The sequence below is a fragment of the Engystomops pustulosus genome, chromosome 4 (genome assembly GCF_040894005.1).
Source record: "Engystomops pustulosus chromosome 4, aEngPut4.maternal, whole genome shotgun sequence".
Lineage (NCBI taxonomy): Eukaryota > Metazoa > Chordata > Amphibia > Anura > Leptodactylidae > Engystomops > Engystomops pustulosus.
The window spans coordinates 138,283,025-138,334,301 of record NC_092414.1 but is presented as its reverse complement, the minus strand read 5'-3'; the positions used below and the strand labels follow the sequence as shown (position 1 = coordinate 138,334,301).

Sequence of the window (51,277 nt, the reverse complement as noted above, 5' to 3'; positions counted from 1 at the left end):
GTACTGCAGAGTAAGGACTCTTGGAGTCCCTGCAGTGGATGGGAGTCCCTGCAATAAATAGAAATATAATGCAGGGACTATCCTTCTGCCGGCCAAACACCCGTGTTGGAACTGTCTTAACTATCATATATTTGAAAAGGACACATGGAGGAGCAGCTTCTCAAGGGTGGGGGGGAAGTATTCCTCTATAGCCACTGGTGACAGAGTCACAGAGCTCATGGCATTGAAAGGTACAATATAACATATGTTTTTTTCTGCAAAACCAATTTTTTTTTATACAAAAACTCTTTGGCAGTGCTCGTATGTACTATACTCTGTGGGGACTGAGGGAATGTACTGTATGTAATGTATGTATGTACAGTATATATGTTCAATATGTATGAAAGTATGTATGTGCTGTAATGTGTGCTATATACATATGTAGATATAATGCCGGGGGTGTATGTACTACAATTGTTAGTAATTATGTGTAATAGATGTGTGTATTTGTAATTATATGAGTATGCGGTATGTGAGGTTAGTTGTAATATGTATGTGTGTGTGAGTATGTATTATATATGTGTGTAGAATATACATGCTTATTTAACCCCTTATATATGTGTGTAGAAGATACATGCTTATTTAACCCCTTAACAACTTTGCCCATTTTTTGTTTTCTGTTGCCATTTTTCCCTCCCCACCTTCAAAAATCTTCGAAATAGGCTAGTTTTCTGCGTAAAAAATTGTACTTCAAAGTGACAATATTTTATATTCCATGTCGTGTACTGCGAAGCGGTTAAATAATTTTAAATCAGTAAAATTGGTGAAAAAAGGCATTTGCACCATTTTCTTGCGGGTTTTTATGGAATTTACTATGCACTCCAAATGATAGTGTCAGAACTCGCAAATTGTTCTGATGGGATCAGGGTTCAAGCTTCTTGCTGGAAAACCACACCCAGAGCTGCTTGTGATTGACATCTCCATTTCTGATCCTGGGAAAGCTGGGTGTGTCTTTGTACTCGTTTTGCCTGCAGCTGCGGTTTGAGTGATGGACAGCTGAGCCAGTCAGTGCTGGAGGTAGTGTCCATTACTGCCTTATATTCTGCCCAGGCCATCATCTGGGGCTGGTTATTGGAGTCTGTGTATCTAGTGCTCTTGCCATTGCGGTTCTTGCTATTCTGTGTACTGACTTCTGCTTTGCCTACTGACCATTCTATTTGCTATACGAATCTGTACCTTTGCCGCCATCTTGGTTTTCACCCGATTTGTTTGACTTCGCTTGTCTGTCGGTATCTGTTGTTCCGGTTACCAGTATCGTTTATCTCCTAGTGTGACCCCATCTTCCTGTCTGTCTTGTGTTGGTTTCTGTTACCAGTGTGAACACTGGTCTATATCTGTATTCCGGTTACCTGTCCGCTCTACCATCCACCAGCTTCCAGAAGAAGTAGGTTTTCCTGTCACTTTGTAGGGTCGCGCAGGGACCGTCAGTTAGGTTTCAGATAGTGGGCTCGCTTGTCAGGGCGGTTTATCAGCTTTGGGCAGGGCCTTAGCCAGTAGGGACGTCGCAGGGTGAGTTCACCACCACCTACCTAGTCTGACAACCTGGCGCCAAGCCTGGTTGTTGTTGCGCGGTTGCTGGACAGGTACTGACAGATAGATTTCCTTTATTCTTTGGGTCGGTGTGATCAAAAGGATACCACATTTGTATACATTTTATTGTGTTTCAGTACACTTAAAAAAATTAAAACCTGTACAAAAAAATGGCCCTGTTAGGAATTTTGCCCTTGTATATGGGGAAAATGGGGTATGAGGCAAAAGTATTTTTTGCTACATCTGTAAAATAATAACTATATTTTATAGAAAAGAGACAGATGTAATATGCAAGAAATGTAAATTTTATTCAGATACAAAATACATGATAAAAACACTTAAAATACCCTAGAGATGGGTAAGAACTCAGGACCCCCAGGTATGTAAACAAGTATCACCAAAATTCATGATTTTACAACAAACAGATATTCCATGATTATACAAATTTGATTATATAAAAAAATTTATAAGATTACATAAAGTGCTGCACGGTAGCTAAAGTGAAGAATGTGCTATCAGATCAATTAGTAACTAAAGTGCAAGTGAACAAATAGATGGATAAAGTGCATAAGTCAAGAGAATGTTGTAGAATAATATTACCGATAGTTACCTTTCTCAGTGAGAAACCACTTCTGACAGCGCGACGCTCTAGGAACCTAAAAGATCTACTTACGTCAAGCCATTTCCAACGGACTAATCCCTCTTTGGGAAGAGGCATCCGATTACAAGGTTCCTTTCCATGTGGAGAATGCTCGGTTTGCCCTTACATGAATCGGACGAAAGAATTTATAGAACCGAACCGAAGAGACACTTATCAAATTCGGGATTACATCCACTGCAAAACAAAGGGCGTTATATACGCCCTTATATGTCCATGTCCAAAGCTATACATAGGTCAAACTACTCAAGAATTGAGAAAAAGATGTCAACAACATCTTTCAACAATCAACACAGCAAGATCGGACCTGCAGAAGGGAAGGACACTTACCTCTGTGGCGTCACATTTTCTTCAACATCACAACGGCCGTACCCGGGACCTGAAAATTGTAGGATTGGAAAAAGCATCACAGAATATCAGAGGAGGTAATCTAACCCCTTATCTACTACGAAAGGAGTCCAGATGGATTTACAGACTAGATACAACGGCGCCGAGGGGCCTGAATGAGGAGTTACTTTTTACAGGTCATTATAAGCAATAGACCTTACATTTGTTTTTGATACAGAAATTAATGACATACTCACTGAATTTTCACTCTATATCCTTTACTGTCACTTATTTGTTAGAGCTTCACCTAACAGACTCACCAGTACACTTATCCCCTTCACAGTCACCTTGAACCATTTCTTGGACCCCATAAATAGTAATGCTTTGTACCCTGGGCCCCTTATCACTTTAAGTTTTTTGAGCTTTCTTTATTAACACTATTTTTTATCTTTACAGGATCAGTTTACCACGTCCAGTCTCCATAGATGAAACACTTTTTCACCTAATTCTTTATTCTTAGCACTCCACTTCAAAGAAGAAGCCATTGAGAGAGATCCAGTCTTATGTCTAAAGTGAACGTTGATGCCAACTCCCTCACTGTTGAGATTTCAAGTTTATCTTCTATTTTCTTCTTCCTTCAATATACTTTTTACATCTATATTTTTTACATCTATACACAAACTAATATATCTTACCTCCCATTCTGTGCATCCCTTCTTTTTCTCGCCAAAATTAGATAGTATGGAATACAACTTGACATGTACTGATACCTAAGTTATAGTTAGTGCTTACATGAATGCTATTATACATCTTCTAAAATTGGTTCGCCACAAACAGCACTTACCTGTACAATCCATACGTTATTTCATTAATTTGCATTATGCAGGATCAAATATCTGTCAGTCCTTGTGATATCAAACATCTGTCAGTCCTTCTTTAATAGAATCTATCGAGGATATGCTGGAATATACATAATTCATCTAGTCTTGGGTGGATCCCATCTATGCATACTTCATTTATTTATGTTTGTGACCAACGTTTAACCGATCTCTTATGTATTTGATATTTGTAATTTTCTGACTATGATAATTGTTAAGATTATGACATTTAAATCATATACTTTTTGTTTTTGTGCTTAATGTTTGCTCTGATGGGATTAAGACTGGCTCAACTTCTCCCCTTTCCTCCCCCCTCCTTCCGCCCCCCCCTCTTTCCTTCCCCTGTTTCCCCTGTTCACCCAATATGCGCTTGCGAATATTACATAAATTCCTCTTTACTGTTAGGTTCTCGCTGCCCTTATGGCTAATTAACCACTATTTTTAAATGAACTATTATCTATTGTTTGAGATATGGAAGTGCTATTATATACTGAATAAGAACTGTCTATATATATCTTATAAGATTCAATATGAACTGCCACCCAGTCTAACCTAATCCAAATAGATCGCTTATCAGTAATTGCACTAATAACGACTAAATGTATAAATTATTCATGTTTCTACATATGTTCTGATATCTAAGCACTTATTTTTCAATGGAGTCTATGATCTCCATAAGATACTCTTTTATTTGAAACATTACCTGATATTATATCACTACGATGCTGGAACGCATCGGAACTGCCACAATGTACTTTACTTCCTTAAATTTGACACGCACCCAATGCATCATGGGTATGACGTACTTCCGGTCCGGACCGGAAGTCTGCGCATCGCGCCCTGCCAGCCGCGTCCCATCAGAGCAAAACACAGGTATTTAAGGTGGTGGATGTATCCTTACACTGTATCCCCTGATGAAGCCCGTATAGCGGGCGATACGCGTGGGGCATTTCTACCTCCTCTCCCCCAGGACCCAAACTATCGGTAATATTATTCTACAACATTCTCTTGACTTATGCACTTTATCCATCTATTTGTTCACTTGCACTTTAGTTACTAATTGATCTGATAGCACATTCTTCACTTTAGCTACCGTGCAGCACTTTATGTAATCTTATAAATTTTTTTATATAATCAAATTTGTATAATCATGGAATATCTGTTTGTTGTAAAATCATGAATTTTGGTGATACTTGTTTACATACCTGGGGGTCCTGAGTTCTTACCCATCTCTAGGGTATTTTAAGTGTTTTTATCATGTATTTTGTATCTGAATAAAATTTACATTTCTTGCATATTACATCTGTCTCTTTTCTATAAAATATAGGAATTTTGCCCTTATAACACATTTAGGGTGTGCTACCTTGAACATTTTTCGGTGATTTAACAAATGTTAAAGGATTTTATTAAATTTTTTTAATGTTACAAAAAGTGGGAAAAAAGACTGTAATATATAGTATATAATTTTTAATTTTCAAAATAACTCACAATGACCATAATAAAGTATGATGTATAGTGCAGGAATTTAAAATTTTTTATTGGGAAATATTCATGCATATTTCTGTATATTTATTAACATTTCATGTGTGTGCTTTTACTTTATATGTCTCCCCTGAGGTCATCTATAAAAGTCCCCGCTACAAGGGAAAAAATTACCCCATGACGGCACCTGCACAGCGCTGCAGAACTGTCTATGGGTCCATGTAGCAGAGTTGTGTTTATGCATGCAGCAGTGCTGAGTGTGTATGTGTAGCAGTGCAGTTCTTGTACGCAGATATGTGTGTGACCCCATTGAATTTCTAATTGGTGTCAAATAGACTTTCTTTTTTTTCTTAAATCTGGTGTGTGTCTCATAGTCGGTAAAATACTGTACACAGGACTTGAAAATGGCAGGAAAAATGCATGTATCAATGAAAAAATTATACTAAGACACGATGAAAACACTTGTTCCAGTTAAAAAAGTTTTTTTTTCTGGTTGAGATTTCTCAAGCATGTCTGCGCCAAAATTCCTCAGTAATTTGCCCCTAAAAAAGTGTCTGGAATTGCTTGTGCCACATTTATTTAGGGTTTTAGACTTGCATGAAATGGAGCATGGAAAGGGGGGGGGGGTCTCACGGGGAAAAAGTTCATGTGCCAAAAAAATGAAGTTGGTGTGACAAATCAATGTGTTGGTGCACATTGATAAAGCTCCCCTCATTGGGAAGTTATCCATTTGACAGCACCATAAACAAATATTGTCAGAGAAAGCCTGAAGATTTAACTGCTGACAGCAGCTTTACAATCAGTACAATTTAGACAAACTAGAGGTTATGTTTGGACAGGTATGAAAGCTGAAGTTTTGCTTGAGGCATTTAAGTTATTTGACCCTTCCCAAAGGATATTCATGTAGGGATCAAGTTTTGTCTTTGGCCCAGCAAGTTAACATATGTATTTAACCTTTATTATATCCAATTAAATAATTTTATATTTGTATAAATACTAATATACAGATCCCTAAGTACAAGAATATAACTACTATAATACTACTCCGATTTACAAGAATACTAATATACTATTGTTCCTAGGTGAGAACACTATTGGACTAGGATATAGGCTGAGCTGACACCAATTTTATGCAGTAGCACCTATTATGGCCCTGGAAGCCTTTCAGTAATCTAGTGATAGGCTCTTGCCTTTAACTTAAGCCTTTTTCCTCTGTGAGCCAGGAATGTAAGCACATGCAGCAGCAGGCCTAAGCCAGCAAGATTGTTACAGGGGATATTATTCATAACTGGACCCTCTGCTCTATTATTACATATAGTGTAAATGGATACAGTATATACTGACCACAGTCACTGATACTCTGTGGTGAGATGTCAGTGTGTACTGAAGCCATTGGGTCATTAACATATCAAAAGGCTTTGAACAGTAAGAAGCCACCATGAACCAGGTGTGAGATTCCCTGCACACACTGGGGTCTATCCTAAGAGGGTCTTAGGGTGGAGTTATAGGTGGTGGGAAGGGATTACACACAAGGATATTTAAGCATGGTAAAAACAAAAATCAGGCTCTCTTTTGTCTCTTGCTCCTGACCTCCCCGGACGTACAGCACTTACCTTAGGAACCAGGTCATATATTGTGTGTGCTTTCTGTGTATGTATATAACTTTATAAGAGTAATTATAACATAGTACTTATTATAATATAGTAGACTTTATACGTGTACCTATAGATATTCCAGGTGTTATGTGTTTTACCATATATATACATAGCTAAGTGTTTACAGTGAGTGTGTATATATTAGCGTAACTATATGTATAACCTGTAGCCGTATCCTATTCACACGTGGATCCCTGCACGTGTATTGGAGTAGATATATAGATACTATTGTGCATGAGTCTCTATATGTACATGTATATGGTCAGGTACTGGATGTAACTCCTGCTTCAGGGTACATCCAGGAGTTTCTGTAGTGTTAACTATATATTGTATATACATACACATTACTGCGTCCGGGAGGGGTTAGGAGAAGAAGGTTTGTCTCTATGTATTTTGTATTGTATTTTATGTAGTTACTTTGTCACATGTATGTTGTTAGTAAAGTCTTTTTGTATATAAGTATCTGCGAGGGTTGTATGTTATCCCTGTGATATATGAAGGACTGGAGTGGGTGCTTATGGTAAATAGCACAGACTAAGGGGCTGGACAGAACCACTGTAGCCTAGAGGAACGGAACAGAAACCCAACTCCCCTACCCCCCTTTATCAATGGCGAGCCAGGCCCAAATGTCATGATCCATCTATATTAGGATATAGTGGTAAAATTGTTGTTATACTGTGAACTTAGGTTATTAGACTGGGTAGGTTCAGACAGGTAGCACAGTTTCATCTGAGGCCTAGTATGAGTGTGATTATTGGCAGAGAATCTATATAAGTTCAGTTCTTAGGATTCTGGTTGTTTTCTGTTATAAGACCCTTGTGAGGTGACCCGGGTGTGAGGGTCTTTGCTTTGTATAGTCCTTAGTACAGGAGTAACACAGATCGCAGGGATACAATGACTGGCAAAGTGGAACATGTGATTTTTGAAAAGTTGAGTAAATGTAGTTCGTTTAACCCCATGTTATCTAAGAAAGAGGAATCTATTGAGCTGCTATGGGAATCCCTGGTAGAGCAGGCAAGTTCCTATGATAAGTTGCATATTGCTAAGCGCAGTGTACTGAACCAGACATCTAAGAGGCTCCACATGATGGCCAAGCTTGTGTGTGTATTTGAAGAGGCCATTAGTAAGATGGAGAAGATAGATGGAGACAAAGGATCAAAGGTTCCTGAAGATTTGCATTGCAATTGTTGTAAGGAAGGGGTTAAACAGCTGTGTAGCTTAGAGACACAATTGGAAGAGCAAATGAAGGCTATAAAAGAGCGGGACAGCCGCATACACACGCTGCAGTCTCAGGTCGCTGAGAAGGAGAAGTATTATGCAGATGTGGATAAGGTGTTTATACAGTTATACATGGAAATAACCGAATATAAGCAAAAAGCAGCAAATACTGAGGTGATTATTGACAACTTGAAATGTGAAATAGCAAAAAGGGATGAGATCATCTGTAGCTGGCAGACGTCCATCAAAGAGTCTTTGCCCACAAAACAAGTTTGTGTTTCGAGTGCAAACAGGGGGAGAGATGAGACTGAACCTGCGGCTGCTACAGATCACTCCACACCCCTGCTTGTTACTAGGCCTGGACTACTGGGCAGTGTAGTAGATGGAGGGACAAGCATTGCTGGTGGGATAAATGGAGGATTAGAGGGCGACTCTGAGACGTCACTGATCAGACATAACCTGCATGTGTGTGACAGTAATGTACAGGAATCGCAATCTTCCCATAAGATGGAGAGGATGCAATATCTGTTGAATATATGTAAATATATCCCAAGCTATGATGAAAATTTAGATCCTTTCACTTCCTGTGACACGTTTGAAGGTTATTATAAGAAATTTTCTGTTCCAATGGAACATCGCATGGAGCTGTTCAAGCTATGGCTACCAGCACATCTTTATCAAAGATATGAGGCCATAGGGAAAGCAGCCCCCAGTAATGGCCAATTTCATGATGAGGGAGACAGACTTTCCATCCTCATGAAATTGGTAACAGGGCATTTGGATGTCACCCCAGACATACTGGTTAACTTCAGACCAACCATCTATGATGAGCCCTTGTCTCTGTGTGGGAGGTTTGAAGTTATGTATAGAAAGGTGACTAAGAATCATAGTCCAGGAAGCCCACAAGGCATGATCCGCATGTTTGTGGAGAAGTTTCCATACCTTGATACTACAAGTAGATTGAATGCAGCAAAAGAAGCTTCACTCATGGAGGCTGCCCTGGTAATAGAGCAGGTCAGACAGGATCTATTCAAAGATAGAAGGTCTATAAAGATCAGGAAACAGATAGCAATTCACCCCAGACTGCAAGGAGCCCATGTACAAAAGAAAGCATCTCCCAGCCAAATACCGAGGAAGTGGGGGAGTGTTAGGTGTTTTCACTGTTTACAGTATGGACATATAAAGAGGTTCTGTCCACAAAGGGTTAACCTGTATGAACGGGGGATGGTCTCACAAAATGAGGGGCACAAATGTGTGGCTTCACATGGAGCAGGACCACACAACTGTACAACAGACAGCCCTACTGGGAATCTGCTGCAATAGGCTTAAAGTTGGGGATCCATAATATACTTGGCCAAAATTTGTAAAATCATGGATTCCCCATATAATAGCCAGGATGTGTATTGTAAACCTCATTAGCTCTCATTGCTTGGTGATGAGATTCTATCACCTAGAGGGGGGAGGGAGGAGGTTTACTGTCCCTGAACCTGTGTAACTAGTCTGTTTGTAACAAGTGTTAATGAGGTCCAGTCCTTTTGTTTTCAACAGCTCAGAGAAGCAGAAGTGCAAGGGAAGTGTATTGTTCAGTCATTTATGGCTCAATCCTGGAGTCAGGCCTCTGCCTGTAAAGACAAAGGTGTTAATCGTAAATAACAAATTTGGTCTTTCTTTATGTTTGTATATTTGTTTTGGCAATATGATGGTTCTTAAGCTAGTTGCACACAGAACTCTCTGCTCTCAGTGATTGGATATTCACCTGGTAACATGTTGGACAATTACAAAATAATATCCACTAAGATTGGTTGTATAATCCCTCTAATTTCTGGCACCTCAGTAATTAAAATTCGGGTAGAGGGGTGATTACCTGCCCCTGTCTAAGTGCAATAGGTCTCAGGAAAGGAAGTGGTCAACTATCTCTAGGACCTATGAGGCGTACAGTGTAATTCGTCAGCAAAAGTCCGCGGCGCAGCCAATAGTCCGTGGGGCATAGCTCTCGCTATTGGGGATTCTGCAGGGAGTGGGTAAAACCACGGTGAACTGCAGAGGCGCATTATGGCACAATGACTGTTCAGTCGGACGCGGGTCTTTTAAGCTGCCGGTCAAAGGGGAAGCACCATAGGAGTGACATTCCCAGACTTGGTTTATACCCTGTGATCTGAAGGTGCCAGGTATACAGTATATAAAGCTTGCTTTTTGCTAACCAATGTCTTAGTGGTATATCTGAGGTAAAGGCTCTGTCCACAGGGGGAGAACATCATGTCTCCTGATTGATGAGGTAAACCGAGAGAATAAACCATGGTGGATGTACATAGAATAAATGTATTGCAGGTTGTGTTCTGTATCATGTGGCAGTCACTGAGGATTCCTCCTCTATGCAGTGTCCTCTTCCATTGATCATTCCAGGTGGGAACACACAGAGAAGGAAGTGCAACTAGCCAATCCCTCTTCTACAAAGATGGCGTGAAAGCTGGAACCATCCATCCAAAGATTGGGCCAAATATGCAAATGAACTTGTGATGTGCACTCAAGACCATATGGACTGTGACCTCTAGATGAAATATAATCTTAATGTCTTTCTGTTTTTATTTTACACCCATCCATGAAAGGGTGATTTTTGGTTGTATTTGTCTTTTTGTTTTATTTTATGTCAAACATCATCACATAGAAGAGCAGACTCCAGCATAGTGTGTCAGGCATCTGACATCAGGGGGAGATGTTACAGGGGATATTATTCATAACTGGACCCTCTGCTCTATTATTATATATATTACATATAGTGTAAATGGATACAGTATATACTGACCACAGTCACTGATACTCTGTGGTGAGATGTCAGTGTGTACTGAAGCCATTGGGTCATTAACATATCAAAAGGCTTTGAACAGTAAAAAGCCACCATGAACCAGGTGTGAGATTCCCTGCACACACTGGGTCTATCCTAAGAGGGTCTTAGGGTGGAGTTATAGGTGGTGGGAAGGGATTACACACAAGGATATTTAAGCATGGTAAAAACAAAAATCAGGCTCTCTTTTGTCTCTTGCTCCTGACCTCCCCGGACGTACAGCACTTACCTTAGGAACCAGGTCATATATTGTGTGTGCTTTCTGTGTATGTATATAACTTTATAAGAGTAATTATAACATAGTACTTATTATAATATAGTAGACTTTATACGTGTACCTATAGATATTCCAGGTGTTATGTGTTTTACCATATATATACATAGCTAAGTGTTTACAGTGAGTGTGTATATATTAGCGTAACTATATGTATAACCTGTAGCCGTATCCTATTCACACGTGGATCCCTGCACGTGTATTGGAGTAGATATATAGATGCTATTGTGCATGAGTCTCTATATGTACATGTATATGGTCAGGTACTGGATGTAACTCCTGCTTCAGGGTACATCCAGGAGTTTCTGTAGTGTTAACTATATATTGTATATACATACACATTACTGCGTCCGGGAGGGGTTAGGAGAAGAAGGTTTGTCTCTATGTATTTTGTATTGTATTTTATGTAGTTACTTTGTCACATGTATGTTGTTAGTAAAGTCTTTTTGTATATAAGTATCTGCGAGGGTTGTATGTTATCCCTGTGATATATGAAGGACTGGAGTGGGTGCTTATGGTAAATAGCACAGACTAAGGGGCTGGACAGAACCACTGTAGCCTAGAGGAACGGAACAGAAACCCAACTCCCCTACCCCCCTTTATCAAAGATCATTTTACATTGGTGCCCTACAATGTGATTGTGAAGGTTGAGCTCAGTAAGGAATAATGCTGGTTGTCTAGACATGATGTAGATAGCATCTCAGTCAGTCAATCAATGAATCTGTAACGCCCAGCCAATGGGGTATGACCTAAGGTGTGGCTTGTGGCGTGGCCTGGCACCAAAATCGTGTCACGGGTTGCTTGGCCTAGGTGAACAGGCTTCTTCCATGCCTGTCAGGGACAGCGAAGGTGCTGGGATATGGTGATGGATGGGAGCGATATAGTGTCGTGGGTTCTCCTTGGGGCACTCCCATGGTATGTGTAGTGTATGATCCTGGGACAGATTTGTGAAGGGAAGGCCTGTGATGATAGCTGCAGCAGCCAAGGATCACATGTGGACACAGGTTTGATGAACATAAATTCACAGTATCTGTATTCGGCAGCCAATCCAACACAGAAGTAGATAACAGGCTGAGGTTCCTTCTTGCAAGCTTCCAAAATGCAGAAGTTGGTTCGATCTTTAGTTTGAGAAAGGATCTCAGCCATTGCCCTGTAGCTTGAGGCTGAATAGTATCTGGAGCAGGCTCTGGCTACTGGGGGCAGTGTGGGGGCTCTGGCTACTGTGGGCACTGTGGTTAAAGGGGGGCAATGAGGGGGCTCTGACTGCTGGGAGGCACCATGGCTAGTGGGTGGCAGTGTGGGGACTCTAGCTGGTGGGGGGGGGCACTGTGGTTGTTTGGGGCACTAAGCCTGATGGGTAGGGCACTGTGGCTGCTGGAGAGGGCACTTTGGCTGCCCTCAGATGGCAGATTGTAATGGCAATGCTGTATAAATGTAATTACTAAACAGCTTGAGTAGATACATTTAAACAGTAATAAAATGACATTCAGCCCCTGTAAGGCAAAAATGGAGCAGATGTGAACCACTGTGAAAATGAGTTTGACACCCCTGATCTACTGTTTGAATTGCTAAAACAAAAGGTACCCCTTTAAGGAGGGACAGGGAAAAAGGGGTAAAAGGAAGCACTATGAAAGACCAAATTGAGTCTGAATAATTGCAGTAAAAAATACTTTATTAATGACTATTTAAGACATAATGATAAAAGCAGGATGAGAATCCTCAGACAATGCTGAGGGGGAATGACAGTGCAAGGCGGCGACAACAAATGAGAAAGTCGTCACCCCGGGCAGACATAGGAGGAATTACACATGGACAAAGCATGCACATGTACCGTATTTTCCGGGCCATTAGGCGCATCGGACTATAAGGCGCAGGGTCAGGGGCGTAGTGGAGGTCCGGGGGCGGAGACCCGACGGGACGCGACGCCGAAAAGAGACGCAGCGACGCGGGGAAGGTGAGTGGGGAAGGTGAGGGGGAGGTGGAGGAGGGCAGCGGACCATACTTATATAGGTCCCCGCTACCGGAGACAGCAGATCTCCAGCGGGAACTGCAGACCACGCGGCAGAAGTTGTTCGTGCCGCGTGGTCTGCAGTTCCCGCTGGAGATCTGCTGTCTCCGGTAGCAGGGACCTATGTAAGTATGGTCCGCTGCCCTGTGCCATACATAGGGCGCACCGGACTATAAGGCGCACTTTGGATTTCCAAGGAAATCCAAGGCTTTTAAGTGCGCCTTATAGTCCGGAAAATACGGTAATAGGTAAGGACAGATGGTACATATAATGAAGGCAACAGGTGTAAAGTGGCACACAGTTGCTAACATGCATAAACATAGGTAATGCGCACAAACAGGTAGAGATAATACCTTACCAATGAACAAAAGGTGAGATGAAGTGGACCTCCACTGTCCGGGATGGCGATATTTGGGGATATCGCCATCCCGGACAGTGGAGGTCCACTTCATCTATCCATTTGTTCATTGGTAAGGTATTATCTCTACCTGTTTGTGCGCATTACCTATGTTTATGCATGTTAGCAACTGTGTGCCACTTTACACCTGTTGCCTTCATTATATGTACCATCCGTCCTTACCTATTACATGTGCATGCTTTGTCCATGTGTAATTCCTCCTATGTCTGCCCGGGGTGACGACTTTCTCATTTGTTGTCGCCGCCTTGCACTGTCATTCCCCCTCAGCATTGTCTGAGGATTCTCATCCTGCTTTTATCATTATGTCTTAAATAGTCATTAATAAAGTATTTTTTACTGCAATTATTCAGACTCAATTTGGTCTTTCATAGTGCTTCCTTTTACCCCTTTTTCCCTGCCCCTCCTTCAAGGGGTACCTTTTGTTTTTGTGTATGCTCATGGGAAGCCTCTCTTTGGTGTGTTACTTACAGTACCGGTCCAACCCACACTTTATTACGTACCACATGGATCTGGACTTACTTGGTATATAGGTTTGATACCTTCACCTCCCCTTCTCTCTCCCTTCCTGATTCTCCTGTTGTTTTGTTTGAATTGCTACCCTTTTCTGTTGCTTCCCAACTTATTAAATTTCTTATACTCACAATTTATTATGCCTATTTTCTTTACCCAATCCCAACTTATGCTCCGCTTTGTTTAGTCCCACAAGTTCCTGTATCTACCCCTTTTTGTATCTCCCCCACCTTATGCCTTCTTTTCTGTAAAGCCTCCTTCCTGACAGTGAACAGAAAGTTACATAGAAGGAAGACACTTAAGGGGGTCATTTACTAAGGGCCCGATTCACGTTTTCCCGACGTCTGACCCGAATATTTCCGATTTGCGCCGATTTTCCCTGAATTGCCCCGGGATTTTGCCGCACGCGATCGGTTTGTGGCGCATCAACGCTGGCATGCACGCGACGGAAATCGGGGGGCGTGGCCGAACGGAAACCCGACGGATTCAGAAAAACCGCCGCATTTAAAAAAATAAAATTGGCCGCACGGGCCATACTCACATGCACCACGATGAAGACGATGAACTCCGGGGCACCTCGGCGGACTTCGGCCCAGCAGCGACACGTGGTGGACATCGGGCGCAGGACCTTCATGAATCGCCGGAAGACCCGAACGCTCGTCAGAGAAGCCGCTGCTGGAACGCGAATGGACCGGGTAAGTAAATGTGCCCCCTAGAGTCCAGGGTCACAAAAGATCATTGCCTAATAGACATTTTATCTTTTGATTTATCATTTTTTCCCTTGTAATGGTGTGATGTTTACTTTTGCTTTCTCTTTCAGAAATTTCATATGACATATGTAAAGGTGCACTGCAGTATAAATCTTTAATGTATTAAAATAGTTACCGTACACGCCATAACTCAAGCATGCATGCAAAATAATTAAAAGTAAAGCAAGTAATGTTTAAAAATAAGGTAAGTTATGTAATCACATTATCAATTGACTTTATTTTAATCTTAAATATATCTTTTCATTGGATCTTCCTTCCATTCAGGCTTGGTGGATAATTTTTTTATGGTCTCTTCATCAATTGGCCATCCCCAGGCCTGGAAGAAAGGTACCAGATTTTTATTGACTGCTTGAGAGAACTTTGTTGCCCAAAGATTCATCTTATCATTATTGTTTGCACTGACGTTGGACATTGTCTGATACTCAGAGAAAAGGCGCTTGAAGGGATCCCAACCAAAACCCTCTTGTAACTGGTACAAACAAAAATATAGAAATACATTTTAGATTTGATTCACATTCATTAAAGGAACAAAGCATGAAGTCAAAAAATGTTTTAAAGGATATCTAGCATCAAAATCAAGCATAATAAACCAGGGGCACTTAAATGCTCTTTTTACCCCTACTGAATTTGCTCTTCTTTCTGCCACTAATGCCCTTGTTTTTAGAAGAAAAAGCCTTAAAAATAACGCAAATGAGCCTGAGCTCCATAGCTGTTGTCTGGAGCCCCCAGGCACATTTGCATAATCTGTAAAGCCTTTTTTTAAATAAAAACAAAAATGTTTAAATAAAAACATAAGGTGCTTAACCCCTTAACGCTCTGAGCGGTAGCTCTACGGCGCAGAGGTATAAGGGATGTATGAAGAGGGCTCACGGGCTGAGTCCTCTTCATACAGAGGTGGGGGTTGTTGCATATTGCAGCAAACCCCCACCGCTAATAACCGCGGTCGGTGCTTGCACCGAGACTATCTGGCATCTGCAGATTCGTTACAATGAGCCAGTGGCTCATTGTAATGAATGTGCTGCAAAAATGCCATATATTGCAATACAGAAGTATTGCAGTATATGGTAGGAGCGATCTGACTATCTAGGGTTAATGTACCCTAGATGGTCTAAAAAATAGTGAAAAAAAAAATAAAAAAAAAAGTTTAAAAAAAAAAAAATATATTAAAAGTTCAAATCACCCCCCTTTCCCTAGAACGGATATAAAACATAATAAACAGTAAAAATCACAAACATATTATGTATCGCCGCGTCCCAAAATGCCCGATCTATCAAAATATAAAAACGGTTACGGGCGGCGGTAACCTCCGAGACGGGAAATGGCGCCCAAATGTCCGAAATGCGACTTTTACACCTTTTTACATAACATAAAAAATGAAATAAAAAATGATCAAAATGTCGCACAGACCTCAAAATGGTAGCAATGAAAACGTTGCCTCATTTCGCAAAAAATGACCCCTCACACATCTCCGTGCGCCAAAGTATGAAAAAGTTATTAGTGTCAGAAGATGGCAAAAAAATTTTTTTCTTTTTTGTACACATTCGTTTAATTTTTGAAAATGTATTAAAACACAATAAAACCTATATAAATTTGGTATCACCGCGATCGCACCGAACCAAAGAATAAAGTAGGCATGTTATTTGGAGCGAAGAATGAAAGTCGTAAAAACTGAGCCCACAAGAACGTGACGGGTTTTTTTCAATTTTTCCACATTTTGAATTTTTTTTCAGCTTCGCAGTACACGGCATGTTAAAATAAATAACATTACGGGAAAGTAAAATTTGTTACGCACAAAATAAGACTTCACACAGGTCTGTACATGTAAAAATGAAAAAGTTATGGATTTTTGAAGTTGGAGAGCGAGAAATGAGCCGAAAAACCCTGCGTCCTTAAGGGGTTAAAGAAGAGCGGATCCTGCCAGAGAGTGCACATACCATCATGCAAGTGTGTTGGTTTACAATCCTTTATTGTTAATTGTATTTGAATAAATCCAGGCCCCTGGTCATGTGATGTTACACATGTGCATGGCTCAGTATAACACACAGCTCTGATTGCTTTCTGTGATACTAATGGGTCGTGCACCTGTGTAACATCACGTGACTAGGGACTGATTTATATACACAGGAAGTAAGTAATAAAGCTTTTTTTATAAAATGACGTTAAACAGAGATCTAGAAAACTGTAAGGAATTGCCACAGAAAGTATAGTGGAAAATTGTGTTACTTTTCATTAGAAAATTACATTTCATTGTTGAAACTGAACAACCTAACCTTATTAACACCTAAACAAACTTTGTATATCTGCTTAGCTCAGAGAGTAATTGGATCACTTGTGTCCATAGAAATCTATGTTTAAATAAATTGTATGGAAAATAAAAGACCAACTAGTCTCCAGCCACCAATTTAAAACTAATAATAAGGTAACAAACCGGCAGAGGGGAAACTGCTACCAATGCAAGGTATACATCTAATAAACTGATAAAGCACTCATTTTTTGTATCTGGACACCCTTTACACAGGAGCCAAATTGTTCAGTGAGTAGCAGGGGCGTTACTAGGTCAAAAGATCAGGGCCCTTGTCCCAAATCTTTTGGCCGGAGCCCCGGATGTCCCCAGGTTAGCAGGACATTTGTCCCACTGCCCGGGCATTCTTCCTCAGAACACAGATCGTGATGAGAAAGTGTGCAATACTGCTTTCACCTGCATGTCCTGTAGCCTCCTGACAATATTGTGGAATATTGCCACATATGGGGTACTGCCATACCCGGGAGAACCCACATCATTATTTTTGCTGTGTTTGTCACCAGTAGCAAGAGCTGGGCACAAGATGACATAATGGATATATTTTACAATGCACTATCTATTATGCTTATCTGTGGGGTTAAAATGCTCACTACTACCCTAGATTAATTCATGGCGGGGTGTAGTTAGCAAAAAAAGGTCAGTTTTCAGGGGTTTCTACTATACTGAACCCTAACAGCATCTAGAAAATACTTCATGATGCCAAAAAAATATGTTAAATGCTCCAAATGCCAGTTATTCTCTTCTGAGCCCTGCTGTCTCCCCAGCCTGAAGATTATTGCAAAATGTGTCGTATTGCCATAACCGGAATAGCCCGAAGGATTATTTTTGGGTTGTTTGTCTCCAATGCCATGGAGTCACTAAAATGGCATATTGGATAAAACAATGCAATTTTTATGCTGCCCCATTCACTTTGTATTACATTTGGGCCCGCATCTCAGGGGTTAAACTGCTCATACAACCCTATATAAATTCATTGAGGGCGCCCTTTCCAAAATGGGGTCACTTCTCAGGGGGTTTCTATTGTACTGGTACCTCAGGGGAACCCCCAACATCAATCTAGTGAAAATGGAGCTCCGAAAGCTAAATTTCGCTCCTTCCCTTCTCAGCCCTGTTGTGTGACTGGCCTGTAGCTTATTGTCACATAATCCCATATATTGCTGTGCTCATAAGTGGTATTAATTGGGCAAAATATATTTGGCACTAAAATTTCATATTTGAGAAAAAAAAATGATATTTTTACTCTGCACAATTTACTTTGTATTACATTTTGGCCAGCATGTTGGGGGTTAACACTCAACACAACCCCAGATAAATTCTTTGAGGGGTAAAGTTTCCTGAATGGTGACATATTTGGAGGTTTCTAATGTACTAGTACTTTAGGGGCTCTTCAAGTACACTGTGGCTCCACAAAACATTTGTAGCCAAATTGGCCTGACAAAAACCCAATAGCTGTGCGATGAAACAGCAGGTATTGCCGTAATCGGAAGAAACAAGCCAAAAATTTTGGGAGGACTATTTACCTAAAAAACCTTCTGAATGTGTACATTTTAGGGCTAAATTAGAATATTCTTATACAAAAATTGAAATGTAAAAATTTCCAATCCATTTTTGTTTGATTCCTGAGAAAGAATTAAAGGGTTAATAGACTTCCCAAATGTTGATTTGAATAGATTGAAATGTTAGTTTCATAAAATGGTGTCAACTGTGTGGGGTTATAGTACATAAAATTCAGCTTTTTTCAAATCTCTTGAAAATCTGAGAACTTGCTAATAAAACTATAAACCTTCTAACATCCGTAAAAAAAGAAACATAAAACTAATTATGGAAATACAAATGGCAAAAGGTTTATACAAAAAAAGGCTAAGAACATTTGAAACTTTGAAAATTGTAATGTTTTTCAAATTTTTCATAAATTATAAAATTTTTACCCCCCAAAAAAAACTGATCAGCGAAATGATACTACTAACATAAACTACAATGTCTCACAAAAAAAACATTCTCAAAATCACAGGGATATGCTAAAGTGTTGAAAAGTTCTTACCACAAGAAGATTTTAAAAAAGGGCTGATCTTTAACGTACAAACTGGTTAAGTATTGAAGGGGTTACATAGCATTATTTACTGTTGTACATGTAAACTAGATAATTAAATATTTTATTATGGTTTATAAGGTTATTTACAATTTTCCCCATACAGAGAAGAATGTTATGCAAAAAATTGGTTTTGTATCTTACCTGGAGATAGGTCTCAAGTGCTGTCCACACACTCCAATCTGCCAGCTTTGCTCCATTCTTCAAATACAGTCTTATACAGGCATCCCTCTCTGCTGGTTTCAGGGAAGGATGAGCTTTATCCCGAGGGATTCCCAACACATTTTCATGTACATATACGGACCACAGGTTGCATGTTGCTTCTGTAGTGTGAGGAGGGAATTCCCATGCCCAACGCTGCTGATTGTGCCCAAGTTCATGTATTGGTCCCCATATTCCAGCATTATTCATGATTTTTAAATCTGTTAATTCATTGGCTGACTGCTGATGACACATAATTGGGTACCCAGAGTGCATCCATCCTATAATATGGAGAAGTCACATACATTTAACAAGTATATTTAAAAGCCGGAACAAGACCCACTTTTATGTTGGTGTGTACTCCCTCAGTCAGGATTCATTCTTGTTGTAGTTTCCTGTGCCCTCATTTTTACTAAAATTGGGTTTATGAAAGTCAGCTAACGGAATGGCAGATCCTCATATTGGAGGAATGGACAGCCGTTTGTAGCCAGTGGCACTCTGCTGCTGCTGAAAACACATCGCATCATGTCTGCTGCAGTATGCCACTGCCAGTGCTCTACCGGCTGTCTCCTGTTTGACATGTCTCACTCTGATCATGAAGCTTTGAACACTGTTTGTGGTGCAGGCATGGGCCGGCAGTAGCAACTTAATACTACCAGCCTGTGCCTGCATCAGATGGTTCCCAAAGCTTCATCTGTTGCTGGATGTAGAGGGGGAATACTAGAACTCCACAGGCCTGACCAGAACAAGGGGCCCTGGAGACACAGTATTTTCAGGTGCGGGATTCAACTGCTTCTCCCTGATTCCCTAGAGTTGTTTGTCAAAACTCTTGGTTGTATGGACGGGGGAAAAACAGGAGACAGATTCAGACCATACCCAAACTCCTTTAAATTTTTACCTCTTTGTTTTATTGCAGCCCATTGGTGAGATCAAAAAAGCTTTTGTTTTTTTTAATAAATTTATTAAACAAGAAAAACTGAAATATCATATGGCCAGACATATTCAGAACCTTTGCTGATACTCATATTTAACTCACATGCTGTCAATTTCCTTCTAATCCTACTTGAGATGGTTCTACTCCTTTGTTTGAGTCCAGCTGTGTTCAATTAAACTGATTGGACTTTATAAGGAAAGGCACACAAATGTTTATATAAGACCTCACAGCTCCTAGTGCATGTCACAGCACATGAGAATCATGAATTCTAATGAACTGCCCAAGGAGCCCAGAGACAGTATTGTGGCAATGCACAGATCTGGCCAAGGTTACAAAACTCAAGGTTCCTAAGAGCACAGTGGCCTCCATAATCCTTAAATGGAACAATTTGGGGATGACTACAACTCTACCTAGAGCTGGCTGTCCAACCAAACTAAGCAATTGTGGGAGAAGAGTCTTGGTGATAGAGGTAAAGAAGAAACTCAAGATCACTGTGGCTATGATTAGGAGAAAGTGCGGATGGAAGACTCTCCTTAGTGCAAGACATATGAAAGGCGCATACATTTTGCAAAAAAACACATGGGGGACTCCCAGACCATGAGAAATAAGATTCTCTGATCTGATGAAACGAAGATTGAACTTTTTGTTGGAAATTCTAAGTGGAGTATCTAGTGAAAACCAGACACTGCTCATCACCTGCCAAATAGAATCCCATCAGTGACACATGGTGGTGGCAGCATCATGCTATTTGGGTGTTTTTTCAGCTGTAGGGACAGGACGACTGATTGCAATTGAAGGAAAGATGTATGCGGTCGACTAAAGAGATATCCTGGATAAAAAACCTTTTCCAGAGTGTTCTGGACCTTAGACTTGGTTAAAGGTTCACCTTCCAACAAGACAGGGGCTTTGTTATTCAGAACAACTTCAGAACAACTCTGTGACCATTCTCGACTGGCCCAGCCTGAGCCCTGACCTAAACCAAATTGAGCATCTCTTAGTAGGCTTGAACATTACATCCACCAAAGTTCACCATCCTACCTGAGGGAACTGGAGAAGATCTGCAGGTAATAATGGAAGAGGATCCCCTAATCCAGGTGTGAAAACTTGTTGCAACATTCCCAAGAAGACTCATGGCTGTACTAGCTCCAAAGCTGCTTCTACTCAATACTGAGCGAAGGGTCTGAATATGTGATATTTCAGTTTTAATGTTTAATTTATTGTTTAATAAATAGTAAAAATATCTACATTTCAGTTTTTTTTTTGTTAAGATGGTGTGCTGAGTGTATATTAATGAGTAAAAAAAAGATCTTTTTTTGATCTTACCAGTTGGCTGCAATTAAACAAAGAGTTAAAAATTTAAAGGGGTCTGAATACTTTTTCCGTACCTACTGTACTTGTGTGACTGGTTTATATATGTGTCCATGGAATGTACTGCATATATATAATGTATATAGTAGTATAAGATAAGAAAATGTGTGCATGTGGAGGACCCACAAAATGTGCCAATCAGGGCCCCAGAACTGTGTCTAGTTTTACCAAAAAACACAAGGAAAACAAATGAAAGGTACCTACCTCACTCTGGCTCACCATAGGCATGTTGACACCCCTGGGTCAGCAAGAAATATCAGTGGTCAGTAACCTCAGTCAATAAACTCCCGCATTTGGCGAACTTCAGCAGTCACGTGAGCTATAAACAATTGATTTTACGTCTGCTCAGTGGGAATGAGGAGCCAGAGAAAAGTAAGTACCTTTTGCTTTTTCATTGCCCTCTGCTGTTTTTCATGTAGTGGTTTCCTAAAAGTATCTTAACATCTCCTAATAGCTGATTTGAGTGTTTACATAAAGGCACTCTTTCTTACCTGCTGAGATCTGCACATCAACAACGATTCTTTCAGGACGTAGAAATGTCTTTGGGATCGCTGACAGATCAGCTATTGCATTCATTATTTTATCCCATTGAGATAATAGAGCTTCCGGATCTTGTAAGGATCGAATTGCATCAGAAGGAACAGTCAAAATTATATTTTCTGTTATTATCTCAGCCCAAGGTACTTTGGACATTCGAATTCTATCCAACCAGGATGAAATTTGTGTCTGTCCTGTTAAAACACAATAACAGGTTATAAACTTGAAATGATAGCGATAAGTTTCTGATATGATCATGCATGCATTTAAGTTCCCCCTAGACACAATCCTATAACTTCTGTTAGGGTCGGCAGACATCTTGGATGAGATTGTGGAGCTGAGTTTCTTTCTGTCTATGCTGTGTGTCTGTAGCCACACCCCCTTCACGGAGCTCAGAGACACTCACATGGTCAGCACATGGTGAGCAGAGAGAGAGGCTGCAAACAACAAGCTACAAGGAGATAAGTCATCCAGGAGCAGGGGGAAGAAGGGACATAGCTGTGAGATGTAGCAGAGCCCAGAGTGTAACAGTGTAATAGTCTATTAGCCTCTGTGTAATCATCTCATGCATCTCTGATATGGCATCTGTAAGCAATTGGATTTAATTGTACATTAATTGCTCCTTGAATGGTAGTTGTTATAAAATAGTAGCATGGCTCTATTATTATGTCACTATTTGGTAGTGGTTTTGGTCATGGTGTGGTGGAATGTTATTGCCAGCATTGTATTTTGCATGGTAAAGTTCATTAAAGGGGTTTGCCTTTGAATGAAAATTCTCAAATTTCAATAACCTAGTCACATTTACACAATAAAGATCATTTTTAACCCCTTACTTTACAATTTTTCTCAGTTTATTGCTGTTTTAGCTCCTATCACTCAGTGATGGTCAGTGTAAAATTCCAGAGTTTGGGCATGGACTCTAACCAGACACCTCATGATTCCTCTAGTGCTGTGTGCTAACAATGTGGTTAGATTATCAGGGTACACTTTTATCTACACTTTTATTTAGCTTCTGAACATTCTAATAGTATCTGACAGTAATCTGTTGTTATTGTGAGATACTATCTATTATTAGGTTGGCACTAGATTGCATTATTAACCCCTCAATGCCCCGACCCTTTTTAGTTTTTGCGTTTCCATTTTTTTACTCCCCACCTTCGAAAATTCATAACTTTTTTATTTTTCTGTGTTGTACAGAGCTGTGTGAGGGCTTGTTTTCTTTGTAACAAATTGTACTACCTAGTGACGGTGAAGTAAGAAAAGAGAAACCACCACCGAGGTTCGGAAGCCACCGGCGAGGACTGGGAGCTGCTGTGGAGGACCGGAACCCGCCGCGGAGGACCAGGAGCCGCCGCGGAGGACCAGGAGCCATGACCAGCATCAAAGGTGAGTATCGTCGGAGGGTGAGTATTAAGTTTTTTTTTTTTTTATTCGCTTGGCATACTGGGGGCAGGCTGTATACGACATGGGGCAGGCTGGTTACGACATGGGGCAGGCTGTATACGACATGGGGCAGGCTGTATACGACATGGGGCAGGCTGGTTACGACATGGGGCAGGCTGTATACGACATGGGGCAGGCTGTATACTACTTGGGGCAGGCTGTATGCTACTTGGGGCTGGCTGTATGCTACTTGGGGCAGGCTGTATACTACATGGGGGCTGGCTGTATACTACTTTGGGCAGTCTGTATACTACATGGGGCAGGCTGTATACTACTTGGGGCAGGCTGTATACTACATGGGGCAGGCTGTATACTACTTGGGGCAGGCTGTATACTACAGGGGGCTGCCTGGTTGTATACTACAGGGGGCTGGCTGGCTGGCTGTATACTACATTGGGCTGGCTAGCTGTATACTACAGGGGGCTGGCTGGCTGTATACTACATGGGGGTTGGCTGTATACTACACCCTCGGCTTATACTCGGGTCAATAGGCTTTCCCAGTTTTGGTGGTAAAATTAGGGGTCTCGGCTTATACTCGGGTCGGCTTATACTCGAATATATATGGTAGACATAAAATTTTAAATAAAAAGTGATCAAAAGGTTGGCCTATCAAAAGGATGGTAGCAATTAAAGCGTCATCACATCCTCTAAAAAATGACAATTTACAAAATTCCATACACCAAAGTATGAAAAAGTTATTAACATCAGAATATGGTGAAGCCAGAAAATTTTTGTACAAAAGGTTTAATTTTTAAAAAATAATTAAAAAAATAATACAACAGTGAAAATTGTGAAAAACGCATTTGCGCCGTTTTCTTGTGGGCTTGGACTTTACAGCTTTCACTGTGTGCCCCAAATGACATGTCTACTTTATTCTTTGGGTCAGTGCGATCATGGAGATACCAGATTTATATAAGTTTCATAATGTTTTCATACATTTACAAAATTTAAAACCACTTGTACAAAAATATATATTTTTTGATTTCGCCATATTCTGGCACCAATAACTTTTTCATACTTTGGTGTAAGGAGCTGTGGGTAGTGTCATTTTTTGCGACTTTTGATGCCCTTTTCATTGCTATCTTTATATTGTTTTTTTGATATTTTCGAAATGGCAAAAAAGTACCATTTTCGACTTTGGGCGCTATTTTCCGTTACAGGGTTAAACGCAGTGAAAAACTGTTATTAATTTTGATAGATTGTGCATTTTGCGGACAGGGCAATACCTAATGTGTTTATGATTTTTACAGTTTATTAATATTTATATCAGTTCTAGGGAAAGGGGGGTGATTTGAATTTTTAGGTTTTTTTATTATAATTTTTTTTAACTTTTTTTTTATTTTCACTTTTACTATTTTTCAGACTTCCTAGGGTACTTTAACCCTAGGTTGTCCAATCGATCCTGTCCTATCATATTCCTGATTAACAGGTGTCACTGCTAGAACATACTGCTGTATGGAACATTGAGAGAGAGTTCTGTTGCATCATTGGGCACTTAAAGTGATGTGACCAGGGTGATGTCAACTAAGGTCCTGTTGCAACATCTACCCCATGTATGTTTCTGATCACATGAAAGCACAACATTCCTCCATGGAGGATGGGGAGGAGTGGAAGTGCATGGAAGCATGGATATGTGTAGAAGCCCATGATGGCATGCTATGATTTTGTGTGATCAGATACATACCCTAGGTTAGATGTTGCTAATGTAACAAGACATTAGATTACATCAACCTGGCCACATGACATGCTGAGAAGAGGCATGGGACATGAGGAAGAGTAGATAGGAAGGGCCAGCTTAGCAGGAAATGCCCACTCTAATGCCAGGTAATATAACATAAAGTTTATTTATGGGGATGAAAGGGAAACAATTTTTAGCTAAAAGAAGGTTGTCAGTAAGTAACTAGGACTCCATGGGAACCGCCCACTGGCTGTATTTGTGAAAATGTGGTGACAAATTCCCTTTAGAAAGTTAATAAAATATATCAGACACATGTTCACAACATTCCCATAGACACAATATTCAAAATTACAGTGTAAATTTTGCTAACTAAGGTATCCCAAGCACCATATTTGTTATTGTATTAATGCATACACACAGTTATAAATATCAGCATAAATATTTTCTTACCTTTAATAAATGTTGGAGCTGGTTCAGCTCCATAGACTGTAACTGGAACAGTCCCTAGATCACTTTTCCCCTTGACAATAACATACAGAAGTCCTCCCCAGATAGAGGTTATCACAACCTTCTCACCAACAACATCCTTTTTACTTACAACCACTGGGGGACGATACAACTCTTCTGCTGAGCTTAAGTCATCTGACTGACAGCCAACCTGTACCTGCAATACACATGTTTCTAATATATGTTTAGAATGTTTTCACAGTTTCTATAAGCCTTTCCCTAGATGACATCAATGCTTAGTCCTTTTCCCTGTGTATCAGAGATATTACATTCAATACAGCTTCTGAAGAGTAGTGAAAGGGACCAGTATATGAACAGATACAGAAATGTGTGTGCATGTGCTGGACCTATTCAACGCCAGCTCCATAGACAGCAGTGTGTCTGCTTTCTTCTTCTCCTCTATATGTTCAGAAGTGGACATTGCTGCACACAGGAAAAAAACCATGGTTATCTCCCATTGAAAATTTGTGGTAAAAGATGTTTCTACCTTTTACCCCTTAACAACTTAGATTGTTATTACCTATCCATAGAATAGGGCAGTGATGGCGAACCTCACAGCCAGCACAGAGTTCACCAGACATGACTAGAAGAATTCACCTGCAGGCACAGGCAATGTAGACGCCACTCTTCATAGCAACACATCCTCAGCTTCTTCGGACTTTACAAAGAGTGAAAGGGTGAAGACAAGGGCAGTTTATTGATGGAGGTCCTTCTTTTGAATTTGTGGTAGAACAGCGAGTTACTGCTTAAATTGCTGTGTTGGCACTTTGCTTTAAATACGTGGGTTTTTGTTGTAATTTGGGCACTCGGTCTCAAAAAGGTTCGCCATCACTGGAATAGGGAATATCAATTGGTGGGGGTCTATCTGTTGGGACCACCAAAAGAATAGACTACTGCAGTTCCCCACTCTCATGCAGTGCCTCCTGCCTAGAAGGCCTGAACATATGTTCACCTGATCACTTGTACAATATACCGCAATGCTACTGTGGATTCCCCTCCTATTAAAAGAATTACCTGGAGGCCCTTTCCGACAGTTGAAAGTGGAAACACAAATTTTGCTGTTTTTCTGGGAGGCAGATAGAGCCCCGTACTTCTCCATGCATCATCACCTGAATGTAAAGTAATGCAGAAAATATTTATTGCCCACATCATCAATAGATTTAATGTTTAGCATAAAGTCATATATAATAAATATAATAAATAATATTTACTCTATGAAAGAAGAAATGCATAAAATTATTGCCAAAATATGGTCTGACATAATAATCATTAGAATTTAGTTGGTGCAGATACATTACCTAAGTTTTTAGCATTAAGTCGAATAGTAACAGGGGGGTCATTTAGTTTTTCTAGACAGCTAATATCTTGGGCCAGGCATATGATGAAAGCCTCTTTGGAGTTGTTTTTCACTGGATGTTCTTTACTAACATCGGGTAAATCACTTTCTTGTACCAACAATGAAAGCTCTTGCCACATTGAGGAAACAATTGGATTTTCTGGTAACTTCAAAAAACTTGACACATTCTTTCTCAACTGTGGCAACCAGGAGCTCAGCGGTTCTTTTAGCTCAGTCCTACTCTTCAGATTTGTCAATAGTTGGCACAATGCGCTGTGGAAGTTATATGTCTGAGCCATTTTCTGAGGATCCAATGATTTATATACTTTTGGCTCAATTGTACTAGGCAGAATGGTTATTCCAAGCGGGTTGAGGATTTTATTGCCTGGATATTGAGAAACTGCATTTGGATTGGAGTAGGACCAGTACCAAGACTGTCCAGCAATAAGAAGACCTCCTCCTTCTGCCACAAACTGCTGGATTTTCTCTCTTTCGCCATCACTGTAAGATGTACAGCAGTAGACACTGAGTCCGGGAACCAGATCAGATACTACACAAGAAAACCCTTCATTCTTTAAGATATGTGCAAAGTCTTGCAAGTCTTTATTGACACCAATCTTTCCCTTTCTACCCATGTCTAACCAAGAAATTATATTTCCAGTTAAAGTCTTAAGTTCAGGTTTAAATAAAAATGCTTCATGTGTCTCAGCAACCACACGCCCTCTGCCATAAAAAGCAGCACCTACAAAGCACTGATAGCCATCAGTCATTCCAACTGGGAATGTTAAAGAACCATGAAGTAGAAGTTCTGAAGGAATACTACTGCCACTGATGTCCAGATTGGGTACACCTTGCAGAAGAACCTTTAGTTCTGTTGAGAAGTCCACACTGTAAAGATAGAATAAACAATGTTAGTAGTATGCCAAGGACAACTAAACACCCTAAAACCCAAAGAGAAAAGAACCAGGGACGTAAACAACAAAGGATATTAAAGTAACCAAAATGCGTGGTTATTTCAAAACTGGGTATGTGAGAGAAGGGTTTTTATAAAGATATGTGCCCTACGCACTAAAACCCACTAACCCCTTTTATTGAATGTTCATAATACATCAAATAAGTTACAGAAGGTTAAAGTCCTGGGAGCTAACCACCAGCTACTCTGCACAGATGCTACTCAATAGACAAAGCTGTCTGCTCTCTGCTCCAGATGCTGCTGGTGGTGCCGCAAACAGCTGATCAAAGGCAAGTGTTGCATATAGAATTATTTTAAGGCAGGTATTTTTTTTCTAAGTTTAAGAAGCAAATCTTATCAACTTATGGAGAAAATAACTCCTAATTAAGGATGAGCATACCTGAGCGGCACGCGTTCCTACTGAACTTTGCCAGTTAGGGTCACCTGAACCCTACACAGTACTTCATTAGATGTCTGGGTCTGGGTCCAACTCAGTCCACTGGTGTTAACTGTTTAACTGCCGCTACTGACATTTAAATTGATCTGGCTCATGGGCGCTGGCATTTACATTAGCATTTTGTGGAGAATTGGCACTTCCAAATAACATTATGTGGAGCGCCCCTCCGCTCCAAAACGGCATTGCGCACATGACACATTGATATTAATGCAGTCAGTGACTCTGATGGAGGCATTTTAAACAGTTAAGCCTGCAATGGATGCCAGCTTCGATTGTGGGTGGCATGGTCCTGATCCGGTGCCAGAACATAAGCAGAATGGATGAGTCCATACTTAGAGGGCCCACTCATCCCTAATCATACTGTATCTTCTCAACTTTCTCATCACCTGGCATTTTCTATTTACATTGTCTTACAAGCACAATACGTTAAAAGGTAATTATTGTCCATATTAATGATGTTAGTATTAATCGTAAGTGATAGTGAATAGCTTCATTGGTTATATATTAGTAAATGATATTTGCACTGTACTAGTTGGCCTATAGATATCCATGCGAAAGTTAAAAGGTAAGCAATATTTTACTCCATTATCATCTCAAGAAATGGTTAAAAACATTTAAAATTATAGCACATTAAGAATTGTCTGTACTTACTCATTGCGCCATGGGGTATTTGGCATGTGGACACTCACATCAAAAATTCCTTTTTCTCCATAGCTGGCAGTAAAATAGACTCCAGCAACAGAGGTTATTTTATTTCCAGGAAAATGAAGCAGAACATTATCTTGTGTGTGGCTGTAGGACCAGTACCAGGCTTGAGCACCTATAAGAAGACCACCACCTTCTTTTAAAAAGGATGCAATCTCCTCTGCCTGACTGTCATCATATCCAGATATACAGAGCACACCTAAATCTTTCTTCAGACCAGAGATCTTCTCAACCTTGTGCCCAAACAAAGAGAGAGTCTTCTCCAAAATCTGGAAGCTCTTGTCCACACCAATTATTGATGCTTTGGATGGTTTTAGCCAGGATACTGCATTGTTCAGGAATTCCATGAATGGAAGATCATCCAAATAGGATTCATGGCTCATGACAACAATTCGTCCTTTTCCATACTTCGAGGCAGCAATAAGGACATGTTTTTGAGGGCTCACTAGCACTGGGAATGCAGAGTCACCTGTCAGAAAGAGCTGACAAGGCACACTGCTCCCCGAGAAATCTAGATTTCTGACTCCTTTGATAAGGGAGGAAAAATCTTCATCAGAGGTCATATTTCCTAGAAACTGAAATAAGAATATATTTGTGGTCACATTATAAAAAGTATTTCGGTTCAAAGCTTGAAGACTTTTCATATATTTTTTTGTATAGTTAGATTTCCAACTAGATTCAATGAACACCTCGTATCACAAGGTATTCTTATTTTTATCAACATCATGAACAGTGGTGTAAGTAGGAGAGGCAGGGCAACATGATGAACTCCTGAAAGGGGTCCCACTTAAAAAATATACATACAGCATATACACATTGTATACACAGACATACAGCATATACGCATCACATATGCATAAACATTTAGAGCATTTACACGTTCTCAAATACATACATGCAGCTTATTCACATGAAAAACCCCAGATCCCTGGGCCCCCTGACGCTGTGGGCACCATTGCATCCGCTATGGCTACAACCCCTGTAGTTGCTCAAATGCTAAATTGTCTTCACCAACTAATAGAAGGTGAAAAATACAAAATAAACTCTTAAACTAGATTTAGTAGCCTGTAGAATACACTTTGATAAATCTGGTGCAGTATTAGAATGTCTCCTCTAACTGTCTTACTTTTAGACATTTCGTATTGCACAGACATTCTATTGTCCGAATTGCATGCTCCTCAGAGTCTGAGAGAAATACAGAAACAGAATAGCTATAGCATATATAGCTGTAACTTTATTTATCTACTAGCCAGTTATTTTGGACAGCTATGGCAAAAATCACATATAGTCGGTTCCCTACTTAAGAACACCCGACTTACATACAATCCCTAGTTACAAACCTCTGGTAATTTAATGTACTTTTGCTTTAGGCTACAATAAACCGCTTTAAAAGTTATCAAATGTGTCTGCAATGAAGCTTTATTGTTAATCCTGGTTCTTATGACAACCCAACAGTTTTAAAATTCAATTGTCACAGAGACCAAAAAAAATTTGACTGGGGCTACAATTGTTAAATATACAGTTCTGACTTACATACAAATTCAATTCTTGTCTAGGCATTCACATTCAGTTTCATTAATCCGCCATATATAAGCATTTCTTCAATTCCATGTTATTAAGAAAAATGTACCTATGTGAAGATAATTTCTCATAAATGTAGTAATATGGTCCCTTAGAAACAAGACTGTGTCTTTGGATACAACCACCTCTGCTGGAGTGATTGCACAAAGACACAAAAGGTTTTTGTATATAAAATATCCGGGAGTTCCTGTAGGTCACACAGCCGTCCTGTGGTAATGATCGCTGAATCTAGGTGGTCAGGCAGGACTCAATAGCGTATGTCTGGCCACTGCTGCGAGAATGCGGGGTGGTCGTATCCGAGGAAGCTATATCGTTTCTATGGGGCAACATGACTACAGGAAATTTTTTTTAATAACATCTAATTGAAGAAATGTTTACATATGGCAAATGAATTGAATTAAATGTAAATGCCCAGATGGGAATACCCCTTTAAGAACAAACCTACAGAACCTATTTTGTACATAACCCAGGGATTGCCTGTATTTACTGTGGCATTTACTGTTCATGCTTCTTATAGAGAGAAAACACAGAATCACACAGCTTACCTTGATCCTGCACAATGACCTCTATGCATGTCAGAGTACTGTATTGTCATAACACCATATATCACGGATGTCAAAATTCCCTTTAATTCCCATATAAACACAACTCTTTTAGCAAAAAATAAGCCCTTAGCTAGATTTGTCAGCCAAAAAAATAAAAACGCTATGCCTAAGATTGACAAGACTTTATCCAAATTTGGTTTTATTTATTAATATTGGGAAAAAATAAAAAAAGGCATTTAAATGAGGTATTTCCATAAGCGTGGTGACCCATAGAATAAAAATAACATTATATTTTTATGGTATGGTGAACAGCTAAAAAAAAAGCAAAAAAAACTTACCAAGAATTGATGATTTTCATTTCCACCATCAACCAATAGTTCAACAAATCAATTAGCTATAGATACCAATATACAATATACAATGTGATAATGCAAATTTACTCTGGATGGTGCACCTTCCATTCTATGCCTAACCATGTACTCATACAGCAGGTTAACACCACATATGGGGTATCGGTGTACTCGGGAGAAATTGAGTATCAGACTTTGTGGAGCTTTTTGTCATTTAATCCATGGTGAATGTTTAATTTTCCACCCAAAATGAATGTATTGTCCAATACATTACAATTTGTAGACTGCACCACCATTTGACACCTAAAGTAAGGGTGTACTTGGCTTCCAGCTTTGTGTTATCCATCCCGGCTATTGTGTACCTGCCCCTATGTTGCGCTCATTGGGGGAGCAAAATATAGGCAGTGTCTGATACTTACCTTTACCTCCATGATGATATCACATGTACTGGCTTCGGAGCAGCCATGTACAGTGGGAACACTCTGAAAAAGGAGACAAATGTTGTCCCTATGCTGTGAGAGCAGGCATAGGTGAGTAAATGTTTTTTGTTTGTTTTTTTCTCACAGGGGTGTGGGGGCACTATGACTACCTGGGCAACAGTGGCTACTAGGAGCACTGTGACTGATGGGAGCACTGTGACCACTGGGGGGCAGTGTGGCCACTGAGGCTAGCAGCTACTGTGGCACTGTACCTGATGGGTGGACAGTGGCTACTTGGGGCACAGAAACTTATGGGGGGCAGTGGCTACTGAAAGCACTGCAACTTATGGGGGCAGTGACTACTGGGGGCACTGTAACTGATGGGGGCATTGGCTACTGGGGCAGTGTGGGTACTGGGGGCAGTGTGGCTTCTGAGAGCACTGTGACTGCTGGGGGGGCATTGGGTACTGGGAGCACTGTGACTGATGGGGGCATTGGCTACTAGGGGCCCAGTAATTGATGGGGGTATTGTGACTGATGGGGACAGTAAGGCTACTGAGGGCACTTTGACTGCTGGGAGAAGGTATTGGCTACTAGAGGAACTGTGACTGATGGGTGCAATGACTACTGGGGTCGCTGTGACTGCTGAGGGGGCATTGGGTACTGGGGGCACCATAACTGTTGGGGGCATTGGCTACTAGGGGTACTGTGACTACTAAGGGGCATTGGCTACTAGGGGTACTGTGACTACTGGCGGGCAGTGTGGCTTTTGGAGGCACTGTGACTGCTAAGGGGCAGTTAAGCTACTGAGAGCACTGTGACTGCTGGGGGAGGGCATTGGCTACTGGAGACACTGTAACTGATGGGGCAATGTCTATTGGAGGCACTGTGACTACTGGGGGGCAGTGTGGCTACTGAGGGCAGTGTGACTGATGGGGGCAGTGGCTATTGGGGGCACTGTGAATACTAGGGGACAGTGTGGCTAAGGAGGGCATTGTAACTGATGGAGGCAGTCGCTACCAAGGCCATGGTGACTGTTAGGGGGCATTGACTGCTTGGGGAGCGCTGTGGCAGCTAGTGGAGTACTTTGTCTGCTGGGGGCACTGTGGCTAAAGGGGGGCATTGTGGCTACTAAGGGGCAGTGGCTACTGGAGGCACACTGTCACTACAGGGGGCAGTGTGACTACTGGGGGCACTATGGCTGCTGGGGGGAAGTCAAGGCAATTGTCTACCAGGGCTCTGTGGCTGCAGGTCTAGCTATTATTTAGGCCTCTCACATTTAATTGATAGTTGAGCAGGTCCATATAAATATCATATAAAAAATCTGAAAAGTGGCACTCAAATTCTAAGCCTCATAACATAACAGTAAAATATGTGGAATATTAAAAAGCCATGCCAAAATAAAGCAGACATTTGGGAAATGTAAGTTCTGAGTTAATTTAGGTGCTATGACTATCTGATTCAAAAGTAAAAAATTTAGAACTAAAAATGAAGAATTTTTCAAAATTTATGACAAATTTCCTTTTTTTTCATAACTAAACATGAACGATATCATCCAAAGTTTTAAACTAATTTGAAGCCCAGTGGGGCAGATTTACTTACCCGTCCTGTCGTGATCCCCGCGGTGCGTTGTTCAACAAGGATTCGGGTCTGCCGTGATTCACTAAGGTTGCGCGTCCAGTTTCCTTCATGTGTTGGTTCTTGGCTGAGATCCACTGGAGTTCACCTTCTTCTTCCTGGTGCATGTAAGAGCTTAATCTTGCAACAAAATTTCGTTTTTAAATTCTGCGGTTTGTCCGAATCCATCGGGTTGTCCGACGGCACGCCCCCCGATTTCTGTCGCTTGCAAGCCGGCGCCGATGCGCCACAATCCGATCCTGTGCGCCAAAAACCCGGGGCAATTCGGCGCAAAAAGGAAATATTTGGGAAAACTTAGTAAATGAGCCCCAATGTGTCATGAGAAAGCAATCTCAAAACCCCCTGCATATTACGACTTACAGTGACACAGGGCAGATTTGAAAAATGGGGCTGTGTCCTAGAGGCGAAAATAGGTTGAGTCCTGAAAGGTTTAAGAAGTTCACAGTGTATGTATGTTTTCTTTTTTTTGCACATTATTCACCTCCTATTTTTGAGAAAATTACATGCATTTTAGGCACAAATAGAAGAACAACTTACCCATAGTTCCATACATGCACCTAAAAAGTTGCAAAAAAACAAAACAAAACACATGTATCTTATCTTATGTATCTCAGACTGCGATATAAAGAGCGCCCAAGTTTGCCGACAGCAGACATCTTTGAAAAGAAGCAGCAGATACAATAATACACGCGCCTCCTTAACATAAATATAAAATACATTTCTAAAATGAAGGACCCTGTAAATTTGCATGATACAGTATTTTCCTGTATTAAGGATGTTAATCTCTACAAAGAGGTGTTTTTTCTTAAAAACTGGCATATTTTAACTCAAATTCTACATTCAGAATAAATGTTCTTATATTTGTTCTATATTTGGAAAATAAATCAAAAGCAAGATATTGAAGAGTGGATATGAAATATAAGAAAGAGATAGATCATACATACTGGTGATGGCACAGCAGCTTGAAAATGAAACTGCTAGAACTCTGTGCACATTGGTCTCAGTGCACACTATATAAGCAGTAAGGTTATGACGGGGAGGGTGCGGGGTGGCTCTGTTGACTTAGTAGAGGAATTTCAGATGTAGCTTATCTGATAAAATATTGTTTTCATGGTTTTGTAGTTTTCACTGGAAGTATTGCTGAAACTTCACAAGTAAAAAAAGCTTATCAGGGTCTGTCCTTCAGTGGAAAGTATTGCACTATTGTGCAGGAAATGATCACATAAGAGACATTTATTCAAAGATTTATTAACCAATTTTGGCTGCAAGGACACAGGCCCATTTTACAAATCTGACATGTAGATCACCAATGTATGTTGGGATGTATGAGCTGGGCTACACACAGACACCCCCAATATATAGACCACCGTGCTAGACTCCGACGCATGTTTCGCATGAATTGCTTCGCTTGAATTCTCCCCCAGACAAAGCAATTCACGTAAAACACGTGTCTTTGGTCGGTAACTGTTTACTACTCCACTGCTGTAGGATACATTTTAAATTCTAGGAGGGTACTGTGTGTGCCATTCTTTATTTCCCAATTGGGACTTATGTGATTATTGTGTATCAGGTCTGCAGTTTAGCTCAGCCTAGAGCCTATTTCATGTTTACTATGTAATATATATTAGTGTTATGTTATTATTATCTTACGCATGCAGGGGCAGTGTAGGCTATTTTATCTGTCTGTTGCTCCATTGATGCCTTTTTAATTGTATTTCTGTGTTTATGTTCACAAAATATAGATGATTTGCGTATAGCTGGATTGATGATTTATGTTACGATTATGTAAGATATTATTTTCGAAAATCTGACATGTGTCACTGTAATTGGTTATAACTTTGGAACGCTTTAACATTTCCAGGAGATTTTTGTGATTGTTTTCTCGTGACACTTTGGCCCAGATTTTTTGAAGCCCCTGCGCCAGTTTTCTGTCTGACTTTGCACATTCTTTACATTACAAACTGCTTGTATTTAAGAAGTGCCTGAGACACATTTGTGGTGCATGGGACACTATACTGCACTGAAAGGAGCATTCCTGTGCTCAGTCAGACCGTGCGCCAGATTTATCATGCAGAGTCCAACAGAAATGTGTTGTATTCCCTGTGTTAAAGTAAAGGTGCACTAAAAGAAATTAGTGCACTCTGGCCATCCCTGCACTGCTCCGACAGATTCATGAAAAATGTGCGCCAGAAATCCAGAATCTGGCGCACCCTGGTGCATGTAAGTGCATTGGATTTGGTCACAATTTGAATGTTAAATCTGCCACTCAGTCCGAATCAGTCGGATCGTCTGACAGCACGCCCCCCAATTTCATAGTATCATAGTATATGAGGCCGGAAAAAGACGCAAGTCCATCAAGTCCAACCATTAAGAATTAAATAAATGTTTGATCCCCAAAACCCGTGATAATTTTTCTCTCCAGAAAGGCATCCAGGCCTCTCTTGAACATGTACATAGAGTCCTCCATAACAACCTCCTGCGGCAGAGAGTTCCATAGTCTCCCTGCTCTTACAGTAAAGAAGCTTTGTCTATGGCTATGGTAGAATCGCCTCTCCTCTAGGCATAGAGGATGCCCCCTTGTCCTGGTCACAGGCCTAGGTATAAAAAGATCTTTGGAGAGATCCTTGTACTGTCCATTCAGGTATTTGTACATTGTAATCAGGTCTCCCCTCAGTCGTCTTTTTTCTAAACTGAATAATCCAAGATTTTGTAATCTGTCATTGTATTCTAATCCCCCCATTTCCCTAATAATCTTGGTTGCTCTCCTCTGCACCCGTTCCAGCTCTACTATGTCCTTTTTATACACTGGTGCCCAAAACTGTAGACAATATTCCATGTGTGGTCTCACCAGGGATTTATATAAGGGCAAAACTATGTCTTTATCATGAGAATCTATTTCTCTCTTGATACATCCCATAATTTTATTTGCTTTAGCAGCAGCCGCCTGGCTCTGGTCACTAAAATTAAGTTTACCATCCACCAATACCCCCAAGTCCTTTTCAGCTCCAGTTTTACCAAGTAATCGACTGTTTAGAACATTATTATACTCTTTGTTTCCACGGCCCAAGTGCATAACTTTACATTTATCTACATTAAACCTCAACAACCATTTCTCTGCCCATTCCTCAAGCTTCCACAAATCCCTCTGTAATGCTATACTATCGACCTCGGTATTTATTACTTTACACAGCTTAGTATCATCTGCAAATGTTGAAACTTGACTGTGTAAACCCACTACAAGGTCATTAATAAAAATATTAAAAATAAGTGGCCCCAATACTGACCCCTGTGGCACTGGTAACGTCAAACCAATATGAGAATGTGCCATTAATGACGACCCTCTGTTTTCTATCACTAAGCCAATTACTTACCCAAATACACAGATGTTCCGCTAGTCCCAGCAGTCTCATTTTATGTGGCACAGTGTCAAAAGTCAAGATATACAACATCCACAGCGTCCCCCAGGTCCAGTCTGGAACTTACCTCCTCGTAGAAACCAATCACATTAGTCTGACAGGACCGATCTCTCATAATCCCATGCTGACGCTGGGTTATAAGGTTGTGCACAGTGAGATACTCCAGGATAGCATCTCTAACAAATCCCTCAAATATTTTCCCCACCACAGAAGTTAGACTCACAGGTCTGTAGATTCCAGGATCGCTTTTTTTTTTTTTTTTTAAAGTATTTATTTTTGCAAATTTTTTTGGAAAAATTTTTTTTTAACAATTGCAATAAACAAACCAAAGAACAAGATTGTCTGTTACATACTTTCTTCCCCACAATACAGAATTATTGAATAGCATCCGTGGTAATGAACAGGATCTTATTGCGTTCCAATATTAACTAAGGGATATACCGCGATAAGTGACAGCAGATATTGTAACCAGACATCTTGATACAACACAAATAACTATTGACACAGGGACAATCAGTCACACACACACACACACACCAGCACGCTCAGTCTCCGTCATCATGGAGAGGAGTATATATCACATGTGATTATAAGGCAGTATGGGGAGTCACACACACACACACACACACACCAGCACGCTCAGTCTCCTTCATCATGGAGAGGAGTATATATCACATGTGATTATAAGGCTGTATGGGGAGTCTCGCACCATCTGGACCAGATGCGGTCAAACTTCTGGGGACACTTCCTGTTGACATACAGGGACCGGTAGTGGGGAATGACGCTGTTAATAAGTAATATCCATCTTTTTAATGGAGGGGGCTCCTGGTCCTTCCAGGTCATCACCACCACTTTTCGGGCGTAGTATAATACAAACCTAAAGAAGATTTTGTCATAGTGGCCATTGATGACTTCATTTATGATACCGAGGAGACACACAGAGGGAGACAGTAATCGTGGGAAATCAAAGTGTACATTTAGGAACTCCAGCACTTCGGACCAGAAGACATGAACCCTAGGGCAGGACCAGACACAATGCAGGAAGGATCCGACTTCAGCCTGACAGCGAAAGCAAAGATCATTGGGCATTGCTCCCATGCGGAATAGTCTAGCAGGGGTGAAGTATACTCGATGAAGGAATTTAGATTGGATCAGGAAGTCCCTCGCACTCACTACAGATGTGAAGTAGGACAGTTCGACCTCCCTCCAGTCATCATCTGACAGGTCAGGGATATCCTGTCTCCAGCGTTCACAGGCTCTATCAAACGGTCTGGACTTTTGCTCTTGTAGGAGAGCATAGCACTGAGTGAGTGGCTTAGGGAGGTCCGGGGTACTCATCAGAGTCTCTAGTTTGGAGAATTTCACTGTCAGGCTGAAGGAGCCGAATTGGGCTTTGAATGCGTGTCGCAGTTGCGTGTAGTGGAAGCTGGCCGTATTGGGTACAGTATGTCTCTCCCTTATCTCGTTAAAGCTGAGTAACTCTGCTTCCGGGGATAAGAGCTGGCCTACAAATTTCACCCCCGCTGCCCCCCACATTGTCCAGCCTGGGAGGGAGAGGAAGTGAGAGAGCCACGGATTGAGCCACAATGGAGTCCTAGGCGAGAGAGGGGGAGAGCTGCTCGGTTCTACCAGGGATTGTGCCCTACGCCAGCACACCGCTACCGTACGTAGGGGGAGTGGGGTATCAGATGGGGACTTATACCTGTACAGCAAGTTTGTAAGGGCCTCGTAGGAACCTACTAGGGCACCAGCCAATGCAGTAGCTGCATTACCCATGTCTATATCTATCCACCACTGGGCATATACTAGCTGGGAAGCCAGGTAATAAAGATACAGATCCGGGGCAGCCAGTCCACCCCTAGACTTGGGAGCCTGAAGCAGCGCTAAACTGAATCGCGGGGCGCTACTCTGCCAGTAGAAGGACCTGAGAATGCCGTCCAAGCGTTTGAACAGACTCTTAGGAAGCAGTATAGGACAAGCATGAAAAAGGTAAAGAAATTTGGGGAGGAAGATCATTTTGAATATATTAATACGCCCGTATAGGGACAAGGGGAGAGTGGACCAGGCTTGTAGGCGCGATTCCGTTGCAGCTATCAGGGGTGTGATGTTTAATTCTGTATATGCCTGAACCTTGCGTGACACCTGGACTCCCAGATATTTAAAGGTGGACACCACCTGGACTGGGACGGGAAGGGCGCGTACCCCTATATCTGATAAGGGAAAGAGGGCCGATTTGTCCCAGTTAACCCGGAGACCTGAGAACCCCCCATAGCATTCTATCAAGGACAGAAGGGATTCCAGAGAGGGGCCCACATCCCCAAGGTATACAAGTGTATCATCAGCATAGAGAGATACCTTTTCAATGATAGAACCTCTAGCAATGCCCTTAATGCTATCAGAGTGACGGATCGCCACAGCAAGGGGTTCAATGGCAAGCGCGAAGAGGAGGGGAGATAGTGGGCAACCCTGTCTAGTGCCCCTGGCCATAGGGAGAGTAGGTGAGATATTAAGATTGGTCCTTACCCTAGCCCTAGGGTCATTATACAATAACCTAACCAGTGCTGTGAAGCGAGGGCCAATACCCAGCCTGGGCAGGAGGGTCCACAAATAGGGCCACTCCACAGAATCAAACGCCTTGCAATTATCTAAGGATAATATAAACCCAGGGTCTGAAGACTTCTCTGCCTCTGCTACATTCAGGTGTAGTCTTTGAATATTTATGTCAGTTCCCCTCCCTGGCATAAAGCCTGTCTGGTCTGGGTGAACCAAGGATAATATTACTTTATTAAGCCTTGTTGCCAGAATTTTTGCTAGTATTTTGACATCTGAGTTTAGGAGGGAAATTGGACGGTATGAGTCGGGATGCAGAGGGTCCTTACCAGGCTTGGGAAGAACTACAATAAGGGCCTCTCGCATAGAATCAGGGAGGGAACCGCTGTCGAGCGCATCGGAGTACAGGCTAAGGAGATGGGGGACCAGAGTCTCACAGTTATCCCTATACCACTCACCTCCCAGCCCATCAAGTCCAGGTGTCTTACCGGGGGGCAACGATTGGATGGCCAGTTCCACCTCCTCCGCCGAGAGCGGGGCATCAAGCTCCAATGACTGTGCCGGTGTGAGCCTCCAAAGTGGAAGACTGTCAAGGAATCTGGAAATCTCGACGGAAGAGGCGGACAATCTGGAGCTGTAAAGAGAAGAGTAGAATTCGTGAAAAACCATGTTTATGGCCCGGGGTTCTGTGTTCAAGGCTCCGCTACTGTCAAGGATAGATGGAACGGATGCACACGGACGTTCAGCCCGCGAGAGATATGCAAGCAGCTTCCCATTTTTATCTCCGAATTCAAAGATGGACGCTTCCCTGGCTTGCAGGCGCTTGCTGGTGCGCTCCTTCACTACAGCTAGATGGTTCCTCTGCGCCTGAGCCCAAGTCTTTTTATTACCCGGAGTAGGTTTCTCTAGGTAATCCTTTTCTGCGGTCACCAGTGTGGCCGTCAGCCTCTCCTCCTGCGCATTTAATAACTTCCTATGGCCAGCTACACCCGACATGAATGCTCCCCGCACCGAGGACTTGTACGAGTCCCAGACTAGAAGAGGATCAGGATGGGTTGAGTGTACATCCCAGAACTCGCTGTGCGCTGCCCTAACAGTACTCTGGACCGCAGGAGACAGGAGCCAAGCCGGGTGCAGGCGCCATAAGCGGGAGTCGCTGGGGGGGCCTATAAGGAGATTGATAAGCAAGGCGGAGTGGTCAGATGCACTGCGCGGGCAATAGGATACTTGATCAACGTGCTGCATCATATCAGGGGAGACAAAGGCCAGATCAATCCGAGAGAAGCTCTTGTGCACAGAGGAATAGAATGAATATTCTCTCTCTTGAGGATGTTTACTACGCCAAACATCGGCGAGGTCTAGAGAAGTGAGCCACTCATTCAGACGGACCGAGCCTGTGTCTAGGCCGCTTGTGCGATCCAGGGAGGGATTAGGGACTGCATTGAAGTCACCAATGCAGAGGATCGGACTAGGAGGCATAGAAGCAAGTTTACTGGAGATTAGGTGCAATACAGCTGGATCAAAGGGAGGTGGGACATAGACCGACACTATAGTGAAAGTAAAGCCCCACAAGGCACAATGTATGACCACGTACCGGCCAAAGTGATCCGGTGCTACCTGTATGACCTCTATGGGAAGCGCTTTGGATATGAGTATGGATACTCCCCTGGCGTAGACAGAGTAGGAGGAATGATAACCTCTAGCCACCCAGGCCCGCTTCAGAGAGAGGACCTTCTGACCCGTAAGGTGTGTCTCTTGGATACATACAATGTGAGGGGCCTGACGCTTAATGACATCTAACATCAGAGCCCTCTTGAATTTGGAGTTGAGTCCCCTCACGTTCCAACTCATTACCCTAAGTGAAGACATCTTAGCGGAAGGGAAAGGGGTGTGGGGAAGGAGACGTGAGCAACCAAGCATTCATCCTTTCATACCACAGAGACATAGACAGACAGACAACAGTGAGCATAACAAATATAACAGAACTGAACTAACAATCCCAAGAATATAAACCCCCTGTCTAACACCCTAACAGCAGTAGTGCAGACCTATACCCAATAACAATCAAAGAATAGAACAGTGGTCCCTAACTCAAGACAAACTTACACCATTTGTCCCGGGACCCCTAACCCTCAGAGTATATATAAACAGGAGGTATTTAGGCAGCCATGTTTAAAGAGAGCAAAGGAGGGGATAAGGGAAGAGTAATATGTAGAGGGGAGCGGTAAGAGGATAGGGGAGGGGGGGGAGTAGGTACAAAGAAGGGGAAGGGGAGGGGAAAGAGAAATAAGTGCCATATGTGGCGCACAGGCCAAATTGACCAAAAGAGATAGCACATCAGTTATGGGGCACCATATACGAGGCGTGCGCCCCAATGTAAAGCAATATTAGAAAATTAGAGCAATGATTTAGGACCCCTAAGCATCAATACAGGACTAAGTCCAGCAATGTCATAGCTCATCAGATAAAAGGATATATGAGTCCAGTCACTCAGGAGGTGCGGGCCTTGCAGCGGGAGCCCGTGGAGCTGCATCAGCCCAGTGAAGTGCTTCGGTTGGGCAGGTGAAGAATCGAGTCTTCTGTCCGTCCACAATTCGGAGCTTGGAAGGATACATCATGGAGTATTTATACCCCTTGTCACGGAGACGGGCACGGACCTCAGTGAATTGTGCGCGTTGTTTCCTGACGGATGCAGAGAAATCAGGGTAGAAGGACACTCTGCTGTTGGCATAGAGGATTTCTCCCTTGGTACGGACAACCCTGAGGATAGAGTCCCTGTCCCTAAAGTGCAGCAGCCGGGCCAGGAAGGGTCTTGGATTGCCCCCTGGAGGGCCAGGGCGGGATGGCACACGATGGGCCCTTTCCACTGTGAAGAACGGGGAGAAGGTATCTGCAGGAAGCAAATTTTTGAGCCAATTTTCAAAAAAGGATACAGGGTCAGACCCTTCTACTTTTTCAGGGAGGCCAACCACTCTGACGTTGTTCCGTCGCAGGCGGTTTTCAAGGTCGTCCGCTCTGTCGATGGATGCAGACATTTGGCGCTGAAGCTCTCTTATCTGTGTCGGCATAGGCCTCTGGACATCTTCCACCTCAGATATTCTGCGCTCAGTTTCGGTGATTCGCTCTTTAGCTTTATGGACATCGTGTCTTAAAAGAACAAAGTCCTGTCGCAGCTCATCCACCTTGGTGACCAGTTTGGATTGGCATCCGTTAATGGCCGCCAGCACCTCTGCAAATTTGCGGTCCAGCTCAGTGGCCACGTCAGGTGGATCAGCGCCCTCTTCATAGCTTACAAGCTGTGGCGGGCTCTGGGAGCCTTCAAAGAGGGAGGGAGAGGAGTTTGGGGACCCCTGAGGAGAGCAGGGCTGTGTGCGGGAGAATCTCCCCAACTTTTTGGCAGCGTTCGACTGAATCTGTGCTAGAACGGCTTGGGATGTTGAGCAATCCTGCGCGTCCAGGGGTTCCAGGGACTGGAATGGCGGATCTTCATGGACGGATTCATCATCCGATGGAGGCGCAGACACCCCGGACGCTGTTTTGAGCATTTTAGCCGTTCTCCTCCGGTTACCCATGGCGTCTGGGCAGAGGGGGCCAGTGATAAACAATCGAGGAGCCTAGCGTCCAATAATTAGCAGAAATAGAATCAGGGCCCACGTGGGGAATTGCAGCGGCACTGCAAGGGTTAATATAAAACAGAACCCGGGCAGGGGGTCACTGGGAGTATGGTGGGCTGCACAGCTTGGGGTCCCCAGGTGAGAAGTGGGCAGCAGCAGGGGAATTACTTCCCTACCTTATTCCTGGCTGCAGTCCGGCAAGGGAGAGGTTAACCCTGCGCGCCTAGGCCTCAGGCAGCGCAGGGGAGTCCAGTAGCATGTCGCCTCCGGCAGGCTGCAGGGGTGACTGGAGCGCTGCCGCGATCCTACAAGTGGGTCAGCGGCTCCGTATGTCCCGAGGCGGGGGGGGGTTTCCCTCACCGCTCCGGTGTGCAGCCGCGATGTCGGGCGGCTACGGTCCCGCCGCCGCGCTGGGCACGTGGGAGCTGCAGGAGCTGGAGTGCGGGGGGGCCGCGCGGAGCCGGAGACCTCCGCGATACCGGCACCGGAGTGTTGAGGCAGGTACCCGCGGCACCGGGGAGCAGGATGGAGGGGGTACAGGTGGAGGATGGCTGCCTGGGAAGGGTGATAGGGTGCCGGGTCCCGGGAGCTCCGCGGCGCACGTCCTCCTAGTTCGGCATCAGGCCACGCCCCCCAGGATCGCTTTTTGATCCTTTTTTGTATATTGGTGGCACATTTGCTATGCACCAGTCCTGTTGAACATAACCAGTCCTCAGTGAATCTTCAAAATTAAAAATAACAGTTTGTCTATCATGGTACATAGTTCATGAAGAACCTGGGGGTGTATGCCATCTGGCCCCGGTGATTTATCTATCTTAGTGGTTGTTAGGCGGCGCCGTACCTCTTCCTGGGTTAAACTCTTGACACTCCAAACAGAATTTACATTATTCCTCATTGTGTCTTCCACCAGGAAGACTAGATTGGCCCTTTCCAGGAAGACTAGATTGGCCCTTTCCTCATCTCCTTCCACCATGACCCCCATGTTATTCCTAAGAGGGCCCACATTCTCCATTTATAGTTACTTATGATTAATATACTTAAAAAATATTTTGGGATTACTTTTGCTCTCCCTGGCAATATTTCTCTCAGTCTCTATTTTTGCAGCCTTTATCTGCGTTTTACAGGATTTAATTTTCTCTATATAATCCTGTAATGCCTCATAGCTACCTTCACGTTTTAACACCTTAAACGCCTTCTGTCACGTGAAAGACAGCGCAGCCACAATCCGATTGCGTGCAACACAATCCCCTGTTAAATACCTGTCATAGCTGCGCAATCCACGTAAATGTCGGAAAATACGACTAAAGTGCGGCCGTGGACCCTTAATAAATAAGCCCCATTGTGTAGTCAACCCAAAAGTGCCCAAAGTGGCAAAATTATTTTTTACAGTCCAGTGATAATTTTACCTTTCAGGAAAATATTACGATATGAGGTATTACAAGCCCTGATAAATCTTCCCCATTGTTTCTATGACATATACTTATTAATATACTTATTAATGTATATTTACAGTAAAGTATTATATTCTATACAAGTAATGTATATATACATAAATTCTTCAGCTGGGATTTGAAAAAAAGAAAAAAACTCTGTAAACCAGTACTTATTCTCCCTAACCTAATTATACCTAACCTGTGCAATAAATTTTCTGGACCAGCTGTCATGTGTTTGTACATGAGGAATAACACTATTTCTGGTCAATGATATGAATGTATGCATCCTTTTTTGATTAATTCAGTTTATTAAACAAGAATTATGAAATGTTAAAGTACAGACAGTAGGAAAAGCAGACAGTTTACAGAAAGCAAACAACAAGCAAACAACCTTTAGCGATCGCAGGTGAAGTGAAGCATTATGAACATAGCATGTTAAATCACTAAGCGTAGCGCGTAATTGTCCATTTTTGTGCAGAGACATAAGTCTGGTTAATCTAATCAACCTGCCAGTATGTTTTTGGAGTGTGGGAGAAATCCTGGGGACTCGGAGGAAACCCACGCAAACATGGCATAGCATAAAACTCATCTCAGAATTGAGAGACCGGAACAAAAACAAATGTCAACAAAGTGATAATTTGAATGTATCTAGGGGTGCTAGACCCCGTGCACGTCCCCGCTCCCTATGGCGCGCGCACTATGGTACTCAAAGATTTGAAGGTCTGGCTCCCAGGGGATTGCCGCTGGCCACTTCCAGGTGTGCATTTAATCCAGCGGCTCCCATCATTTCCCATTGGATCTTCAAGCTATTCCTGTGAAGAGAAAGCCCTCCTGTGCCTCCAAGCGTTTCTGTGTTTCCAAGCGTTTCTGTGTCTGCAAGCATTCCTGTGTATCCTGCGTTCCTGTGTATCCTGCGTTCCAGTTCCTCCTCCTGTATTCCCGTGTATCCTGCTCCTGCATTCCTGTCCCATGTGCCTATCCGTTCCTGCGTTCCTGTTCCATGCGCCAGCTCCTAGTGTTCCTGACGTGAGTCCTAGTGCTCCTTCCTGTGCTGTTCTCCCGCTGTCACACCGGGAAACTACTATTGTTACCTTCGCTGCCACCAGGGTTAGTCGCACCTGTGGAACGACCTGGTGGTACCAGGTGCCACTTAGACTCCGGTCCCAGGTGTCGGCTAGTACCATCTCCAGAGGATCCACAGACTCAGATCCCTGCAGGAGCGACCTTGTGGTACCACGTCGCAGCAAATCCAACCCGCTTTTCGACGGGCTCTGGTGAAAATCGGATGCCACTTAGACTTTGGTCCCAGGTGTCGGCTTATGTCATCGTCTGTTGTGGTCCAGTGGGTCCACTATCCCTGGTGCCTGACGGGAACTCACACCAAATGTGACATCTCCAGCACTCAATAGAGCATGAGGGGCGAATCCTGTGAAGCTTGGCCAGAGTTTAGTACCAGCATGAGAGAACTTTGTAGTTAGTTAGTCTCTTTTGCTTTACCAGAAATTGAAAGTCTATGGCAAAGTTCAAAGGATTTAGACCACTCCTCCTCAGAGAGTGACCTCCCAAGTTCCAATTCCCTTGCCTTAGCATAAGGTATCTCTGTCTTGGCCCAACTATCTAGTAAGAGGTCATAAATCACTGAAATCTAATGCGGTGTGGCAGAATTAGCTACAAGTTTCTCTGACTTTTAGTTGAACCTAAGTTAATGGGTGGAGAATAGGTGATAAGATGTCTGCCATAAGTACTCAGAGGTCCCTTGGAGTTCCCGAAAGTGCATTGTCCGACAACAATACTCTGTGCTGCGATTTACTAACATTGTGCACCCTATATCCTGCATGTGACGCTTCCCCACTTAGGTCCACCGGAGTTCACCATCTTCTTCTTGTTGCATGTAAGTGCATTGTTTGTGACACAATTGTAATCTTAAATCTTAAATCCTGCTCTCAGTCCGAAACAGTCGGATCGTCCGACGGCCCACCATCCGATTCTGCCGCATGAAAGCCAAAATCCAATCAGGTGCAACACAATCCCCTGCTAAATCCCTGTCCCAACGGTGCAAATCCCGAAAAACATGAACAGTCCGATGGAAATGCGATCCGCGGACCCTTAGTAAATAAGCCCCATTGTGTGGCTAACCCGCACCAATTTACAATAGCAGCAAAATGGATGGGATTTTTATTGTACTAATAAATCTGCAGAGGAAACAATGCAATGCAGTTCAAAGGTTGATTTGTACCCCTACTGCTTAAAACCTGATTTATCGTAATCGGTAACGCCGCAGAATATCTGCTGCAGACATTCCAAGAGATTTTATGCTTCTTCTCCTGGCCATGTATTTGTATGATGATGGCATCAGTAGAGAAAATGTGGTGAAAATGTGGTGATGGTACAACATAGGTCTGGCATGTGAGAGTGTAAGAAAAGTGGTGTTAAGTGTATTAGGCTTGTGCTCTGTACCAATACAAGGTTCACAACAATACTTGTATTACCTTGCTATGCAATCTCTCTAAACTTTCTCAACAATTGTTTATATACCCTTAAAGGGGTTGTCCCAAGTTTTCAATCTATTGTCTATTCATAGGATAAGGTGTTCAGTGTTGTATAACTGTTTGTACCTACCAACACCCTAGCTCAGTGATGGCAAACCTTTTGGAGACAGAGTGCTCAAACTACAACCAAAATCCACTTATTACCGTGAAGTGCCAACATGGTTTTTAAGAAGTAACTTATTGGTACCTGTTCTTCCACATCTTTCAATCGTATCGGCCCCCTGAGGTTACCAATACAGTCAGGGACGGACTGGGAATTTAAAGTGGCCCTGGAAAAAACTGTTAAAGTGGCCCCATTCTGTGGGCGGGGTCAAAACAAGTAGGCGTGGCCATGTGATGTGGGTGGAGTTACTAAACTGCATACAAACTGTTTATAGAAGGTCTAAATGAACATGCACAGCACAGAGAAAGAAACCCATACTGCCTCCCTTATACATGAATAAACCTTCTTTTTTTAAGAGAACATAACTTAATACTACAATACCTTCTACGATACTACAATACTGCCCCCTATGTACAGGGATATAACTACTATAATACTGCCCCTATGTACAAGAATATAACTACTATAATCCTGCTCCCTATGTACAAGAATATAACTACTATAATACTTCCCCCATGTACAAGAGTATAACTACTATAATACTGCCTCCTATGTACAAGACTATAACTACTATAATACTGCCCCTATGTACAGGAATATAACTACTATAATACTACCCCCTATTTAAAAGGATATAACTACTATAATCCTGCTCCCTATGTACAGGAATATAACTACTATAATACTGCCCCTATGTACAAGAATATAACTACTATAATACTTCCCCTATGTACAAGAATATAACTACTATAATACTGCCCCTATGTATAGGAATATAACTACTATAATCCTGCTCCCTATGTACAGGAATATAACTACTATAATACTGCCCCCTATGTACAAGAATATAACTACTATAATACTGCCCCCTATGTACAGGAATATAAGTACTATAATACTGCCCCCTATGTACAAGGATATAACTACTATAATACTGCCCCCTTGCTGGGAGGTTGTGTGTGAGCAGAGCCTCCTGAGTCTCCTGATGCCTGGAGACAGCCCAGGGCGGGGCCACCCTGGGTGGGGAGATTCCCTTCAAGGGATGGAAATCCCAGAGTTATTTGTAAGGAAGAAAGTCAACAGAATGTGGTTGTTGTAAAGAAGACACAAGAAAAGAAAGTGAATGAAGCAGCAATGATGGAAGTGAGTCCCAGGCCCGGCCAGCATAGAGCAGCACAGGTGGTGAGTGCAGGACGAGCAGCAGGTGCACAGCCCACCACTCCTGCACCCAGGCAGAGAAGAACATCCCTGGAGAGACAAACTCTGCAAGAGAACTTACTGCAGAAGGATGTGGTGTCCATCATGGACTGCACATTCCGCACCAGATCTACAGCTAAGCCGCAGAGTGTCCCTGCACAGTGTGAACAGGCCTCAAGCTCTGCCACTGCAAGCAGAAAGACTGGAGCAGCAAAGGAGACTGGTGCTCCAAAACCACCTGGAGCAGCACCCCGGCCAGCACAGCAGGGGAAGGAGACCGTGCGAGCGCCTGAGCAGAGGCTAGCAGAGGAGATCCCAGGACTGGTAAGGAGGATGGGGGAGCTTAGCCATCATAAGCAATTGCTGCAAATGCAGATTGACTGTTTGTATAACCTGAAAACTGCACATCCAGAGAGTAACAGCATAGCTCCCAACCGTCCCGATTTTGACGGGACTTTCCCGTTTTTCGTACCCCTGCCCCGCGTCACGGGCAGCTATGATATTGTCACGGATTTCCCCCCCAGGTCCCGCTGTGTCCCGGCGCTGTGTCCGCATAGTAAATACTTTGAAAGTCTGAACTCACAGTATAGAATGGCTTCTACAGACATCGGGAGGGAATCCTTTTCAGAGAAGTGTCGGGCTTAGCGCAGAGCAGGGACCACGTCATCAGCTTCAGATCTGTCCATATATGGTCGCTGCATCTCCTAGGGTTCCCCAGAGCAGACATCGGGAGGGAATCCTTTTCAGAGAAGTGTCGGCTTAGTGGAGAGAGCAGGGACCACGTCATCAGCTCAGATCTCTATCTGTCCATATATGGTCTCCAGGTCTTCCCCAGACACAAGCTCTTTATATAATTAAATTAAATAAAGTTTTGGCCAGGCTGAGATTCGAACCTGGGACCCTCTGCACCATAGACAGGAGCCTAACTAACTGAGCTATAAGCCCAGTGTTACAGAGCTGGGGATTTCTGGTAACTAAGACATGTTATCTGCCATTTACACTGTGACACAGACTAATGCCCTGATATATAGAGAGGGATCTTCTCAGAGATTATTATTGTAATTATTGAGACTATTATTATTATTATTATTATTATTATTATAAATTTTATTATTATGGAGATGATTATTAATAATGGTAAAAATAATAATAATCATCTCAATAATAATAATAATAATAATAGTCTCAATAATTACAATAATCTGAGAAGATCCCTCCCTATATACCAAGGCAACCAATTCTTCACTTGTTAATCACTGAGGTTATAGCTCAGTGGGTTGAGGCGCTGCGTTATTATTGTACATGGACACTGTAGGTTCTGGGTTCAAATCCCAATGAGGATAATTTATTTATTTTTTTAAATTATGATTTTTATTATTTTTAATATGGCTAAAATTTGGGGCGTGGCCAGGGAGTGATTGGGGGTGTGGCTTAGGGGGATCGCCGCGTGCCGCCATTTTGTCCCTCTTTCCTTTTCCCAAATGTTGGGAGGTATGAGTAACAGGCTGTATGATACCAAGCTGCACTCACTGAGCACAGAGCTGGCACAGGTGGTGAGGGACATGGACTATGTTCTGGAGAAGATGGGACCCCTAGCCGAGACATATCGGAATAGGGAGCGCTTCTCACAGCAGAAGCTGAGCTGTGACCCCAGACCCAAGATTGCTGATGCGGTCCATATTACAACACCTGTACTGAAACCCACTAGTTTCTCCTTCCAAAAGGGACAGTCGCAGGATCAGCCGCAGACCTCTGCAGCAGTCACTGAAAAGGAGCATGAGGATGTGATACAACAAGTCCCAGCAGTGACTGTGCAGCAACAAGACAAAGCATTTTCTTCTGTGTGTCAGACTGATGCATTGTCCCAGGAGAACTGTGCTGCTGTGACTGAGCCTGGGGACACTGGGGGACATTCTGATGAACCTGAGGGGTTGGGGGATGGAGGGGACCCTCAGTCTGTGTGGGATGTACAATAATCTGATAATAGCATAGAGGTGGATGGGGGGCAGGGGGTTGTACAGGATGATGAATGTGATTTCCCCCCTCTAACATCAAGCCCCCTAGATCAGTCCCTCCACCTAATACCCAGAGTGAACCCCGTCAAGAGCCTCCCAGAAACGCCTGGAGCCACGGCGCTCACTCTTTCACCTCCGGCGCACAATACTCCAGGTTGGCCGGGTGCTGGCCCGGGCCTGGCCACTTTGTCAAAGTACGGTATTCCAGGACAATTTATAGATTGGCTGAGAACTTTGTATAGAGCGGCAAAGAGCTTTCCTCTGACCAATGGTTGGCAGGGGGACACGTTTGAAGTAGAGGCAGGGGTACGCAGGGCTGCCCCCTGAGTCCACTGCTGTATGTATTTGCCATAGACTTGTATCTGTAATCACTGCAGCGGTGGGATTTTTGGGGGGTGCCTGTCCCCCAATGCTTGCCTTTGAAGGTAGTCGCCTACGCGGATGATGTGACTGTGGTGATATCGGAGCCTCATGAGGTGGAGATGTTGTTTGCAACCATCAGAAGTTACTCAGAGGCCTCCGGGTCTTTGGTCAACCTTGAGAAGAGTCAAGCTTTCTGGACATTGGATGTTGCTCCTGACTTTGATTTGGCACAATTCGCCAAGGCCTCCACCCATTTTAAGATCCTTGGGGTGAAATTTGGGAGGGAAGATAATGCCAAACTAAATTGGGAAGAGAAGTTGGAAGCCGGAAATACAAAGGTTCAGCGATGGAAGAACTGGAGGCTGACCTATAGAGAAAGGGTTACT

At 42.6% G+C, this 51,277-nt stretch overlaps 1 protein-coding gene across 2 annotated transcripts; it reads right to left on the bottom strand.

The window, feature by feature from the left end:
• Positions 1–14,692: 14,692 nt before the first annotated feature.
• LOC140127230 (TRPM8 channel-associated factor homolog) lies at positions 14,693–34,654 on the bottom strand. Of its 2 annotated transcripts, none has more exons than XM_072147658.1 (8): positions 34,596–34,654; positions 29,065–29,693; positions 26,967–27,892; positions 26,683–26,777; positions 25,612–25,825; positions 21,995–22,234; positions 19,145–19,482; positions 14,693–15,078 (listed from the first exon to the last, which is right to left on the bottom strand). In XM_072147658.1, exons 2-8 carry the CDS (start codon positions 29,679–29,681, stop codon positions 14,836–14,838), a joined length of 2,673 nt encoding a protein of 890 aa, XP_072003759.1. In that variant the 5' UTR covers positions 29,682–29,693; positions 34,596–34,654; the 3' UTR covers positions 14,693–14,835. The 2 variants fall into 2 exon arrangements, with proteins under 2 accessions (XP_072003759.1, XP_072003758.1); XM_072147657.1 differs by lacking the exon at positions 34,596–34,654 and adding an exon at positions 34,189–34,202.
• Between the last annotated feature and the right edge of the window lie 16,623 nt (positions 34,655–51,277).

Excerpts from the sequence above, each read along its gene's own strand:
- LOC140127230 (XM_072147657.1), bottom strand. Across the intron at positions 26,778-26,966 it reads ACTTAATGCTAAAAACTTAG|GTGATGATGCATGGAGAAGT; the intron begins GTAATGTATCTG and ends CTTTACATTCAG. Across the intron at positions 15,079-19,144 it reads CACTTGAGACCTATCTCCAG|TTACAAGAGGGTTTTGGTTG; the intron begins GTAAGATACAAA and ends TGTTTGTACCAG.